The sequence below is a fragment of the Lygodium microphyllum genome, chromosome 3 (genome assembly GCF_053477565.2).
Source record: "Lygodium microphyllum isolate KBCC chromosome 3, Lygodium_microphyllum_v1.1.10, whole genome shotgun sequence".
Classification (NCBI taxonomy): Eukaryota; Viridiplantae; Streptophyta; class Polypodiopsida; order Schizaeales; family Lygodiaceae; genus Lygodium; species Lygodium microphyllum.
In genome coordinates, this window is record NC_141137.1 from 79,817,634 (window position 1) to 79,889,722 (window position 72,089).

The window sequence follows — 72,089 nt, forward strand, 5'->3', positions numbered from 1 at the left end:
TGTTGTGGTGGTGGATACTTGCAACCTTTGTCACTTTGGATCTTACCTTGACTCGGCATCTGCTACTATAGTCGGGCCTTTTGGCTTGGCCTTTTGGCTCCTGCCCCTGGCACCATCTCTTGTACTTTCGTGACCAGGAACTACATCATGGACATGAGCTAAGTACTATCTATGGTAGGCACTGTCTCCTGTGTTGTGGTGGTGGTGGTTTGAGGTGTGAAAGTCAAAGGGAGGGGATGTAGTGGGGCCTTGCCCTTTCCTACAACAACAGGGGCCGCTCCAATGCTGCCATTGGGCTAGCCTTCTTATTGTGGGCTCAGGGGGTTCATCTCTTTACCACCATGGGTCTCCTTGCCAGCTAATCTTTGGTGTCAAGACACTCGATGGGGAGGCCACACCTATCCCATTGCATGTCATGACCCACGCACAGACGAAGCAGGCTGGCATATCATTGCTAGGGCCTAGCAACCTTGCACAACCTTGGTTGGAAAGAAGAGCCAGAGACAAAGGAAGAAAATATCATATGCTAATGTCACCCTCAAAATTGAAAGTGCCACAACACTGCCGATTGGAGGGAAAGTCATTGACATAGAGGAAGAAACGTCTGCCCCGTGGATGGCTGAAAAAGAAACTGCTAAGGTTGGGGGGTGCCCCAACCCGAAGTGCCAACTCAAAGCCATCAAGAGGTAAAAGAGTGGGTGAAGGAGGCCCAGGAGCTCCTAAGGGACACTGAACCCATACTAGAAGACAAGATCAATGATCTCTCAAGCATGAGCACACCAATCTCTCTCCCATGACCAAGATCAGGGGAGGCAATGGCACCGCAATTTGGGCCACCTAGACAAAGGCTAAATGATTTGAGCCAGCAAAATAGCCAAAACCATTGGCTAAGAACCGCAGACCTAGGAGAACCACAAACTTAGGAGAGAGGCAAATGACTAGCAATCTCCTCAATACATTGGTGACCACCCTGGTAACTCTAAGCTTAGGCGACCTGCTTAGGCATCATCCAATGCTATGGCTAGAGCTGAAGCAGTGGGTTGAAGAACCAAATGAGCCAATTACCACACACTTGAGTGAGCATGATGCAGAAACTCAAATACCGATTCTGACGATGCACTCCATACCTAAATCCTTGCATGTCAATGTCTTTTGGGAAGGCACAAAAAAGTATGTAGTCTTGCCAGTCCTAGCTCTAGGGGATGTCACAAGAAAGAGAATTGTAGATAGAGGGGCAGCAGTGAGTGTGCTAAGCCATGTAGTACTCCAAACTTGGGGTAACCCATCATTCAATACTGCTAAGTTCAATGTCACTCTGACTAACAAAATGAAGGTGAATCCGTGTGGAGTATTAAAAAATTGGCCAATGAAGATTGCAAAAATCCAATTCTCAGTTGACTTTATAGTCATGAAGGAAGTGGACTACAACATCCTACTAGGCCAACCCTAGATACACAACACAAGAGTCGTAATAGACTGGGGCAACGGTCTTATCTTCTTAGGCAATCAAACAGAGGCTATAAGAGTAGAGATGGACACTTGGAAGACTACGCCAATCGACCTAGATGCGATCTCCACCATGTTGAAGAGCAAGGACACTAAGGATGAGCAAGTCTAGATGCATGTTCTTGCTACCATTGACTTACCATCCTCAAACACTGAGGAGTATGAACAAGCCATCAAGGCAATTGGCAAGCCCAAGGAAGCCCAAGAACGCACCTTTAGTGCTAGTCTGCATGATGATTGGGAGCCTACATGGAAGACCCAACCCTATTGCATTCCAAGTCCCAAACAATAGACGAGAGCTCCTAGAGATCCTAGGGTACTTGAGTGACAAGTTGGCTGGAAATCCAACAACAAATCTTAAGCCACTCCAAGACCTCTTGGATGAGCCTAAATGGTGATGATCCAAGGTACACAATTTAAACTTGAGATACAATTGGGCCTTAATCCTTGACCAGCAAGAAGAGAGGCATCAAAACCTGGAGAATGATGAGCAACCACAGCTCTAACTACGAGTATGAGGACTATTGTTCCTTCAGTGATGAGAGTGAAAGGGAAATCGATACCATAGAATGTGACACTGGGGGTTGTATAATCAAACAAATACGAGTATACTCCAGACCAAGCAAGTAGAGTGCCCTTAGAGTAGAGAAAAGAGTCAGATACAAGGACTGCGATTGAACTTGGTTGGAGCACACAAGTGCAGTCGACTACGAGTAGGTAGGCCTAGCCCAACAAAGTGACACACCACTGTTGCAAATAGACTCACCTTCTGAGCTACGACCACTAGGAGAGAGCCCCTCTTCTAGCAAAGATAGCGATTTTGATTTTGAATCGAAAGTCAAATTAGAAAGTGACCTTGAAATGCCTCAACCCCCCAAGACTAGACACACCAAGGGGGACCTACCTGTCCACCTAAGATGCCGATGATTAAGGGAGGAACGACGGAAGCTACCTCAAGAAGCGAAGACTGAAGAGCAGTCAAAACCGCAAGACTTTCCAAAACAATTAACGAAGTTCAAAAAGGGAGATAGGGTGGTGAACTTGCTGGGAGCCAAACGACAGGGGCAAGCAAGCAAACCAATCGAGGGACCTGCCAAGGTCAAAGAGGTCAATTTAGTCACAAAAGGGGAGACCCCATGACCTGTCTTTATAGTCGATGACTTGGCTAACCAAGATGAAGCAAGTATTGTTACTCTCTTGCATGAGTATATAGACATCTTTACTTGGTCCCTAGAAGAGCTCAAAGGGGTAGATCCAAGTGCGGTGACTCACAATATACCTATCACATCTAACGCAATGCCCATCAAGCAGTGACCATATCCCATGAATCCAAAGCACACTCATGCTGTCATAGGAAGAAAGTGACAAGCTAATGAGAGTAGGATTCATGTATGAAATTGAACACACAAAGGAATGGGTTTCCTTCATAGTCATTGTATTAAAGAAGAATGGAAAGATTAGAGTGTGTGTCAATTACAAGAAGATAAACGAAGCTACAAAGAGAGATAACTACCTATTGCCATACACCAAGCATATGCTCAAGAGAGTGGCTAGCAAAAAGGCCTACAATTTCCTGGATGGCTTCTTTGGATACAATCAGGTGCAAGTACATCCTAACAATAGGCATAAAACCACATTCACCACGGAATGGGGCATCTTTGCCTACATAGTCATGCCTTTTGGGTTGACTAATGTGCTAGCTACCTTCCAACAACTGATGTATACAATATTCAAAGACATATTGAGGAAGGATTTAGAGGTATTCATAGGCTACTTTATGTTCACTCTACTTGGCAAGAACACTTAGAAAGACTCCGAGCGGTATTTGAATGATGTTGACTATACCGTCTCTCCTTGAACCCCTTGAAGTGCCAATTTTGGGTAAAGCATGGATGTATCCTAGGACACATGGTGTCAAAGAATGGAATTGCCACAGATTTCTCAAAGATCAAGATCATTGTTGATCTTCCACCCCCAATTGATTTCAAGGGTGTTCAATGCTTCTTCGGACAGATAGGGTATTATCGACGGTTTGTGTTGAACTATGCATTGATCACTAGATCTCTATACAAGCTGTTGATCATATTTGAATGGACTAAAAAATGCCAATGCGTGTATAAGGAGCTGAAAAAGGCTCTAACCATAGAACCGATACTATGAGCCCTAGATTGGACACTCACGTTTCATGTGCACATCAACGCTTCAAAATTCATCATAGGAGCTATGTTGTGCCAACTTGGTGAACACAACCTAGACTACCTAGTGAGCTTTGCTGGCAAACAACTGAGACTGAAATGAATTACTCAACAACGAAGAGAGAGGGCTTGGCCATGGTGTTTGCCGTAAATAAATTTTGACGTTATCTTCTAGCTACACCTTTTACTTTCTTTGTTGACCATCAAGCCTTGTTGTATCTTGTTAACAAACCATGCACTACAAGATGCATTGCTAGATGGCTTCTTCTGCTTTTACAGTTTGATTTCTCCATGGTGGTGCGTAAAGGGAAGTAGCATTACATGGCTGACCATTTGTCTCGTATCCCCACGGGAGAAGTGGCTAGACAAGGCATTGTGGACGAACTGCTAAGTTCTAGTGGAAGTAAGTGATCTCACGATTTGGCTACCCCATCAAACTAGTTAGCGACCACTGCTAAGTTCCTATGGAAGCAAGTGATCTCACAATTTGGCTATCCCATCAAACTAGTTAGCGACTAAGAAACACGCTTCATCAACAAAGTGATAGCTCACCTCCTATCCTCCTTCCTAATCATCCATCAAAAATCCTCTCCTTATTACTCCCAAGCAAATGGTCAAGCCAAATCCACAAATAAAATCTTAGTAAACGTCCTGACCAAAGTCATCTCTGCTTCACATAGTGATTGGGATAACAAGCTGATGGCAGCTTTGTGGGCCTACCGCACGGCTTACAAGACCAGACCCCCCTTAGATTGACATATGGTACAGAGGCAATCCTTCCCTTGGAATTATTTGTACCAAGCCTCAGGATAGCCCTTCAAGAAAGATGGGATGGGAAGGAGGCATGGACAAAATTCTTGATTGAACTCGAATGCTTATCAAAAACCCAGCTTCTAGCCACCCATGCGCTAATATGCAAGAAGGCAAGATGCAAAAGCTGGTTTGACAAGCATATCAAGCAATGCAACTTCAAACAGGGTGACTTAGTATTGTTGTATTCAGTCAAAGGACATAAGCAAAAACTAAAGTATTGGGGGCTAGGACCTTTTAAGGTTCAAACCATTAGTAGAACTGGCAATATAGAACTCGAAACCCTAGAGGGTGAGGGCATAGGCTTCTTCAATGACAGCCACATAAAGAAGTATTTCCCTCCCACACACCTATTGCATGAGACCCCAATGCCAACACCCCTTGTCCATGTACGAGTAGCCGCTATCACTGAGATGGATAGTGAGGATGAGGAAGTAGTAGCACTAGCTTACCTAAGCATGACAATCACTGCTATAAGCACACATGCACCATCAATGCATTGATCAATGAGGGAGATGATTTTAATGTTTTAACCCATGACCATTTGACCCAGCATGGCAAACTGCAATTGCAGCCCACTAATGCTAAGCTCGCCCCTTATGGAGGCCAACCCTAGACACTTTTGGAAAAATGCAAGATCGCAGTCTCTATCAAGTCAAAGAGGATATCAGTCATCTTCTATGTATTGCCAAATACAAAGGATGCAGGTCAAGAATCATGGTTAGGATGCACTTTCAAGAAGCAAGCACAATGCAACGTAGATTATAATCTACAGCGTATTCACCTTGCCATTGGCAATGTTCAAATTGTGATAGCTTTCAGTAAGGGCAACAAGGCTCCACCCAAGCCTACCATGCCATTGATAGAGCTACCTAGGACTGAGCCTAGGGAGGGGGGTTGCGATTCATCATGACCCACCCAGACTACAAAACCACCACCAACGAAGGCCATTCCTAAAGCTAGAGAGCCCACGCTTAAATGGGTGCCAAAGCACCAAAAAGGACCTACTCATAGAGCCAACAAACACAGCCCCACAAGGCTAACAAAATTGTCATTCAAACCTTAAGTGATCAATCCGACGCTATCGACATAGGCGCACGAGCAAGCTGCAATGGATCCCCAAACATCTGTTGCAAGCCCAAGGATACTACAAAGGAAACACCTGGATATGGATACCCAAGAAGAGAGATCCTAGAAGCACAGCCCAACCATGACCATCCCTTGCCATCCCATCTCCAGGAAGCCCCATGCTTGCTAAGGCAGGGAAAACCCAAGAAACCTGAGCTACAAAGACCACAGAACCCGAGTTGCAAAACCCAAACCAATATATCGATCAAAACAGTAGCTTGATACCCCGCAATCATCTAAGTCTGGAGAGCTTGGCACCTAGTGGCTATGCAAGAAGAGGGCAAGGCACCATCTGTGCCACTGGAACCACCCTCAGTACCCCAAAATAGCAATGGAAACACATATCAAACTACGGAGTTATCCTTAGATATAGCACTATCTAGACCATCGCCCCTCGAACTATTACTATCTATCCCAATTCCACCACAATCACTAGCAGGTCTTAGACCTTCCTATGAGTGACCTTCATTCCTAATGGTCACCAAGGACCTTGCTAAGAATACAGGAGATGACTTGCTGACCTACATCAAGCTCTTGGATAACACCTTTACCACATTTGCTAGGAGCTACTGCTTGATAAACCCCTTGCCGTTGAGGTTCGTTCCTTAATCTTGCACTTGGGAAGAATACGAGTTTATGACCGTAACATCCCCCAAGGTCTCAAAGGAGTTGGTCAATAATGGAAAAATCTCAAAAGAGCACCTGTTCATTAGATGACTAATAACATCATACCACAAGCCCCAAAGGCCTGTGTCACCTGTTGAGCTTGAGGAACTCACTTGCCTCACTGACTCTGACACCTCATTCTTACAAAAATAGTGTAACCTATGTCTCCAATGGGAGAAACGGGGTTGCAAAATTTTGACTAATGCTGAGCAACAACGTGCCATCAAAACAATCGAGTATGACCCAACTTACATAGCACCATCCTCTTTCAGGGTCTTGACCATCACTCGAAACAAATGCCTAGATGACCAGGTCTTGGTCCATCCTTACATTGATCACATCCTTATGGAAGAGGAGCTACATGTGGCTAGCCACATCAACTCTGGTGATTTTCTAACCGATGTCCTAACTTACATAACCCAAGTATGCATTAGTCCTCATAATCTCGATTGTCATGTCCACTTGGAATACAACCCTGATTTCTATGATTGGCTTATGCCAATGTAGATAGCACCATACTATGCTCAAATATCTTGTCTAATCCTAGTAAGGATTCTTCTCATTCCCAAGGGGGGAGAGGGTAAGGTGAAGTAAGGTGAAATTAAGGAAAAGTGTCATAAAATTCTGGAAATGAATAGAACTTCTCAAAGGAAAATTCTCTTTTGACGCTTAAAGCGTATTCTTCTTTCCATAAAAGCATGATCAACTCTTGTTTATCTTCCAGTATGAAAATGCCTTAAGAATGCTAATGGTGAACCATGATATATGACATGAACCTAAAATGGCATGGCAAGATAAAGGTAGCAAGCTTCCATTCACAGAGGAAGAGAAAGCTAAGTATGGCTTGATGGTAGAAACGAGGGGCTATAGCCAGTTCACATTCAAGTACGCCATGAACCTAGAAGACGCCATCATGGAAAAGCCGCCCATAAAACAACTCGTGGACAAGTGCAACCTACAGAAGTACGTAGAGAAGGTCAGGGCAAGCGATTAACCATGAAAGTTGTGCAGAATTTCTAAGGAGCTTCAATGTCGAAAGGAACGGTGGCATGGTGAAAATCAGGAAAGGGGAAGAATCCTGCCAAATAGAGGTGGAATTGGGCCTTGCAGTGGTGGAGAAGGCTCTAGGTTTGACTAGCAGGATAGAGCAATGCCCAAAGAGGAACATGTATAGCATGCTAGGGATGAACAAGGCTATTGTATGCACAGTGGATGGGATAAGCTTAGCGAACATCCCAAATCCTAAGATTAAAGTTGCATGCAAAGATGGTCCGTACTCTCTTTTCCAATCAAAGGTACAATGCCCTTATGAACAAAATCGGGGTGCCATTGTTGGAGAGCATCATAGCTAGATCCCCAAATGAAATAGATTGGCCTTCGTGCAAAAAACTATTGAAAGCTTAGCAAAATCTTTGACCATCAATAGAGTAGCGGTGAGAGGAGAATCCCCAGTCTCCACAACAAGATCAGCTTGAAAAAAAATTTCCTTCAAGGCATCCACCATCAAGTTCAGGGGAATCCTAATAGCCATCATCCAAGAGGCCTTGAAGGACATAGAGGAAGGTGAAGAGGGAGTAGGGAAAACCCTTGACTGATTTCCTCACCATGAATAGGCGCAATCTAGTGAAAGGACAATAAGAGATAGGGAAGAGCAGGAGACATAGTCTGGCCAAGGAGAGCCAAAGGTGCCAAAGAAGGGAACCCCATCAAAGCTACAGAAGGAGATGAAAGAAACAATGACAAGGGAGGAACGGGCCAAGTGAGGAGGGCCCAGAAAGAAGAGGGTCGAAGATGAGAGAAAGAGAAAAGTAGAGCAAGAGGCAGAAGAGCTAAGGAGAAAGGAGGATGAAGACATGGTGAAGGCCATGCACAGGTCTGTAGAGGAGACCCACGGCCTTAGATAAATGGCCACCTTGAGCCCATGGCACGAATGCGAACAAAGTGGTAGTGTTGAAGCAACCTCAATTGTTGCAAGAAAGGGCAAGGCCCCATTGCATCCCCTCCCTTTCACTCTCACACCCCAAACCTCCACCACCACCTCCACAACACAGGAGCCAGCACGTGCCATGGACACCACTCAGCTCATGTCCATGATGTCATTCCTGGTCACAAAAGTACAAGAGATAGCGCTAGGGGTACGAGCCAAAAGGTTGCTGCTGCGAATGCCAAGACAAGGCAAGACCCAAAGTAGCAAAGGTTGGAAGCATCCACCACCATAGCACCACCAATGATGCCCCCGCTGTAGACTATGATGCCTATGTAGCTGAACTCCTAGCCTAGCTAGAGAAGGCTAAGGAAGAGAAGAAGGCTTCGGCTATGAAACTAGAGGCCAAAAGATAAGTTGTATTAGCTCTATGGCTAGAGATGACATGGCAAGCTGCGAAGCATCAGAAAGAAATTCAAAACATGAAAGAGAAACTTAGTGCACTAAAGAAAAGGAGACACAAGAGAACAAAGATCGCCTAAGGCAAAGGCTAGAGGATGAAGCCTAGGACCTAGTGGAAAAGTAGCAGGACTACAAGTTGCTCATCCAATAATATGCTGAGCTCTAGCAACGAATGGCATGGGTGGAAGCTATGCATGTAGAACTACGAGAGAGCCCGTAAGAAGGAGACCAGGCATTAGAAGAATGACACCAAGAATGGGAGGATGCCTTGGTATTCCAGTTGTTGTGGTTGGCAATGGAGGAGCAAGGAAGGCTGGAGAGAGAGATAGGAGTTGTGTTGAAGGAAAAGAAAGAGGCCATAGACGAAGCGACCAGGAGCCTACAGGACAACTTGCAAAATGCCCAACAAGAAGTGGAGGGACTAATGGCCATGGCCATGACTAAAAGAAAATTGGACCTGGCAGAGCTAGAAATCCATGTGCAAACTACTGAAGACCTGCCATCACAAAGGCTTGTAAAGGCCCACCAGTGCTTATTCGTGGTTGATCAAGGTAGAAGAATAGCCAAAGAGTAGCTGAACCACCGAGAGAAAGAGAAGACCCAAATGCTGGAAGTATGGGATGAGCAGCAACAAATGGTAATGATGATGTCTGAGGAGATGGAAAGGGATAAGTAAGATCTAGAAGAGAAGGCGCAGCAGTGGGAGAGGTGCAACTTTGAAAGAGTGCGAGGGTTGACACAGCACCTAGCAGTGGCAAAGTGCGAGGGGGTGGTCGCAGAATCCAGAGCTGAGGCCGCTGAAGCATGCTCCAACATGCAGAGGCGAGCCTTTTTTAGCACTGTGCTTCATGTCACACAAGTTGAAGGCAAGGATTCACTGGAGAGAATGAAAAGAAATTTGGAATTGACAGCCAGAGCTTTAAGGTATGGCCTGCAAGAACGCATACTCCCAACCAACCCAACCATAATTAAGGAGCAGCAACACAGATACATGTGATAAGCCAGCCTCTCCACTGATGAGCTCAAGGAACTTGGATTCGAGGAACAAGAATAGCCCCATCCACCCCCAATACAACCCACTATGGAACAAGACACTAAGAAAGGGCTGGACTTTGAGTATGCATTTGAAGAAGAACCACAAATCAGAGAGCTCAGTCTGCCCTTTCCTGATTTACCCCAGAAGAGCTAGAAGGTGCCCAGGTTTTCGAGCATGTTATTGTTGCAAGAAGAAGAAGATCGGAACTTGTGGAGCAAGCCCAGAAAAGAGAGTGAGCATGGCCACATCAACTTCATGACGAGCCCATGCCACCACATAAGGATCACCATCCCATCAATTAGCTGTAGGAGCTGAATATGTGGCAATAGCAGGAGCTCCAATCCCAACCCTTCAAGTTATCTTTCCTCTACCCACAAGCCTTGGATAGAGTCTTACCCCTAGAGGTAGTGGAAATGATCATTCATTTGGGAAATACTCTAGCAAACCGATGGGTCGAGGAGCGGAGCATTGTAATCATGCAATCAAGGCAGGAACCCATGGACGACTGGCAGGATAAGGTCTATCATGTTCCCATAGTCATTTGAGGTTACAAGGTGCAGTCAAAGTGGCGGAGGAGGATTTGGGACACCAATTTTGATGCATGGATGGCCTTCTGCAGCATGTTACAGGAAGAACGGAATGATCCCATCTACATGCCCTGCCCTCGCAAACACAAAGTGGATTACAATAGGGGGGTGGATGGAAAGTACGACTTCCCGAAGATCTATAATGTCAATGCAACAACTCCCGAGGAATACATGACCTTTAGAGCAGGGGACTTGCGCCCATCCATCAACCACTTCCTGGAGGAATTCTCTTCCTGCTCGGATGACCCAGCTTTCATAACTACTTGCAATTACCTTAGGACCACTAGGTTCTTACTTAAACAAAAGCCAATAGCTGAGGAAGCCCACCTCCCCCCATGCTTTTTTGACATTAACCTAGGAGTAGATAGTTTTGCTATGGCTAGGCTCATGATGAGGGAAACTTTTCTTCCCTCGTTTTGTATGAGGATCCTTGAAGACATGAGCGATAGTCACTTTACAAGGTGTAATCATCCCTTCTTGTCAACCACACCTCTTAATGCAAAGGCTAACATCAAGGAATACCTATAGAGCCATGCATTTTTTACTAAGTCCCTAAGACCACCTCGTGAATCATCCAAGGAATATCAGGGTAGAGCCTAAGAGCACCCCTTGCATCCAAATGCCAGCTATAATCATCTAAGTCCAAAAAAAAAAAGGTGGAAACACTGAACCCCCCAAAAGCACCTTGAGCACCACAATCACTGCACCTAGGGTTTCCATACCTAGCCCCGTCCTCCACGACACATGCTTAGGACACATCAAGAGCAAGACATACCTAGCAAGGTAATTCTTGCCTATGGTTTGACCTATCACCCTAAGGCCCCTGCATCGTACCTCCCTTAGGCACAAACTAGGTCCTCAAGTGTGGGACACCACCGATGGCTAGATCCATCTCCTAGTTCCACAAACACAAGCATCACGCACTCCACGGCAAGGCAGAAATACCCCCAGGTAGTGCACCTTCTTTTCTTTCTAGGTACAAACAATGGCCCCACGACCATCAGCTTCAGAGGTCCCATCATCCATGCAATGCACCCCCTATCTTATGCGACATGTCACCATGCAACCACAACAAAGCAAGGGGTGGACACAACATCCCCAATCAAAAATTGAATGAAGAAGATCATTTGGAACAGCGTAGAAGAAGGCAACCACAAAGGGCCAAATGACGGATGTGTCCAACTATGTCTTTAATTTTAAAGATGGATCCGCACATCCACCTCTCTCCACATAGGGATTTGTCCAACTTCATCTTCAATTTCAAAGGCATAAATCCCTCCAACAACAAGGCTCATAGCCAACTCAAGGGCCTCCCAAAACCATAAATCCCTCAAACACACCTTCCTACAAGGCTTGTATATAAACTCAAAATGCTTCCTAGCTACCACAGCAATATTGTCTGACTCACCACACCTAGTAGTGCCATGGGACTGGCACTCAACTAGGAGGGGGTAATGTTTAATGCAAAGTGAAGGAAGAAAAAAATGAGGCATCAATACAAAAAGTGCAAGGCAGAAAAAAGGAAAATGTACCCTACAAGAGTGTGGGCCTAGAAGAAATCTAAAAGCATGGGAACAACCACCAAGAGTACAAGACACAACCATTGAAGCTGAAAGCAAGAAGGTGCACCTCTATATATAAAGGCATAGCCAAAACCTCTATAAAAAGGCACCTCTCACCCATGCAAATTGTAAAGGTAGATGGGCGATAGGAAAAGCTAGGAAGATAGGAGAACAATGGAAAAAATAACTTAGCCGGCCATGTAAAAAGAGGATGACCGCCCAAGGGAAACAGGGTTTTGTATATAAGGTTCAAAAAGTGAATGAGAGCTCATTCTTTGGTGTGTGGCAAAGTGGACTCTTCTTCTCTTCTCTTGCTTGCTTTTGAGTGCTTACGGGAGGGAGTGTGAGTGAGAGTGAGGAATCTTGGAGGTGAAGCTCTCCACCATCTCCTCTCTTCTTCTTCTCTTCTCTCCTCTCCTCTAACACGTGGTTATGGAGGATGGAGCTTGGAGGAAGATGTTTGAGGATGCTTGATCTTGCATCATTAATCATGGAGCTATCAGAGTTTTTGAGGAAGGAAACAACTCAATTGGGCATCAACATAACCTCACTACACTCATGGAGAGGGATATCGCATTAGCTATGTGAGAGGTAGCCATTAGTGCTCACTTGAAATGCTTGAACAATAAGCAGTCCGTGGGTCTTGGCGGTTGAGCTTGGGCTCACCTCTACACACCAACATATCTGTGCATCATGGCCACTGCCCAGTGCACACACATATTTGATGCCTTAATTGATGAGGGAGCTGACTTCAATGTCTTGACTCATGCTCATTGGACCCTCATTGTTCAACCACAATTGCAACCCAATAATGCTAAACTCAACCTATTCAGGGGCAAGTTATATGCACTCCTAGGAAAGTGCAAGATCATAGTCTCTATCGAGTCTGAGAGCCTAACAGTCATCTTCTATGTATTGCCAAATACAAAGGATGCAAGTCAAGAATTGCTATTAAGATGCACTTTCAAGAAGCAAGCACATTGCAATGTAGCTTATGATCTACAGCATATTCACCTTGCCATTGGCAACGTTCAAATCGTGATAGATTTCAACAAGGGTAGTGTGACTCCACCTAAGCTTGCCATGCCACCGATATAGCAATCTAGGACCAAGCCTAGGGAGGGGGGTCATGTGACATCACAACCCACCTAGACTACAAAACCACTGCCAACTAAGGCCATCCCCAAAGCCATAGAGCCCTTGCTCAAATTGGTTCCATGGCACCAAAAGTGACCCACTTGTAGCAAGCAAACACAGCCCCGCAAGACTAACAACTATCATTCGAAACCTAAGAGACTGAGACCTAGGCACACAATCAAGCCATGATGGATCCCAAAAAATCTGTTGCAAGCCCAAGGATACTACGAAGGCAACATCTGGATATGGGTGCCCAAGAAGGGAAATCCTACAACCACAACCATCGCTTGCCACCCCATCTCCAGGAAGCCCCACTCTTGCTAAGGCAGTGAACACCCAGGAAACCCAAGCTACGAAGCCTATAGAACAACTTGCAATGGTTGTGGTCATCAAACCCCAACCAATATATCGACCAAAACAATAGCTTCATACCCTAAAATCATTTAAGTCTAGAGAGCTTGGCATCCCAGTGGCTGCGCAAGAGGAGAGCAATGCACCATCTATGCCACTAGAGCCACCCTTAGTACCCCAAAGCAACACTAGACACATGGATCAAACTACGGAGCTCCCCTTAGAAACACCATTGTCTAGTCCGATGTCCCTAGAACCATTACTATCTAGTCCAATTCCACCGCAACCACCCGCAGGTCTTAGGCCTTCCTACGAGTGATGTTTGTTCTTATCGGTTGCCAAGGACCTTGTTGGGAATACAGGAGATGACTTGGTGACTTGCATCAAGCTCTTAGACAACACTTTCACCACGTTTTCTAGGAGCTATGAAAGACTTGACCTCGACTTGCTTGATGAACCCTTTGTCTCTGATGTTCATTCTTTATCCTGCACTTGGGAAGAATACGAGTTCATGATCGTAAAATTCCCCAAGGTCACAAAGGAGTTGATAAAAAATGGTGAAATCTCAAAAGAGCATGTGCTCATCAGATGGCTAATAACATCATACCATAAGCCCCAAAGGCATGTGTCACCCATTGAACTTAAATAACTCACTTGCCTTGTTGACTCTAACTCATCCTTCTTACAAAAATGGTGTAACCTTCGTCTCCAATGGGAGAAATGGGGTTTCCAAGTAATGACTAATGCTAGTAGGGTCATGTGATTAAAAAAACCAAGTATGACCCAACTTACATAGCACCAACCTCTTTCAAGATCTTGGCCATCACTCAAAACAAACACCTAGATGACCAGATCTTGGCCTACCCTTACATTGATCACATCCTTATAGAAGAGGAGCTACATATGGCTAGCCACATTAACTCATGTGATTTTCTATCCGATGTCCTAACTTACATTACCAAAGTATGTGTTAGCCCTTGTAATCTCAATTGTCATGCCTATATGGAATACAACCCCGATTTCTATGATTAGCTTATGCCAAAGTAGATAGCACCATACTATGCTCAAATGCCTCGTCTCTCCATGTCCAATCCTTGGAAGGATTCTCATCATTTCTTGAGGGGGGAGGGGATAAGGAGATTAATAAAACGTAGGCAAGAGGGAAACAAAAAGCATTAAACAAAGTTAAAAGCAGAAAAGAATAGAGAAAAAAAAAAGGAGTTGGAAAGAAAATGTCAAAAGTGTCAAAAATGTTTTGGAATGAGTAGGGTGCTATTCGAAAATTTCATGTCTTTAATTTAGCTTATTCATTCTTTTCATGGAAGCAAAATCAATTTTCGGCTTACCAAAAAGTTATCTGAGGAATACTAATGTTGGATTATAATGAACGGCATGTACCCACAATGGCAGGCAAGATAAAGGTGGCAAGCTCCCCTTCACGAAAGAAGGGCAGACTAGGTATGGCCTAAGTGTCGAGACAAGGGGCTATAGCCATTTCACCTTTAAACACACACTAAACCTAGACAAAGCCATCTTGGAGGAGATGACTATAAAGAAGCTGGTGGAAAAATGTGCCCTCTAGAAGTACGTGGAGAAAGTAGGGCAAGCAATTGACTACAGCAAGTACACAGAGTTCCTAAGAAGCTTTGATGATGCAACGAATTGCAGCACAGTAACAGTTAGGATAGGAGAAGAAGAGCACCAAGTGGAGGTTTCCCTAAGTGCTGCAATGGTGGAGAAGGCCCTAGGTTTGGCCCCTAAGAAAGAAAAATGCCCTCGGAGAGATGTATATGCCATGCTAGGAGTGAACAAGCATGATGTGCACATGGTGGACAGGATAAGTCTAGCAGACATCCCAAACCTAGAAGTAATGATGCAAGCAAAGATGGCCAATGCCCTCTTCTCGAGACAGAGGTACAATGCATTGATGAATAGAATTGGTGTACCGCTACTACTGGAGAGCATAGGACTACCTAGAAGGAGGCCAGGGCACAAGAGAAGAAGAAGTCCACAAATCCCCAACAACAAAGGAGAGAGGAGATGACAAAGGAATGGGTGGAGCTGAAAAGAGCCCAAAAAGAATCCAAAAGGGTGGAAGAAGAACGAAGGAGAAAAGAGGAGGAAGAAATGAAGAAAGTGAGAGAAGAATCATGGAGAGCCGAGGAGGAGAGAAGAAGAAGAGCAGAAGAAGAGACATGGTGGAGGCCGTTGGCCTCCCAAACCTGCTTGAACTGTTCCACAAAGCTATATGGATCATCATTTGCTTGGTATTTGTCCAGCTGCTTCACCACCACAGGGGGTCATACTCCTAGACCATGTCTCAAACCGCAATTGGGAATTTACCCAAGTCCAGCCCGGGTTTGTGTTTGCTCCTGACATCATCTCTGCCTCCCACTCCACAAGGTTATCAATCAGTCCGAGTAGCTCTAGTAGCACCTTGCCCTCAATCTTGATGTCATGTTGGTCTTGCCGTCTTCGAGAGTCCTATCAATGGGGCTTTGAGGCATCCAACTATGTTTTGGGGTCTCCTATTTGGTGGGTTCCTTTGAGTTATTACATCTGAGTGTGTTCCTTGTTATTGAAAAAACTCCTCAACTTATATACATTCAGTGTTGGTGCTTTGTGTGCACAGTGCGAAATCAGGCTTTCCGTTATTTTGGTGCACTTATGTGAAAGAAATCACTGTGGGATGCGCAAGTAAAACAAAACAATCATATAGGTATGGCTACCCCTTGGCTTGTCTACCAGCTGGTATGGCTCTAACCGCGGTCTCTGGTCACTCTATCAAGGATTGTCTGGGGTCTATGCTACTCCCTCTACACTCTATCAAGGCTGGGTTACCATATACAAGTCGATTTTTGGTCCTAAGTCAAGTCGGTCTCTTAGCCAGGGTGCTAGAGGTCGCTTCTAGATTGTACAGTTGCAATTTTCTCTGTTTTTTAGCTTCAACAAGCTAAATTAGACATTTAAGGATGTTCGATAATGTGTCCAATTGGTCCTAACCTGGGGAGGTGGTCCTATTCCGAGTTTTTTGTCTTCTGTCCAACTAGTCCGATTCCTAGAATCAAACTGTCCAATTTTGGGAATGGGGGTCCCAAATCTCAGAGTCAGATGGTCTAATTGGGCTGGTCTGACTCTGACGAGTGGTCCGATTGAACAGCTTGGTCTAATTCCTAAGTTGGTCCCGACTGGAATGGGTGTCCGACTAGGGAAGGTTGTCCCAAAACTGGTTAGGCAGGTGTCCGCCGATCAAACAATTGGTCCCATCGGACCAAAGGGTATGGTCTAACTCTCATAGTCAAATGGTTCCATCCTACTCTCTCAATTGGATGGTCCAACTGCCCAATTCTGGGGGTCAGCCAAACCAGGGCACATTGATCCCCTAACTACAAGCCCAACAGAGCAACGTGATGATTTTTGACCAATTTCTCCTAGCGCTTGTCACGGTCCCCTTGTCATACCTTCTAGATCACATCAATGGCATACAAAGAAGATTCTTACATAACTAAATCAGCCAAAAATACCAGAATCAAAGCATGTGATCTCCTTTGTGATCAGTAGCTCTCTCTCTCTCTCTCTCTCTCTCTCTCTCTCTCTCTCTCTCTCTCTCTCTCTCTCTCTCTCTCTCTCTCTCTCTCAAGCTCCCCTTAATCTCTCAAATGCAAAATGAGGTCTCCCTTGCCACTCTTGGCCTCTTATTGCCATGCCCAGGTCTACATTCACCTTAATCTTGCTCCTCTTACCAGCATTCAACCCAAGATTTCATTTTTTGCCCATCTTTTCCTTATTTCAACCTATTATACAACAGCAAAAACCCTACTGTTTGCTCACACTATCTAGATCATATCCTACCTAATGCAAGCAAAAATCACAAGATAATGTTCCTTCTTCTTTAGCCTACTCATCTACACATCCAGACCCAAAAATACTTACCTGTCTTCAATGATTAACACTCCTAGATCTCCTATCTACCTCAAGCACCAATTCAGGGATGAAACCCTACTTCCATGCTTAATTCAAAGCGTGCTGCGCTCAAGGCTCAAATTCATTGGTCCCCTCACAACGGAACCAAAATGAAGGGAGCTCTCTCACTCAACCCCCGAGACCTATACGGACCGCTTATTGGTCAAGCATTTCAAGCCAAGCGGCCACGGTTACCTCTCACATAGCCGATGCACTCTCCCTATCCATGGGTGTTGGGGGTAAAGGCGCCTCCGCCTAGCTGCCCGTGTATTACTACACTGACAATACCCGCCACTACACACTACAGTGGCGGGCGCCCGTCACAGTCACTTATTCTTTATTCTTTTAGTGACAGTTTGAATAAAGGAAGGCCCGGCCACACATTGTGGTTGTTGGAGTTCCCACTTTTGAGTCTCTCTCTCTCTTGGCTCTTGCTCTCCATCCGCCATAGCTCTCACCGCCAAGCTTCTTCCTCCTAGGTTCCACTTCCCTTTCAACTGGTATCAGAGCAAAGGCACTGGGGCTTATCCAGCATTCTCTTCAGCTCAGATTTTAAGAACTTCAAGCCGAGCTTCAATGGCAGCCATGGCACCTTCATTTTCAGGTACGTTTTGATCTCCCGCCTCCTCCTCAAGCTTCCCAGCCTTCATCGGCTTCTTCCTGGGCTGCATTGGAGCCCCGTTGACCTTGCCAAGTGCCCCTAAGGGCTGTTGTAGATACACCAAGTAAATGAGGTTGTCAAATGCTTCGTCTTGGTTCCAAAATGCCTTTGAGCTTGTATTAAGCTCCAACTTGGTTGTTCTTCACTGGCATTTGGCTTCAGTTGGCATGCTTTGGACCGGTCTATGCCTATTGTCATTGCTTGACATTTAGGCTTCTTGCATTTATGCTTTGGTCAGACATGGATGCCACTTGGTTTGCCCATGCTTGACAGTTACTTGGAGCTTCCTCTTTAGATATATTTGAGCATTTTGGCTCTACTGGGCATTCCCTTTGGTTGTCAGTTACAAGCTCTTTTAATGCTTTCAAGCTTATGCTTTACGGGTCTGAGATAGCTTGGGATTTATGCTCTGGATGTACCCTACTAGGATTTGGCATGTCTGATGCTATGTATTTGATGTATTAGAGCATTTTTTGCTCTATTTGCATCTGACTTCACTTCCACTAGGAGCCTCTTGGTATATTCTGATGTACACATAGTCTTATTTACAAATGAGCTTGAGCTTGTGGGACAGTTACATTCATTTTCTCTCTTGAGAGCTTTATGTCTGCAGTTTGTCTATAGTGGGCTGATTTGATACGCCTATTGGGGCAGGCACCTATCTCTATCACAGGTTTGTTAGTTTTGTATGCATCTTGGATGGTTATGTATTGAGCTTTTTTCTCTATTAGTTATGCTTGTGCTTGGTCTCTTCTCTTACTCCGAGACCCATTACATGCATGACTTCTAGACCTATGAGATGTCTCTTGCCTGATAGGTGATTGGTTTGACAGTTCTCGGTATCTTCTTGCCCCTAGAAACTCACTATTGGATGTATGTTGCGACCTCGCAGTTACGGTGACATACGTATCAATGATTGCTTCATTTTGGGATAGTTTTACATACTGCTCTCATTTATTACAACAAGCTGAAATCTACAGATTTTGAGCACCTCTATGAGGGTAATGCTTACTATTTGATATTACCTTGGTCATATTTGGTGGACAAGTGCTTCTCTTGGTGAAATCCACCCTTTCAGCTATTTTTAACAGTGGTTTTAGTGCATTTTTTGATAATTACAGCAACCTGAAATTTTGCCTTTTTGCTTTGATTTGGGACAGTATGGCTGGCCATCTAAAAGATACAACTCTCTTTAACATTGCCAAGTCGGATGCTACCAACTATGGGTATTGGAAGTCCCAAATATGGCAGGTTTTGGTGCAGAAGTTGCAAATTAAACACTTGTGTTTCAAGGGTGTTAAATCTAAAGATATGGATGATGATGTTTGGATGGAAGTGGGTAAGCTATACAAGTCTACCATTATTTTGTCACTCTCAGAAGAGGTCCATCATAATGTTGTTGAAGATGAGAATCAAAGTGCATGGGATTTATGGGAGAAGATTCAGGAGCTCTATGCGCAGCAGAGTCCCGCGTCACAGATGTATTAGTTGAAGCAGTTAATGGACCTTCATGTGAAGGAGTTGACCTCCCTTTCATCTCATTTCAATTAGTTTCATGCTATCATGAAGAGTTTGTTGTCAGAGGGTATTGAGTTCAAAGACAACTTGCACCCGTTGTTTCTGCTTGGAACCTTCCTGAATCATGGGATGTATTCCATACTGCCATATGCACGAACAAGCTTGATGGGCTAAAAATCAAAGATGTTGAGAGTGCTTTATTGACTGAGGAAATCAATAGGAGAAACAAAGATGCTTTCCGCTCTTCACATGCATTGACCGTTAGAGGTGGCAGAAATGGCAGGCATGATAATGATCATAAGGGCAGGAACTCTTAGAAGTCCAGGTCCAAGTCACATGGTCATAGTAAGTCCTGTGGACGGAAGTCTAATCTTACCTATCATTATTGTGGGAAAGTAGGACATATTAGGTCGCAATGCCATAAAATGCTTTATGATAAGCGCAAGGAAAAGGGAAAAGAAAAATTGCATGAAAAGTCTTCTGAGCTCACTATTGTACATGCAAAGTCCAGTGTGAAGATAGAAGAGGTTAATGTCATGCAGGCCACTGATTCAGATGATGATTACATACTTGCAGCTTCAGCATATGTGATGCCTTACAGACTTCTGAGATACATTCTATGTATGCTAAGTGCTGGCTCTTGGATTCAGGTGCGTCCTTTCATGTGACACCTTGTATAGATTGGTTTCATACCTATCATACCATGTCTAGTTCTGTGCATCTTGCTAATGACATGTCTCTTGACATTGTGGGCATTGGAGATGTTAGGCTGCAGTTTCCTTCTGGAAGTTCTTTTGTTTTGCATGATGTACGCCATGTACCTACGTTGACTCGCAGTCTTATGTCAGCTGGACAACTTGATGATGTAGGGTATTTTCTGTCCTTTGGAGACTCTGCATGGAAGATTACTCGTGGCACGCTTGTACTTGCAAGAGGTGCCAAGCCTGGCAGTGTCTATCCCTTACTTGTATCTAGAGCTACATTGGATCATGTTTTGTCTATGGGTTCTATTCCCCATGTATCCCTTTGGCATGCTCATTTGGGGCATATGTCTCTTAAAGGAATGAAAATGCTTCGTGCTTTGCAGTATCTTCCACCTTTTGACTCTTCGCATTTTGATTCTTGTGATCATTGTTTGTATGGCAAGCAGACTAGAAATACGCATAAAAAGTCTGGTAAGAAACGCATAGGTGAGCCCTTGGCTCTTGTGCACTCAGATGTATGTGGGCCCATGCCCTCTCAGTCACTTGGTGGGGCGAAGTACTTTGTTACTTTCATAGATGATTACTCACGTAAGGTTTGGCCTTATCCCATGAAGAGAAAATCCAATGTCTTAGACACATTTCAGCTTTGGCTTGCATTGGCAAAGAACTAGTCTAGGAAAATGCTCAAATGCCTAAGGTCAGATAATGGGGGTGAGTATGTATCACGTGCTTTTGAGCAGTTTTGTGATAAGCGGGGTATTAAGCGTCAGTTGACCGCCCCTTACACCCCACTCCAGAATGTTATTGCTGGACACATGAATAGGACCATTCATGAAAGGGTATGTAGCATGCTTAGCCAGGAGGCTGGCTTACCGTAACACTTTTGGGCTGAGGCAGTTACTACTACAGTGCATCTCATTAACACGTCGCCTAGCAGTGGCATTGACTTTCAGTTTGTAGAGTGTTAAGACTTCAAGCTCGATCTACTATTTTTGGTATGACCATATCCGACACTTGAGTTGTCCAGCTGTACTACATGATGCGGACATTAAATAAGTTGGTGGTTAGGACTTAGCTATTTGGTGTGAATGGTCCTAGACCTTAAGTTGTAACTATTCTCTTTAGTGATGTGTGGAATGGAAGAAATAGAAGAAATGTGTGAAAGCTCATTGCTCTACACTGTTGAGTCCAACCCTCTCTGTCTCTGTTTCAGACTTCTAACATAATATCAGAGCACCCATGACTGGGCTCTATAGAGTGCATGTGGGAAGAAGATCTGAAGACTGATCTGCCAAGGTTGAAAAGAGAAGAAGGGTTGTCTGCCATTGTCTTTGTGAAGGTATGCATTTTGGTCAGATGGAGTCTATGCTTCATGTTAGTGTTTGAGGCTTCTGTGGGAGCTTTGGGGAGCACTCTTGAGCACATCTAAGTGTTCGTCTTCATCATCATCATCAACATTTGCTGCTGCTGAAGACATTCCTGTAGGCTGCATGTTTGCACTAGGATAGAAGGCTGCCTCTATTGGCTAAAAATCAAGCCATTGATCATCTACAAAGTGCTATAAAGCATGTTTGCACTCTTTGGAAGACTACAAGAAGCTATTGCATGTGTTGGATCTCTGTTATGAGCTGGAATCAGAGTATACAAATTTGTAAAACACTCCTAAACTGTTGGGAAAGTGAAAGGACAGCTTGCATTTGATCATCATTGAGCTACAGAAGCTCCTGGTCATGCCCAAAAGCATCAACAAGACTTAGACATTTGTTTGGGGACCGTATGTATATGTTCTCATGTGTTGAAGCTGGTTTTTTATGACTAAAATATTCTAATATGGAAGTCATTGACAGGCTGAAAACTGTCATTGAATGCATGTAGCAAGCACCATCTTCTACAGAAGCATGTTATGACATTGTTGATCTCTAACAACTGTATGCTATTGGGAATATGTGTGGGAATGCTTGGAGCATTGAATCGAGCATTGATCATGATTAAAAATTGAAATCTAAAGCTGAAATTGAATGCATTTACATTGTCTTAGCTGGGTACAAATTGTAAATGCAATGTATGCCACTGGCTATTAAAGACAGCTTGTCTATGGGTGCCCATATGGTAATGCAGTGACCTTGATACTTCAGAGTGGATGTATGGCATGTTTTTGAGCTATTTGGAGCTAAAAAGGCTTGATTTCACTGAGTATTTGCTGACTGCAATCTGTGAATAAGTTATTTGACAACCATACTTGCTGGTTATGCACTGTTTTGTACCCGTATGCTTATGTCTGGACTGCCACATGTACTAGCAGATATTCTGGAGGGTTTGGGACATGTATGACATGTATACACATTGATTTTGGCCTTGAAATTGCTGCTGGTTACTCATAGTTTACAGTTTTCATACTGTATGTATTTACCCTGGCAGTGAGGTTGCAGGAGTTTAAGCTGAAGCAACTACATAGCATATGTATTGACTGTTATACCTACTGGTTAGACCACATGTTTGTGGATGTTTTTGAGGTTGTAAAGAGCTGAAATTTCCTAGTTTTTTGCAAAGAATAGCTGTAGAAAACTGTCATAAATAGTCAAGGACTGAAGTTGGTCAATTGGCTTGCAGGAAGTCGGGCAGTGTTGACATCATGGCAAATGCAGAAAGAACCAACAACATAACCCAGATTGTGGGGGAAAATCTTGACAGTAATAATTATGCCATATGGAAGTTCCACATGGAGAACTTCTTAATAGGGAAAGGCTACTGGGAGTTGGTGTGACTGGAGCAGAAGCTGAACCTGAGCCCCCAGAGTAACCTACGGCTGATCAAAGACGACTACACTGAGCTTGGACAGAAAGAGCTCGTAGGGTGTTGCACTGGCTATCTCTATGTATATCAGATGCCATGGTAATGCAGATAATGAACTACAACTCTCCTAAGAATTCATGGGACATTTTGGTCAAGTATTATGGCACAACCACAAGTGCCAGGAAGATACAATTGAAGCAGAAATTCAACAACATGGAGAGAAAGGGCATATCTATACAGGATTATGTCACGGAGGTTAAGATCATTGTTGATCAGCTAGCATTTGTTGGTTCACAAGTTGAAGATGAAGACATGGTTGATGTGACTTTGAATGGCTTGGGGCCTGAGTATAAGTCTTTTGACACTTCTGTGTCTGTGCGGGCTGAAATGCCTGATTTCAATGAGCTGGTTGCATTGCTTATCCATGAAGAAATTAAGCTTGGCTTGGCTACACGATCTAGCAGTTCTAAAAACAAGGATGCAGTTTTCTATTCCAATCAACGTGGCCGTGGTAGCTGTGGTAGAGGCTATGGATCTGGCAGAGGAGGCCAGCAGAATGCATCCTATGGCAATAACAACCAGCAGGTATCGAATGCAAGAGGTGGTGGAAACTTTAGAGACAAGGGGAGATCTAGCCCTAGAGGCAGAGGCTCCTGGCAACAGCAGCGTCCATCTGACAATCCCAATAGGGATAAGGATTGTCACTACTGCGGGAAGTATGGGCATATTGCCAAGGACTACTGGAAGAAGTAGGGCAATCAGAAAGGCAAACAGCATGAACACTTTGCTATGTCTAGTCAGGCAGATGATGCTTCATGATATAGATTGTTTACCATGCAGCATGTAAAAGACAAAGCTGTTGAAAAATCCACTAATGATGCAGTTTGGTACATTGATTAGGGGCATCGAACCACATGACCCCTCACGGTGATTGGTTTACTAATATGGTGGCTGAACAACATGGCTATGTCTGTACAAGTGATGACACACGTCATAGCATTGAGCATAAAGGCAAAGTGCCTCTTATGGTTCATGATGGCAGAAAGAAAAATTTGCATGATGTATTGCATGTTCCTTCGATTACAAAGAACTTACTATCGGTTGGAGCAGAACTTACAGGTTAGATTCAATAAGCATGGCTGCTTTATTGAAGATTTTGGCAATGGATGCAAGTTGATAGCTCGCAGTCACAGGAATGGTAGAATGTTTACTCTTGATGCTACCTTGCCAGAGCTGAATTCAGCTATGTTTGCCCATGGTTCTAGCACTATCAGAGATTTGGAAATTTGGCACAAGAGAGTGGGGCATGTAAATTTGCAAAGGCTGCAAATTATGCAGAAAAAACAGCTCGTTACATGTTTACCCAAGTTCCAATACTCAGATATTGGTCATGTATGCGATGCTTGTCAGTTTGGTAAGCAGTCAAGGTTGCCATTTTTCAGGCATGTAAGGCAAAGTACACGTTTGTTGCAATTAGTGCACTCTGATGTTTGGGGGCCAGCCCATAATGCATCTATGGGAGGCTCAAAGTATTATGCGACATTCATTGATGATTATTATACTTGGGTTTACATTCTGAAGACAAAGGATGAGGTGTTTGCTATTTTTCAGCAGTTTAAAAAGCAGGTTGAAAAGGAACTTGACTGCTATATCTCTTGCTTGAGATCAGATAGTGGTGGGGAGTATGTGTCAAATGAGTTTGACACCTTTCTGGCTGAAAATGGCATACGTAGGCAGCTTACCTATAGCTACACTCCTCAGCAGAATGGGGTAGCTGAAAGAAAGAACAGGGTCTTGATGGAAGCTGCTCGTGCCATGATGAATGAGAAGAAAATGCCGCTCTATTATTGGGCTGAGGCTGTTATGACAGCCATGTATATCTTGAATTGGACTCCCACTGCAGGTATTCATGAGATGACACCGTTTGAGAAGCTGTATGGCTATAAGCCGGATGTAACTCACATGAAAGTCTTTGGTTGTCTTGCCTATGTGCACATTCCAGATGAGAAAAGGAAGAAGCTGGATCCAAAAGCGCATAAATGTGTTTTCATTGGATATTCGCTGGAGAAGAAGGCATACAAATGCTATGATCCCTCTATCAGGGAGACTTTGGTGAGCAAGGATGTTATTTTTTATGAGATGGGTTGTCGGTATGTATCACCGGCTACAGTGCCATCCGATATGCCTTCCACTCATGTATCTACAGTTGATTTGCAGCAGAGCACTACTATGACAGGACCTAGTAGTCAGACAGTATCCCCATGGACAAGGAGATTGAGGAGCTCACCGTCCACTAACACCAGTATGTCAGTGAGGGGGAGATATGATATCTTGGACAGCAAAGGAAAAGAGAAAGCTATTGAGGATGCATCTGGTATGATGACATCTAGTAGAATGACTTCTAGATATGAGTCTACTGACACTTTAGACAGTGAGCTTGGTATTCTGACTGTCTATACGCCTGGCACAAGGCAAAGCAGGTACATTCCGCCTCATGAGAGAGGGGAATCGAGTAGTGCACCACAGCCTAGACGCTCACAGAGGGTCAGATACCCTGTTGACAAGTTGACGTACAATGGCTACTCTACAAAGCATTATGCTTACATGAAAAAAGTGATGGAGATCAAAGAACCAGGTACATATGCTGAAGCAGTGAAAGATGAGAACTGGTGTGTAGCTATGGACGAAGAAATGAATGCCTTGGCTAAAAATAAGATATGGGATCTTGTGCCACTGCCTGAAGGGGAAAAGACCATTGGCTGCAAATGGGTCTACAAAATCAAATGCAAGTCAGATGGCAATGTGGAGAGATACAAAGCCAGGCTGGTCGCAAAGGGGTATGCCCAACAATATGGACTTGATTATGAGGAAACATTCAGCCCTGTTGCCAAGATGGCAACCATACGCACTGTGATTGCTTTGGCTGCTGCTAGCGGCTGGAAATTGCAGCAGATGGACGTTAAGAATGCATTTCTTAACGGTGACTTAGCAGAGGATGTCTATATGGTTCAGCCGAAAGGGTATGTTCACCCTGATTTGTAGCATTATGTATGTAGGCTGAAAAAGGCATTGTACGAACTAAAGCATGCTCCGAGATCTTGGCATGCTAGGATCAGTAACTACTTGCAGAGATTGGGATTTACTGTTGGTAGGGCTGATCATAGCCTATTTACAAAGAAGACTAACAGTGGCTTGGTAGTGCTGGTCATATATGTTGATGATTTGATAATCACTGGTGATGATGACTTGGGCATACAACATGTAATGAAGATGTTGAAATCTGAATTTGACATGAAGGACCTAGGAGAACTGAAGTATTTCTTGGGCATTGAGGTAGTTCCACCTGAAAATGGTTTATGGCTGATGCAGAAACATTATGCCATGGAAATGCTGAAGAAGTATGGCATGGTTGAATGCAAACCATTGGATACATCTCTTGTTCAGAATGTCAAGCTAGACATGAGCATCGGAGTCGAAGTAGAGGATGTGACTATGTACAGGCAGATGGTTGGCAGTCTGATTTACTTGACCATCACTAGGCCTAACTTGAGTTATGCTGTAGGGCTCATAAGGCAGTTTATGCAAAATCCTAGAAAGCCGCACTTGGATGCAGTTAGATGCATTATGAGATATGTTAAGTCCGCTATAGAGTATGGGTTGTTTTATGTCAAAGATAAGCCCTTGAAACTCATTGGATACACAGATGCAGATTGGGCGGGATGCTCATATGATTGTAGATCTACGAGTGGATATGCTTTTGGATTTGGTAGCAGCGTGATTAGCTGGAGCAGCAAGAAGCAACCTATGGTTTCTTTGTTGAGTACTGAGGCAGAGTACAAGGGTGCTGCATTGGCAGCATGCGAGATTTCATGGCTGCTCAAGCTTATAGCTGATTTGGACATATAGGTAGATGCTCCAGTGAAGTTACTATGCAATAATCTAAGTAGTGTACTCTTGGGCCATGAATCCAGTATATCATGCCAGAACGAAACACATAGAGGTACACTACCACTTCATCAGAGAGATGGTTCTTGCAGGGCGAGTTGATCTCATGCATGTAAAGACTGATGAGCAGGTTGTGGATATCTTTATCAAGCCCTTGGGTAAAGATAAGTTCAGTGTTTTTAGACAGATACTTGGTGTGCAGATGTTGTCTTGAGCTTGAGGGGGATTGCTAAGACTTCAAGCTCGATCTACTATTTTTTGTATGACCATACCCGACACTTGAGTTATCCAGCTGTACTACATGATGCGGACATTAAATAAGTTAGTGGTTAGGACTTAGTTGTTTGGTGTGAATGGTCCTAGACCTTAAGTTGTAACTATTCTCTTTAGTGATGTGTGGAATGGAAGAATAGAAGAAATGTGTGAGAGCTCATTGCTCTACACTATTGAGTCCAACCCTCTCTGTCTCTATTTCAGACTTCTAACACAGAGGAGGTATGGGCAAGCCATCCCCGCTCTTATGATCATTTGCATGTCTTTGGATGTGAAGCGTTTTTCCATGTACCCAAGGACAAACGCAATAAGCTAGATCCTAAATGTGTCAAATGCATTTTCATTGGCTATGGAGATGCAGGAGAGATGGGTTACCGTCTATAGGATCTACAGGCGCGGAAAGTGATCCACAACCATGATGTCATCTTTCATGAGGACAAAATGCATATGCAACCTGAGAAAGTGGTTGAGGTACGCAAATTTATCTTTCAGGAGGAGCCAACTGCTCCCGTTGAGCCCGCTCCATGGCCAACTAGACAGCCTACAGCATCACCTGATACTCATGGCCTAGATGCTAGACATGCTGATGTTAGACAGGATGTTGGTCAAGCAGCAGAGCCTGGATTGAGGCGTTCTACCAGAGATAGACGACCTCTTGAATGTTTTGCGCCCTCTATGGATTATGTACTGGTTACAGATGTAGGAGATCCTCTCACTTATGATGAGGCTATGCGCAGGGGTGATTGTCACTCTTGGGAGAGGGCTATGCAGTCTGAGCTTGACTCATTGCATAAGAATCAAATTTGGTATTTGGTTTCCTTGCCTCAAGGTAAGAAGGCTTTGCCATGCAAGTGGGTGTACAAGCTGAAAAGTACCCCTGGACACCCCAAGCTGGCATACAAGGCTCGATTGGTTGCTAAGGGTTTTAAGCAAAAGCATGGTGTTGACTTTGATGAAGTCTTTTGTCCTGTAGTCAAGATGACCACCCTACGCTTAACCTTGGCCTTGGTTGCACAGCTTGGCCTGGACTTGTACTAGATGGATGTCATGACAACTTTTTTACATGGGAACTTGCATGATGAGATTTACATGGAGCAGCCTAAGGGCTTTGCAGACCCTGGCAGGGAACACCTAGTGTGCAAGCTAAAGAAGATTTTATATGGCTTGAAGCAGGCACCTAGGGAATGGTACCATAAGTTTGATGCATTCATGCAGTCACAAGGCTACATCCGCAGTGCTATGGATCCGTGCTTGTACACGAAGAAAGCCCGTAATGGTTCTTTACTGATTTTGGTACTCTATATGGATGACATGCTTTTAGCAGGGACAGTTCATGAGGAGCTAGATGCTCTTAAGGCTCAGCTCAAGAAGAGCTTTGAGATGAAAGATCTAGGACAGGCCTCTCATATACTTGATATGTGCACTATGTGTGATCGATCTCAAGGACTACTCTATCTGTCACAAAGGGAGTACATTCATGAAGTCCTTGAGCACTTCCACATGCAAGATGTTAAGCCTATTGGCTGTCCATTACCTTCTCGTGTGAAGGTTTCACAAGCCGATTGTCCACAGACAGATGAGCAGAGGGCCGAGATGGCCAATATTCCCTATGCATCAGTCGTGGGCAGTCTTATGTATGCCATTATAGCCACCCGTCCAGATATTACTTTTGCAGTTTGGGTTGTGGCATGTTATATGGCTACACCTGGAAAGAAACATTGGGATGCCATGAAGGGTATCATGAGGTACCTAAAAGGCACAGCAAATATGTATCTATGTTATGGCAGCCAAGATACAAGGGTCGTGGGATACACTGACTCTGATTATGCAGGGCATGCAGATAGTAGGAAGTCCACTTCTGGCTATGTGTTCAATTATCCTGGAGGGGCTATCTCTTGGATATCCAAGGCACGGAAGTGTACATCCCTTTCTACTACAGAGGCCAAGTATATTGGAGCCACAGAGGCTTGCAATGAGGCTATCTGGTTAGGCCGTTTGATTGCGGACCTTTGTATGACAAATGATATGCCTACACTGCACTCGAATTCTATGAGTGCCATTCAATTAGCCAAGAATCTCGGTCTTCCATGCAAAGATGAAACATATTGAGGTGAGGTATCACTTCATTTGCAAGGTCATTGAGGACAAGTCTGTTGACCTTGTCAAGATTCTGACTGAGCAGAATCCTACAGACTTGCTCACGAAAAGCCTCACTATTGAGCGCTTTGCCTTCCTTAGGAGATTGATGGGCATTGGATGAGATGGCGTCTTTTTCCTCATCATGTTGTACATGTGTACATGTTGGACTGTGTTTTCTTTTATTCTCTCTCTCACTGGAGCAGATTCGCCTTTAAGTGGGAGGTTGTTGGGGGTAAAGGCACCTCCGCCTAGCCACCCGTGTATTACTACACTGACAATACCCACCACTACACACTGCAAGTGGCGGGCACCCGTCACAGTCACTTATTCTTTACTCTTTTAGTGAAAGTTTGAATAAAGGAAGGCCCGGCCACACATTGTGGTTGTTGTAGTTTCCACTTTTGAGTCTCTCTTTCTCTTGGCTCTTTCTCTCCATCCGCCATAGCTCTCACCACCAAGCTTCTTCCTCCTGGGTTCCACTTCCCTTTCAATGGGGTGTAGTGAGCTTACCTTAATGCCCAATCAAGTACACTCCTCTCCCGTGCACATTGGTAGCTCCACGATCCTTGTTGCAAGCTTGAGGAACCTCAATCCCTTTCCATCAAGCTCCATCCTCCATAGCCGCGTGAGACAAGAGAACAGAAGAGAAGGGAAGAAGATGAAGAGAGGAGATGGGGAGCTTCTTCTCCTCGATCCCTCACTCTCACGCACTCACTCAAGCACACATAATAAGGCAAGAAGAAGAGAAGAAGAATATGTTTTTTGCCACACACCAAGAATGAGAGTTTTCATTAACTTTTTGGCTTATATACATGCCCTCTTTTCCTTGGGTGTTCATCCCCTTTTTACATGGCCGGTCGTGGCCTAGGCCCTTTTTCCCTTTGCCCGAACTTCTTAGCTTAGTCCTACCACCCGTTCATGGTTACAAATTGCACAAGAGGGAGCCCAACACTCTTTTACAAAGATTTTGGTTGCGCCTTTGTATTTAAAGGTGTACCTTCTTGCTTTTGGCTTTTTTGTAACTTCCATGGTTCCCCCTTGGACTCTTTTTCCACTTCCCTCTCTTTTTCCACTTTCCCTCTTGATGCCTCTTTTTCTGCTTCCTCTGCTCTGCAATAAACATGTTCCCTTAAAACTTGGAGAGTTTCTTAGTCATCTTTGGAATACACAAAATTTTCATCTAAGAATACAAAGATGAATTCATCTAGATATCGATGGAGTACACCATTCATCAAACGCATGAAAGTGGTAGATGCATTACTTGATCCAAAAGCTAGAACCATGAATTTATGTATCCATACTTAGTATGAAAGGTAATCTTTGGAATATCCTCAAACTTAATACAAATTTAACAATAGTTGGACCACAAATCAATGTTTGAAAACACATTTGCACTATTCAATTAACTCAATAAATCATTAATGTGGAGAGGATATTTATTTTTTATGGTTTGCTTCTTAAGCCCTTGTGATCAATACAAAGTCGATATGTCCCATCCTTTTTCTTTTGAAACAATATGGGAGAACCCAAAGGACAAATACTCAATCTAATGAAACCTTTCTTTAAGAGATCATCAAGTTGTAACTTCATCTCCTTCAAATCTCCTATGTTAAATGTATAGGGTTCCCTAGAATAGGGTTATGTTCAAGGATAAAGCTCAATTGCATGGTCAACAAATATGGGAGGAGACATATCAAGTAAGTCACCAACGAAGACATACTTGTACTCTTCTAGTAGCCTCTCTACATATTCAAGGTTTTCCTCCTTTTCTTCTTGTTTGAATTCCTTAGCAAAGATTAAGAAAGTTTCACACCCTTGTCTCATTCCCTTTAAAATTTACATGGTAGAAACAAATAATGATTAAAAGTCTCTTTCCCTTCCCTGAATTTTGCGGAGTTGGTATCATCATGTTTGAACATTAAAGTTGTTCCTTCACAATCTATTAATGTATAATTATCAATCAATTAACCCATTTGAATTAGTATATCCCTTCCTCCCATGTTCATCACATGAAAGTCTCCCTTGTGTGTTTTATCATTCAAGGTGATGATTAAACATATTAGTCAAGTGCAAGCAATCTTGACTTTATAGTATAATGAAAAAAGACAAGAAGTTGAAAGAAAGATTTTCTATGAGTTCTATTTTGAAATGATTTCCAACGTTTGCCCCTCAACTGGAATTTTAGTTTCACATTTTTAAGGAGCTTTATTTATATGAAACAATGTGTTACCACGTCGATCAAGAGGTCTGCTTTTTTTCCATTTTTTCTCGAAGTTTTTATGACAAAAGCTCTTAAATGCCATATGGGAGAGATCATACAACTTATAAGGAGAGTCAAGGTACTCATATTGATCACTTCCCTCTTCAATAGCAGTATCCATATTGTTCTTCTTTGCTTGTAACCATTTATCCACCACCTTGTTTGAACATTCAAAGGTACAATGTCCTTACTTTCAATAGTGATAGCACAATTCCAATCTCCTCCCTCTCTCCAAGAATTCAAGATCTTGCTACCTTTGTACAAATTTGTATCTTCTTTCAATTGTTGTTGTGTTGGGAGTACTCTAATCTTGCATCAATCCTCTATATGGATTGTTTTGGACTTTGTTGTTGTTTGAATTCTAATTTGGCATGTTCCTTGGTCCCAGAGTAGAGGAGCCTTGAGGATGTGACCCATGGAAATTATTTAAGGACTAGAAGATAAGGAGTCCACCTTTTCATTATACTTCTACATCTTCTCATTGTTTTCTACCTTAGCTACTACATTTAAAAAATAAGTACAACTTGATCCCTTGATCTAATACTTCAAATCATCCTTCAACCCTTCAATGAACTTGCTTTTTAAGGCATCACCCATTGAGAGCATACTTATGAAGACCCAAACACTTTTCTTTATAGTCATCAACAAAAAGATCATGTTTACCATCTTCAAACTATTTAAAGTTATAGAATTCCATCTTCTTTTCTATATTGTAATGAGAAGAGTGGTACCTTTTCTTGGCCTGAGTATAGAATTCTCCCCATACAAGCTTATAATAGATCCAATTCAAACATGTAGGACTTCCACCATAATTTCGCCATGCTCTGAAATTGCAAAATGAAAATCTTAGTCTTCAAGCTCTTCAAGCTCTTCAAGCTATACTTCCAGATCTTTTTGTGTCTTCTTTTTACAAGCAAACTTGTTTAGTTTTACCTTCTTGAAAGCATGCTTAATAGCATCTTCTTTAAAACATCTCTCTCTCCTCTTTTGTTTTTTGCGATCTAGATTGTCAAGGTGGTTCTCCACTCAATTTGTCCAAACGATTGGTATCACCACCCATATCGACAATAATCTCAAGTGCCTTCATGATTTCTTTGCTAGCTCATTCTCTTCTCAAATCTACAAGATGTTGAATAAGTTTTTCTTTCTCCTTGATTCTTTGTGCCAAGGCTTCCATCTTCATGGATCGAAATTGCTCTGATACCACTTTCAATATAACTTCCTTACAATCATGTTGGACCAAATAGAACATTGAACAAGAAGAGATTTATGGAGACAATAGAATAGAAGATCAAATTTTATTATAATCTATCATAGTTACTGAGTAGCAATAGCACTAGCAACAACTTCGAAGCATGCACTCCTAAAAGGGGCTTGAACCTCTCGACCACTCCCAAGCAATCATCGTGTATATGGATTTCTCTTTAGAAATCTTTGAGAGACTCCCAAAATGATGGAACATCGATGCAACTTTTTTCCAACACAACACATTTGTTGAGAAGTGTGTGATTTTGAGTTGGAAATTTTATTTTCTATTTCTAGAGTTTGATATCTTGAGAACGTGAAGAATTTGGAAATGTCTATGATAGGACAAAATGTTCTCCACGTCCTCTTCAAACTTTATGAGCCTAACTTTGCCCAAATTGTATAGCTACAAATCAAGCTCAAAAATGGGAAATATTCTCGTTAGTTCAAAATTAACCAAAAGTGTATCATATTCAAAATTTAACAATACATCCAAATTTACCTAAAACCATTTCTTAACATTATTTACACACATGTTACAAAAATGTATTGTATACCTTTAAAGCATATCATATGTGGATCAATCCCAATCCCATGGGCACCAAACATGCCAAGAACTCTAGATGCATCATCAAACATTTGAATTTGCATAACATGTATCATATCAATGTGATTATACATGGGATTTTGCATACTAGTTCCCATTTTAGGATACACCTACTAAGGCATTCCATGCATTCCTAGCGAAGAACCATAGCATGAAAGACAAATCCACCCCTAAAATGTATTAAATGTCCCACATTTTAAGACATATCCTCCTATCCTAACAACAAAACGTATACATGACTAAACTTTCCATGTATTTCTAAACCATGTCTAAAGGAAAAACATTCCCATCTATTCATTAGATATGTTGGGTGCATTCTAAGGATGTATCACATTCAATTTCAATGTGACACGTTTGACTTTACGCATCAAAAAGTGCTTTCCCATTTTTATCAATGCTTACTTTCTTTGATGATTGCATAAACTCAACAAGCATGTGTCTTTGGTGAGTTGAGACAAAGTTCCCATTGTTGCCATGTGTTGAGTCTTAAATTGGACATCTGAAGTTTTCTCATGCTATTTTTTAAAAGCTTGAGGCATTGAAGTACCAACTTCATGAACAAACCCAACATTCTCACATACCCATGTTGAAGGCCCATTCTATGATCAAGCAATGTATTATTTTCATTATCTTCAAATTCCTCAAAGAGAGTGAGGCATCATCATATCAAGATTCTTCATAGCTTGATGACACACAAGCATCATCATATCAAGATTCTTCACAACTTGATGACATGCTTGCTGAATTTTGCAATAGTAGATAACAATATCACCAAATGACTTATAAATTTGGTTTGCAATCAGATGCCACAAGGCCCGCTTGCTTAAGGGAGTTCGTGTATCCAACAATAAAACCATGAAACAAATCTTCATTCACTGAAAGGTTGGTGAATCCCTAATTTACAATTAATTACAACAAGCAATTAGCACAAGCAATTAACAAATAAATAGACAAATTCAACACTTTCTAAAATGAGGCAATCCAACATTGATTGGCCGCAAATCATAGCAACAATTATAGTATTTCTTTAAGCAACTCCAAAACAACTTTGCTATAGACAAACAAATATCTTTAATTAAATTGTCATTTCGTATATTTATAGCACCCATCCTTTATTGATGTTTGAAAATTGCATACATGCATCTTAAGTCAACCATGCAAACCCTAATTTTTGCTAAATTCAATTATATAGTAACAAATTGTGAACAATAATACTTCATGCCTAAATCGAAGTCAAAAGAGAAATTCCAACCCTTGACCAAGCTAGCTACAACATCTACAAGCCCAACCCTAACACTTGGTAGACCCAACCATGCAAACAACAAACCACAATTAAATTTCCCACCCAATTTAAATTCAGCAAAAGGAAGAGTACTTGGCCCTAGCCAAGTTCGACCTCACTTTTGAATTCCTAACCTTTATGAGCTTGGAAGTGTTGAAGCTTCCACAAATCTCAGTCTAGCCACTAAATATTGAATTTTCTAACGCCATTGATTGTGATAGTTATTCCCAAGGGGCGATTCAATACCTCTAGACCAAACCTATCCCAAGCACCCACTAGCACCTACCCACTACGACTTCTATCAACATCCCCCACTACCCAAATGAAGTTAGCCTATTGTTGTGATCACACTTAAACTTATCCCACGTGTGCACAACTCGTGTGCAATTTATTGTCTTGATGACTTGGCCTTTTTCATGGTTATGCTGCCATTATGCATACATGGTGAAGGTGTTTTATGATGGTGTGCCCACCTATTCAAGGAGGCTATTGGTTGTAGACATTAGGAGGTAGCTATGGATGAGGAAACAGCCACATGGAATGCCAACAAAACATGGAAGTTGGTGTCATCACCCAAAGACAAGAAGGCTATCGAATGTAAGTCAGTCTACATACTAAAACATAATACATCAATTAATAGGTACAAGGCCAACCTTGTAGCAAAGGATTCTGCACAAATATACATGACAATCAATGAGGAGACCATTAGTCAGTAGCGATGATCACAATTTATTGCAATGGCTGCAGCACAGGAATGGTCTTCACATCAGATGGAAGTCAAGCATGCTTTTCTGTATGATCTACATGAAAAGGTGCATATGGAACAGGCACACCTGACTATAAAAACGTTGGGACACCCTACTTATGTCCAGTTAGGAGAAGCCTATGCATGGCTTAAGCAGCTGCCTTCCAGTCTGTCTCAAATTTCCAGCAGATCAGAGGATTGGCTCTACTCTCATCACTTGCCTCTTGGAAGCATGAACCAGTCTGCAAGTCTTCACTTTTATAGATGAATGGTGGTTGACACTTGCTCCAAAGGACACTAAGTCTGCATGAAAGGCAATTTAGCACCTGCATCAGAGACCAATATCCTTGAGACAAGTGACCTTGATTTAAGATCTAGAGGTGATCTGATCAGACCTATCTTGGAGAGTCAAAACAGATTGACAGATGATTTGGTTTATCTTAGTTGGCCTGCATACTTCCTTATCCATTCAGCCAAGTGCTCACACATGAAAAATCACTACCTGCAACATCCTATTTTTACCACTCTGAATTGAACTGGTCCTGGGGAGGTTGTACAGCAACCAGATAAACCAGTCAATCACATCACGACTTTCAAATCACAGAAACTGGGTACCTTCTTTCCTTCAATGCCAAAGCACGATATATAGGGGAGTACTTTAGCATACAATACCGAACACACAGAAGGGAAAATTCCTATTGATATGGACACCTACAGAAAGGAGAAAGCCCCAGAACCAGGCCTTTAATCAGTAAGTGAAGGTACATGACTGTTTGGGTTCAACTCAAAGATGACAGTACTAACACAGCAATATAAGCTCATCCATGTAGCCTACCCTGTCTGCTTAAACTCACACCCCTTTTGTTGTCACCACTAATAGCACCGATACAGACTCATACCACCAAGATTGCATTCACTTATTAAACTGTCGTCATGTACCTTGTATCCATAGTCAAACTAAAAAAAGAACAGAGGTAATCAGAAACTGCCCAGAAATATGTTGTGGAGAAGCACAGCAAAACTTTCTTGCCACTTACAAAACACTTAACATTGGTCCGGTCCATTGGCACATAATAGCGTATTGACGTATTTGGTGTAAGTGCAAGAAATGGAGATTTAACTCTTTTGACAACATCCGTGTATTCCAGCTCCTAAGCTCAAGGTATCAGCAGATAAACAATCTGTCACAAAGCCACACTCTGTAAAAGCATGAGAGCTAGACTGCCTGAGCTAACAGATTGAAATTCATCCGCAACTAGCTGGCACCAATACCAGGATGCAGTGTGAGAATTCATCGACGGAGGTGTACAAGTGCATGCTGCCACCAGTTTTCCTAGAAAAGAATCTATCCTAAAGAGCCTATCTTTGCCGGTGTCCCAAAATTCATGTGAGAGAACACACTCTCTGTATGCATTTATATCCAATGTGAAACTATAGGTCCAAGTCAGCCATTCGTAGAGCTTCATTTGCTGCAGCCTCCTCCTCATCGTCATCCACAGCAAGGTATGGATTCTTTTCTGCAGGACTGAACTTGTAACCTGTGAATACATAAAAAGCAAGGCTTGCCAATTCAGGTGCACACTCGCTTACCCATCTGTACTTATATACCATGACTGTCAGCAAGGCGTAGACTACCACCCTTGTGAAGTAAATGTAAACAAACAGAATGATGTAGAAGTGTCGGAACATGGTGAGCTTGGCCAAAGTCCGAGCTGCTTTTCCATCTGTTTGAGATGCCTTCCTGAGGTCTCGGATAGACCACATTATAGGGAAGAGAACAGCACAACAACATGCAATGTCTACCAGCATAAGAAGCTGCTTCCAAGTGGCCCAATCTTTTGCAAATGGCCCTGTTTCATCTATGATTACACTAGCTATGTTGGCAAACACCTGCAATGGAATTACTATCATCAAAATCCTCTTGTCCCTATCTTGAAGAAATGGTTTCAAGATTGTCCATCCAGTGCCGATGAGGACCATGACAACAAACAGCATAATGCCCTTCAGGAAGCTGAAAAAATAGAAAGCTATGTCCCACCCATGAGGTGTGCCAGTAGATTTGATGAAGTACTTATCCTCTGCTTCAGAAAGTAAATCAAGGGCCTTCACAAACACTAGTAGCCCCATGAGAATGTGAATCATGTGCACTGCCCCTCTATTTTTCCAGCACAGCCATACCCACATGCAAATCAGTGCAAGGTAGATGAAGGAAAACCCGAGGTAGAGCGATGGAAGTTGTGTTTGTCCCGCAGGAAGGTAATCTTTGATGTCCCCTGCAGGTCCTTCAAGATTGAACATCTCCGTCCTGACATGCATACTCACTGCGACTCCCGGTGCACAATTCGCGAAGTAGAGGCCGTACTCATTGGCATCATTGACAGGGTACATCCGTGAGAAGCTGTGCGAGTCGTCGAGATCCTTGAATGTGAAGAGCATTCTGACGAGGCGATTGTGGAGGAGGCAAATGTCGGAGTTCTGGTACTCCAGGACAACCTGGACGAGGGCGTTGTCCGTCGCGAGGAAGAATCCAAGGAGGGCCGGATCAGGGGTGTCGGGAAGAGATGCATCCATGGAAGGAGAGGAGGCGGACAGGGCCACATCTGAGACGCTGATGTTGACGAATCCTGTGAGGGTGAAACCGAACTTCTCCAGCTCGATGAGAGGGCGCGTGTCTGCGGCGAAGACAGGATTCTTGATCTCCGCAAGGGTGCCATGGCCACACAGCAGAACCGCCGCCACTACAAATAATAATGATAGCAATAATAATAGACGGACGCTGAGCTTGCAGAACGCCATCGCCAAGCCTTCCTTCCAACAGGAAATGCAAATCGTCTCTCTGTTAGAGTTTCCCTTATCGGTAGTCGGTAGTATAATAATAATGATGGTGATGACGATGATGAACATAACCATTTTGAATGTCTTTTTGCACGATCACAAGTCTTTTGTTTGCGCCTTTTTTAATTTGAACCTTGGAACTGCAAGGTTCAAAGATTGTAAAACTTGTTCTTTTGGCCTTAGTGTTTGGTTTTTTGGCAACCAGCTTTTGTCGAAACACATTTGAACATCCCAAGGATAGGCCACTACATTTGATTTTAAGAGATGAAGAAATATTTTACATATCTGTTATGATTAATGAAAGCTTCTGGGGAGCACTCCATATTGCGCACATGTATCAATTCTTCCAAAAGCTTTAAGGGGAACAAGAGCACACCATATGGCAGGACACAAGCAAGTGAATTCTCTCTCAACAGGCAAGCAAATACTCTTTCTCTCTCTCTCTCTCTCTCTCTCTCTCTCTCTCTCTCTCTCTCTCTCTCTCTCTGCCAAATAAGCCGCCAAGTATTTCTTCTCAAAACTCCCCCCCGCCCCCCGATGGTCCCAAACAAGCTACCAAGCATATACATTATTACATATATAGATTATGTAAAGTGGCAACGATGGGTGCTTTGGCACCTATAGTGTTGTACAATTGTGCAGATAATGTCAATGTAGTAATACACGAATGGCATAGGCATAATCGCATTTACCCCCAATAATCTCCAACTTAAAGTGAATGTGCCCCTAGTGAGGAGAGAACAAAAAAAAAGTGACCAAGTATAAATGTACATAAAGTACAATAAGATGAGGAAAGACGTCATCTCATCCAACGCCCATCAATTTCCTAAGAAAGGAAAAATGCTCCGTTGAGAGACTTTTAGTGGGCAAATTTGTAGAATTTTGGTCAATTTGATATTTCAACAAGCTCAATGGACTTGTCCTCACCCAGCAGTAACTACCTCAGCCTAAAAGGGTTGTAGTAAGCATGCCTAGATAAGCATACTATGAACTCGCTCTCGAATCATCCTAATCATGCGCTCAGCCATATCATTCTAGGGTGTATGAGGCAATCAACTAATACTTAATACCCCTCTCATCACAAAACTATTCAAAGACTTTAGATACATACTCGCCGCCATTAACAGATCATAGGCATTTTAGCCTATACCCAGATTGGTTCTCAACAAAACCAAATCAACATTGAAACATAGCCAAGACTTCCGATTTTTACTTTATGGAAGCGCAAAATAAAGAAGAGCCAAAGGCTCACCCATGCATGCAACAATGCTAGACTTCTTATGCAGACTGTGGGTGCCTACCATAAAGACAATGATCGCAAGAATCAAAACACTTATAGTCAAGGGATTGAAGATACTACAAATGAGTAAGCATTTTCATTCCTTTTGATGATATGTGCCAAAGGCGATGATGACATAATAACACATTTGATACTGCAGCCACTATCAAAACATGGTTGATAGATCTAGATATAAGTAAGGAATTAAGAGTATCAGACTTGGCACCTCGTGCTAGAACAAGATTCCCACGGGTAAGCTTCCATGAGGGATCACCAAAAGATACAACATAACATGTATCATCCAATTGTCCCGACCAAAAAGAGGCTTTTAGTCAAAGATGAAACATGGCGTACATCATGCAAAGTACACATACTACATGAAGGAAACTGCAACTAGATATCTCCAATACTAATAATATCCAATACCAAAGGAGCAAGGATTAAAAAAAAGCAAGAAATTGGTAAGAAGCTCTCCCATTCTCTCTCTTTTTTGCTTGGATAGTGTTGGTAGAGGCACTAAAAGTAGGGTAGAGCAAAAATTTCAAATTGTGGTGGTGAGATTTAGTGAGCAAGCAAAATATTATATATTGTGCAAATGTAACATTTAGGGATTTTTCACTGTGTTTTGTCCATTTGAGGCCATTTCGAGATTCATTTGAACTCCACAAGGTAATGAACAATCCTTTTAGAGTATATAGTAATTACAGCTTTGTCGACCATTTCTAGTACACAGGTCACAAATTTCACATCCAAGAAGCAAACAAAAGGTTTACTTGTAAACAAATTGCAACTAGTGAAAAATGTTGCCTATTTTATTGCTATGTACATCTTGTGAAGGATTGTAGAAGTTGACATATCTTAGCACATCAACTTTCATTCCTATCCAATGATAACTTTTTCTTATTGCATTTATAGTCTTTGCATAGCACAAATGTCTAGCTCTATTAAATCATCATGGGCCTCCCATAGAATCTTCTTATTGAGGTCCTAGGTATCAGCACGCACAATATGTGTTGGTAGTACATAAGCTTTCCCTCAATGGATTTATGGTCAGATCCCCCTAGCATCCTTGGGACCTCCTAGCCTAATGTCCTCCCTACAAAGAGACCTATTGCATTTGGAGTTAGTCCTAATCCTTAGTGTCGTCAAACCAAGACAAATGTAACAAACCAAAACAAGGTTCTTTGACTTCACAAAAGAAGATGCAACCCACAACAACTTATTATTGCTTAGAGTGCGATCACATAAAGTGATACATAACACTCTTCCTAGTACTTAGGTTACAAGTTAAAATAGCATATCTCTAGCCTTTCCTTTACATCACAAGCTTTTCTCTAAATGATTTAATACTTTATCATGGATAATCTATGCATTACTCTCTTTATTTTAATCCCATGAATAACTTTTGTTTTTAATGAGTGATTGCTCCCTCATTTCTATGTAATAAGAGACAACTTTAGGTGTTTAGGAATTAAAGCCATGATCTATGAGATAAAAAGAACCAACTATAAACTCAACTTTTTCTATGACTAGTTAAGCAATAAATCATGGAGCAGGGGAAGGGGAAGGGACTAGAAAACAGATTCACCATCTTCAATACCTTTTTCTATTGACACACACCTCATCTCTTTATCATTGTGGGGTAAGGAAGATAAGAAGGGATGAAGCTATCTCCTAGCTTGAAGTCATGGTGAGGTGTGTGTCAATAGAAAAAGGTCTTGAAGATGGTGAATTCGTTCTCTTTTTCTTCAACGTCTATCATCACCTTCTTTCCTTTAGTTTTCTCTCTCATGTTCGTCTAGAATAATAATGCCAATGCCTTACAATACTAAGGCTTTTATAGCATTAGAGGGGGTACTTGCCCCTCCTTCTTTTACTCATCATTATCAAAACGAGGTTGCAAGGTGTATGGTTGCATGGAGGGAAAGAGTGTTGAATTGTAGAGAGAGCTAGGGAAAAGTGATGCTTTCAAGGGAGAGGTGGAGATACCAGCTACCTGGTAGCATCTAATGGTAGAGGTAAAATGACAAGGGAATGTATTATAGCAAGATGGTAGTGACTATCGGCAAAAAGGTAAGGGTTTAAATTTTAAACATTATTTTTTCTAAAAATATTTCTACTTTTTAGTACCCCCTCCACTATTCCCCATTCACACATAGGGAGGGGAAAACAAGGGGGGATATTATATCCTTTCCCCCTTTAGAGGAATCAAGATATCCTCATCTCAAGATAAACTTAGGGGTATTGTTCTCTAGGGTAAGTTATATTGTAGAATCTATGGGGTAGGATCCACCAATCTATTGCTACACTAATTTGGTTATATACAAGCACTCAAAATACAAAGCAATACAATGATTATAAAGACACAATAGAATAGCAATTGTAGGGTAGCTTTATCACAAGTGTAAGGCTTATTACATCTCATGAAGATCTTTTTAGGATTCCTAATCATCTTCAAAGGTTACAATGGGATCTAGGCCTTCATTATTATCTAATTCTAAAAGGAAGCTAGATGTTGAACTTGTGTAGCTTCACTTTCTTGTCAATTCCTTCTCCTCTTGATCCAATTCAGGGCAATTGGCTTGGATAGGGCTCATTGTAAAGGAAGCATCAATTATTAGGACATCTCTTTGAAATTTGCTATATCTCAATGCACTTCTGGTGCTTCTTTCATTAGTCCTTTAAGTCATGTAGGTGTTCATTGGTGTTTGCTGAGAAGTAAGTATCTTCAAGAAGTTTGTCTCTATTTGGCCTGTTGATTAGGGCTTTGTCTTGTATGAGAGCTTCTTGCAAGGCAGTTAGGGCCTAGGGACTCTAGACAAGTGTTCAACAATTGATTCAATCCATGGTAGAATTTGGACACTTATTAGATATTCATTGGTGACACATATTTTTGAAGTTTCATGTACCAAGAATAATAGGCCTCTAGGCTTAATCCTAGTTGGCACAAGGGAGATAGCTTGTTTATTTTGATAGTATGATAGGAAGGTAGCAAGTATTTCTATCTCATGGCCTTCTTCATATCTTCCGAGCTTACATGGGTTTTGGTGATAGCATTATTACAATATCACTATTTTTAGAATAAGTGTACCTCACCTATCAGCTTCACCTTGGCAATCTTAGCAGTGCTTGTACTTGCTGCATCAAAATAATCTTCAAGGGTTTCAATCCAAAGCATCAGCCTCAACATTGGATCTTTTTCTCGTAAAGTTAGGCAGCTTGATTTGCTTCAAGAGAGAGTTTGTTTCTTGGAAATCAGCATTGATGGTTGTAAAAGGTACCTAGTGGCAATTAGGATCACATTATTTAGGGTATGTCTTTAGAAAGTCTTTAGCTCTCTTTTCCTCAAAGCTGTGAAAATGGCATATATGCAAACACATGCAAAGTTTTTTACTCCTCTACTTGTAACATTTTGCTTTGATACCATGTATAATGTGCCCAATTGAGAAGCCCTCAGTGACAATATTTTAGTGCTCCATCAATAGATATTCCTAATTGACACTATTTAGTTTCTCTTAGAATAGCACGGGATTTGTCACCTAGGTTTGCTTGACTCCACTTCACAATGGAAAGTCTTACTCATAACCCACAAGGATCCTAAATTTGAGTTCTTAGAGTAGAGTAAGATCACCTATTTGGTTTGTCGTCTTCAAGAATCTGCTTTGTACTAGATCACCTAAAGACTGAAGCCAACCCATGTTGCACTTGGTTAAAAGAGAATGAGAAACGAAGGGTATTGTAGCACATCAGCCTTTTTGTTCCTAGTACATAGTCTCATTTTGGCTCACTAGAAAACTACAAGTCAAGGGTCTACTTGATTTCTTAAATAGGTCAATGTGTGATTCTTAATTATCATTATCTGAAGAAAGCTTTTGGCTAACCAAGTCCACCTCATCAGGGATCTCACTTTCTTGATCCCCTTTTTGAGATGGATCATCTTTGTATCTATCACAATTATGTTTCAACACATAAGGACAGTTTCCTTAATTAACCATTTAGGGCACTCGCTTTGTTCGCATAAGTTAATCCACAACCCAAAGATAGTATCAAACATTCTTTTGAAAGTAGCTGCAAAATAAGAATATGTATCTACACCTTCTCCAAGGTGTAGTGCCAAGCTTGCATTCTGTCCCTTAATCTAGGACCTATATCCAAGTCTCATGGATACTCATGTCCAAATCTCACACAACTCAGCAATCTACTCTTATCTAGCCTTGGGGCCTTCTAAGAAATCTATTATAGGCTCCTAGGGGTTAGTAAGGTAAGGAATTGATAGTCAGAGCCCCCCTAGCATCCTTGTCACCTTGTAGCCTAATGACATCCCTATGGAGGGACCTCTCACATCTAGGGTTCATCCTAGTCTCTAGTGTGGTTAAACCATCCCCTTGGTGAGGGGCTCCTACCATTAACCTTGGAGAAGGTCTAGTTCATAACCAAATATCTTCCCATGAGGGTATAAGAACTTTTATGCAAATATACAACCAAGGCAATCCGACTATTATAAACAATTAGGAAAATATTCATTTTCTATAATATCCACCAAAATTTAATCACTTGAATATCCCATAAAGGTCAACTAACTTATCTTGGTGGCTAGGAAGACTATCTCCTCCTCAAAACATTGAGACCTTTCTTAAAAAGACAAATTCAACAAACCAAAACAAAGTTCTTTGAATACTTCAAAAAAGAAGATGCAATCCACAACAACTTATTCTTCCTTAAAGTGAGATCATATAAAGTGATGTATGCTACTCCCCCTACTTCTTAGGTTACAAGTTAAAATAATACATCTCTAGTCTCTTAGTTACATCATAAGCTTTTTTGTAAATGATTCAATAGTTTATCATGAACAATCTATGCATAACTCTCTTTGTTTTAACCCATGATGACTTTTGTTTTGAATGAGTGATTGTCCCCTCATTGCTCTTCAAGAGAAAACTAGTTTAGGTATTTAAAAAATTTAAATTCATGATCTATGAGATAAAAAGAATCAATAATAGTCTCAACTCTTTCATTACAATTAGTTAAGTAATAAATCATGGAGTAGGGGGAGGCACCATGAAGCATCCAGTGTCCTTCAAGAGAGCCATCTTCTAGTTGAAGTATTGGGCTTCTCTAAGCTTTGCCCCTTCTTATCTTCCTTAGCACCCGAGAGATGTAGCATGTGTCAATAGGAAGAGGTCTTGAAGATGGTGAATTCGTTCTCTTCTTTTTTAGCTTCCGTCAACACCTTCTTTCCTTCAAATTTCTCTCTTAGCCTCACTTATTTTCTATTTCTCTTGCTATCATTCTCTCTCTCTCTCTCTCTCTCTCTCTCTCTCTCTCTCTCTCTCTCTCTCTCTCTCTCTCTCTCTCTCTTTTGGGTGCGCTTTTCCCAAAATAGTAATGTGAATATCTTATAATACTAAGGATATTATACCCTTAGAGTGGGTATTCTCACCCCTCCTTTCACTCATCGTTATCGATGAGGCTATAGGGTGCATGGTTGCATCATGAGGGAGGAGTGTTCAACTATAGAGTGAGCTAGGGGGGAAGTGATGCTTTCGATGGAGAGGTGGAGGTGCCACCCACATGGTGGCATTTGGTCGTGGAGGTGGCATGACGAGGGGATGGAGTGTGATGAATGCCAATGAAAAGGTAAAGGTTTAAGTTTTAAATGTTATTTTTTTAAAAAAATGTTTCTTGTATTTCAATCCCCCCTTCACTATTCACCATTCACATGGGAATGGGAAAATAGGGGGGAAAATATATACACCCATAGTATATGTTTTACTTGATTGGGTGCTAATCAATCAATTCCTAACTGGTAGTCATAATATTCTAAAGGGATGACTTGAAATTTTGTTGTAGTATTCTTTGATTCTAATTGAAACTTGGCATTGCTAATGGACTAGGTTGACATTATTTCCCTCCCATTTGCTAGTTCTGTGACGATGATGAGTTTTCTAGAGGGTGTATGATTTAACTTCAACCTTTTTGCACAATTAGGGAAAATGAATGAATGAGTGGCTCCATAGTTGATCACAATTTGGAAAGAAATACCTTAGTGTTTTGCAAAAATTTGGATGATAGAATTTGGAAAGAAATAACTTCTTCAAGAGATGGATCTAATTCATCAATTTACAATATCACAAACATGAATTCGTGCTCCATGTTTTGATCCTTGCTCTATCATCAAGCCCTTGGTCCAACTCCATGCCTTGGTCTACATCCATGTTCTCGATTATTAAAGTTTCCTTTCATTGGAGGATTACGAGGAGTGTTAGCATACATATTCATTCCCCTATTGGGACATTGAGTGTGGAAGTGGCCTAGTTGATTGCACTTGAAGAATGGGGCTTGTTATTCCAAACATTGTTAATATTTTTATTATTGCCATTGTCATGGGGAGTATTGGCAAGATTTGAGTTGTCTAGATTATATTTTCCTTGCCAGTAATTTACTTGAGCTCTTTGGCATAAGGGGACTTTCTAAACCTATTGTTTTGTCTAGGAAGAGTGGCTACCAGTGGTGGTGCCATCATCAAGGTATCTTCAAAGTTAGTGGGTCTTATTGCTTCCAAGTGACAATTGAGAGGTTAATTCAAGCCTTGATAGAAACACGTTACCTATTGATATGGATATGTGGGGTATATACTTCTACATCGTACCCATTGTTGTCGCACGGAATAATACGCGCGGGGGGTTTGTGAAAGTCGCTCGCCGCAGGGACACTTAGCAAGATGGGAGAAAAAGATGATGAAGAGTACTTAACTCAAGGAAAATTCACAAAAGAAGAAGTTTAGATGCAAGAAGAATTCTCAAAGTAAGTTCATGAGCTAAGGGAAACTTGAGTAAGAAGATGAAGCCAACATAGATTTATGCTCCCTTCAGGGCACAAGTTGTCAAAAAGACATACTCCTCCAATCATAAAGCTTGGACCTTCATATATGCCAACAAATTCATGAAAATCTTCTTTGGTGCTCAAGAACCAAAACAAGGTGGTTTCACATATGTTGACACATAAATGATGGAGTTTGTAGCATCAAGAATACCCATATTCTCTTATAAGTAGTTTCTTCTTCCATGCAATATTTACACCATGGTTGATGATACCACTAGTAGAAAGGAGCTACATAAACCCTCCATAAGATGTCACTTTTTTTAAAAAGTTGGTGTTAACCCCAACACGAATAAAGCAAAAGGAAATAAAAAGATGCAGGTCAAAGGCGGAAAAAAGGTAGCCCGACTGAAGAAAGAAGAGGAGAAAAGGCCAAAAGTGCAAGGGCAACCTTAAAAGTCCAAGGGAAATGCAAAAGGGAAAATGCGCATTTTAAAATATAAAGGTGCACCCTGAAATCTTGTAAAAGAGTGCCAGGCGGTGGAAAATCCGGAAAGCTAAAACAGAAGATAAAGACAAAGGCCAAGGCAAAGAGAAATGGAAGACAAAGGCGCACGAGGAAAAGCGCAAGTCAAACTATTGTAAAAAAGCGCAAGCGCATCATGGTTTAATTCAAGGAGCACCGGGCTCTCACCCGTGCAATTGGTAAAGGTAGACGGGCGGTGGAAAGAAAGCTAGGAAGATAGAAGGACAACGGGAAAAAGGGCCTAGGCTACGGCCGGCCATGTAAAAAAGGGGAAAAGGGGATGACCGCCCAAAAGGGATTTAGGTTTTGTATATAAAGTTGAAAAGTGAATGAGAAGCGCATTCTTGTGTGTGGCAAAAAGTGGCTCTCCTCTTCTTCTTCTTCTTCTTGTTCTTGCTTGCTTGAGCTTGTGCTTGAGAGAGGGAGTGTGAGAGTGTGAGGGAGTGAGTGTGTGAGGGTGAGGGACCAAGGAGGAGAAGCTCTCCATCTTCTCCTCTCTTTTTCTCTTCTCTTCTCTTCTCTTCTCTTCTCTTCTCTTGCTCGCGGCAATGGAGCTTGGAGCGTAGAGCTTGAGGATGGAGCTTGCTTGAAGCTTGCACTTGGATCGTGGAGCTATCGGAGTGCACGGGAGAGGAGGTAACTCGAACGGCACGGAGGTAAGCTCCCTACACCCGTAGATATGGATGGCGCGTCGGCTATGTGAGAGGTAGCCATTAGTGCTCGGCTTGGAACGCTTGAAGCAATAAGCGGTCCGTGGGTCTTGGCGGTTGAGCGAAAGCTCCCACATTTTGGTTTCGTGCCGAGACCAACGGATTCAAGCCTTGAGCGCTTGTGCACTTCGAATCGAGCATTGGAATGGGATTTCCCCCGAACCGGTGCTTGAGATAGGTAGGAAGCGAGGGGGTTGAAGATGGTATTCGATCTCCTTGGCAAGTAGGTTTGTTGTTTTTCTTGAGATTTATGTTGCGAGATGGAGTAGTGTAGGTATTTACTTTGTGATTTGGATGCATTAGAGTAGGAGAAAACAAAGAAAAACAAAGAAAATTGCATTAGGGTTACTGTTGCAAAACAGGGTAGGAACAGGGCAACAATCCTGCAAAAGTGGTAAAAAACTTACTTGTGATGCTGCCTAAGGTTGGTAAGTGAGTTATTGGGGGTGCCAATACCATACCTGGAAGAGGGTATAAGGGCCAGAAGTGGCAAGAAAGGCCACATTGTGCATTGTAGGGTTTCAGGAGAGCAGGAGAGAAGAGGAAAGCTTGGCGAGGAAATCCGCTTCGATCTTGGCATCAAGGAGATCGTCGGCTAGCCCAGGTAATTCTACACCTTCCCCTACAGTAGTAGGACCAATCTGGAGTTGCTCGACAAGGGGGAAGACCCCCAACGCCTTGCACGATGAATTTTGCAAGCTTCGGCAAAAAATGCGCGTCCGAGTCACGTCGACTCTGGTCCGAGGCCCAGACCCGGCCCTCGGACCACCCGGCCCACTCTGCCAAACCCTAGTCGGCCTCGAACCGTCCGAGTCGACCCATCCGAGACTCAAATTCGGCCCTCGGCCCACGTCTCACATTCGGCCCTCAGCCCAAGTGCCTGGGCCCGACCGAGTGACCTCGTCCGAATTCGTCCGAACTTAGCCCTTGGCCCATGCGCCTCTGCCCGTCCGAGTGACCCACTCGGACCCTGCAATTCGGACCTGTTAGGCCGAATTTAGATTTTCTCAAATTTTTACCTGAAGACCATGAAATTAACTGAGAAACCATATAGAGCCGAAACCATATCATAGATCCATTACCGGGCTGAAACTGAGAGTGAGTGGTTCAAATTTGGCTACAAACGGTCCCCCAACTTGTGCATGGCTTTTACCATAATAGCCCTGTAGCCCGAGGGGGACTGCCCCCCCCCCCCCCCCCGGACCCCCGCAGAGGGGGCTCTGCCCCTCCGCACCTCCCTCGGGTAGGTTGGAGAGAAAACACGCATTGTGACAAACCCTCCAAATTGGACCCTAGCGTACCAATGGCTCTACACGAGCATGGAGTCTCACTTGCAATGGAACAACCAAAATCCCATACCCGGACAGAGAGAAATAGAGACCCTAGAACATCAATGGGCCAATCTAGCCATCAAGGGCAAAAAGGCCACACCACGATAACACAAAGATATTGTGTTCAAACCGTGTCTAGTCAGAGCAAAATGCAACTTCAGCAAGTTACAAATGCGAAGACGACTAGGCACGACACTCTTGATGAGAGATGTACCTTGAATAGCACTACACTGATGCCAAGATAGAAGTGGAGAATCCACATCTGGTCGTACAGTCGAGAACTCAAGGGCATCTGTCAGAAGGCTTAAAATTACAAGCCAAGACCCAGAAGATGAAGATATGGTACCACCTACTTATCTTAGGGTCAAACTCACCGCAAAAAGAGAGCATAATATTGATGCTCTAATTGATGAAGGAGCAGATTTTAATGTCTTGACCTATGAATCATGAACCCTACTAGGCCAACCAGACCTCACACCGACGGATGCAACTCTTAATCCTTACGGGGAACACCCACAAGCACTTCTAGGGAAGTGTAGAATCCTTGTAACAATTGAAACAGAAAGCTTGCCACTCCTGTTCTGTGTCCCTCCCAATAGCGAGAATGGTGGAAAGGAAATCCTCCTAGGAAGGCCCTTCAAAAAGACTACCAAGTGTGAGGTGGACTACGTAGCTCAGAGGATACACTTGACACTGCCGAGTGTGAGGATTGTCACGACCTTTAGCAAGGGTGACCTCAGCAGACCCCGACGAAAAGGCAAGGAAGGTGCTGACGTAACAGTCAAGCCCATTAACGAGAGCAAGGACTTGTTGGAAGAGTTAATACAAGCACAGGTCGAGCAACGAGAGCCAGTGAGTGAGGCCATGCCTGAACCAAAAAGGTTAAGAGACAATGCCAAGGACAGGCTTTGGACTTACAAATATCGTAGAAGACCCCAAAAGAAGCCCAAGCCTTATAGACGCAGGCATCTATGGAGGGTCAGCACAACGCCGCGATGGATATTGAAAGCGTTGCTACATGCTCAAGGGTATTATGCAGGCAACCGATGGATTTGGGTGCCAAAACCCCTTGCTAAACCTCTGTGGTCGACTGAAGGCCAGAGCGCATTAAAAGCAATGAAGCACAGGAGAAAATTTAAGAGAAACTCTAGGTCTCGAGGCAACAATCCAGCCATGATTGTTCGAAAGAAAGAACCTCAGCCTAGCATGCTAAATAGACAGATGTCATATGTAGCCATTGAGCATGCACAAAAATCATTAGTGCCCAAAGAGCCTTTGCTTTCCCAAGGGGAGAACAAGCATCATAGGCACAACATTTCTCAAGGCAAGGCTAATTGCTCAACAAAACAAATGGCACAATCGTCTAATAGGCTCGAGCAAATTATTCAGCCAATGCCAAGCCCACCTAAGAGTCCTAGATCTTCTACATTCTCTTCTTCCAAACGGACGCAGGAAGCACAACAACAGTCGTCAAGGGTGGCTGCTCAGTCCCAATCTCCATCTCCATCTAAGCTTCCGAATTTCCAAGAGGTGGGACATGACACCATCTGTAGCTCTCGGCCCAAGGATATGCCTATGCAACCTAAGGTGACTGGATCAACTCATGCTCGATCTACACAAGTGAATGTTCAAATGGAAACAAAAGACACGACCACTTTTGATTGCCTTAGGGACTTGACACCGCAATCCACCAAGGGTAGCAAGTCCACTAAACTAGCTGCTACTACTTCCAATCAGGGATCACAGCAGTCACAGCCCTTGGCCGTGACAATGCCCCCTGTGGAACGTGTCCTTAATAGTTCGCCTGTGGAGGAGGTGTCGCAACCAACTTCCTCGACAACTCCAGCACTTTCAAAATGCCTAAAGCCTAGGCTGGAGGGGTTAAACACAAGGGATTCGGTTGAAGGGCTAGACTCTCCGAAAAGGGAGGTAATTGTGCTCTCACAACCTAGCAAGGCTATTCAGCAGGCCACGACCATGTCCCGTAAGGACACACTAGAGGAAGAAAATGCTGAGGCCCAACCAAGCACATCAACGGTTGATCTAGTTCAGGGTCCTGAGTCGTTGAGTGATGCACCTTCATTGACCAAGAAAAAGAGGAGAAAACACAAAAGGCAACAACAATCACAGGTGGTTGTGGGCCCCAAGAGCATTGAGATCAAGAGCGATGGGGAACTGGGGAATAAAGCATCGAGTCCATCCACCAAAGAACCCGTTAATGCCTCTCCTAATAGCAGTGAGCCCTTAGACATACCCGTGTGCTCTGAAAAACCAAAGCAACCGTTGCCAGCAATAGTTGATCGCAACACTCTATCCACTGACAATAGAACTCGCATTGACCAATCAAGAGTGGATACAACGTCATCACAACAGGGTGACAAATCTATACTAGTCACATTTGAGAAGAACCATGACAAAATAGCAGCAAAGCCTCAGGAGAAACGTGAGAACCCCAAGAGCATAAGAAATCCTAGCGCTAACCAATCTTGCTCATCTAGGCCTGAGCCCCCAGCCATGCTGAAGCCTAAGGAAACTCTTAGAACGTTGCATGAGATAGCAACCGAGCAAGCCCTCGTTGAACATAGAAGTGTCACATAATGCTTAATTGAGTTGGATGCTAAGCTCAAAGTGGTCGCACGTGTCTACGTCCTTGCGGACATGGGCACAATCCCTAAGGAGCAGCTTGGATATTACTTGACCTTTCCTCTATCATGGGAAGAACAAGAACATCTTAACAGGCACTACGACAGGCTCCTGCATGAACGCATGCAACTCATCCCTGACGAGGAGGCTGATGAACTGTGCTTAACCGTCACATTTAATGAAATGCTCTGCCGACCGAATCTCGTAGACAGAGAGCAACTAAAGTGACTGTCAGCAGGCCAGAGTCAATTTGAGCAGCGTTGGTGCGAAAGCCGTGTTGTAATGGCCGAACTAGGGGCTCAGATCATGACGGTCTTAGAAGAGCGATTGGCCAGATGGCGGTCTCAAAGAGACCCAACCTATGTGGCACCAACTTCCCTTCGTGCTGACTGACATTCGGGGTACGGACTTAGCTGGACTTAGGCTACAGTGCCCTTTGATTGATAAGGTTCTCTGAGGAGGATTTACATATTGCCAGTAGACTCAGTCAAGGTTCCATGCTACTCGACGTGGTAAAATATCTATCAGTATTAAGTAAGCTGCCGTGAATACTAGATGCGTGTGCCGCGCTCCGATACAACCCCGAGTTCTACACTTGGTTCTTATCCTCGTGAAGTGACATGGATTCATAAATATGTATATAAATAAACACTGCCTTTTGTGTCACCGTGTATAAACAATGTCAACACACACAAGCAATGATAGTCAAGCTCAGGGAGAAGAGTGGGGTCAAATAAACTAAGCTCCTCAAGTCCTCATCTCATCACACATTCAAAAACCGTGTGACCAGCCCCACCTCCAAGTGAAGGGCATGCAACCCACATTGCCGCCATAAGAAGCCTTGACCAACAACTTTGATGGTGTAGACAGGGTGTAGCCCCTTTCTATACACCTTCTTCCCTTTTTGGTCTATCCTTTCGAGGATGTGCCCTGTTCGACTCCATGACAGCCAGTCCACACAACTTAGCATAAGCCAATATCTGCTAATGACTGGTGGCAAAACGAACATCATCTTGGGGGCCATCCCTCTACAACAAACACTGCATGCCTCACTCCTCCCCTTCTTGTCATATGCGCTTGCTAACCCACACTAAAATCCCTTCCTACGAACAGTTGTATCATGTATCAAGGTCTAAACCCTTGGGTTGCATCTTGCCGGCTTCCAGACAAAACACATAGAGAACCATGGACACCTGGCATGCAAGGACGCTCTTCGCAAAAGATGAGAGCATGTGGCACACGCCCCTCCACCGGAGCGCTATGTGCCCACCATCAAGAGGTATGCCAAGAAGCGAGGCCCTAAGCGACACCGTCCAGGGCGAAGGCCGAAGAACCCTTGAGTCAAGAAAGTCGAGACTCAAAACGCGCAACAGGTGGCAGTACTAGTGGCACGAACCCCCAGCTCACGCTCGGGCCCCAAATGCTCAAGGGCAGAAAGGGCAACTCGGGAAAGAAAAGAATTTAATGAATTGTTTAAAGACATTCTGGAGACGGTAGCGGGCCGAGACTACACCATTCATGTCCCGGCCGACATGTTCCCTACCCAACCCCGCAGGAGCCCCACACCAGTAGAGCCCCAATCACCCGGCCACCCAGACTCGGCCCGCCTCGTACAAATAGAGTAGCCCCATGCTGTATAAAGGGCTAATGAAATGCTACCTAGCCATAACTTTTTGTCTTTAAAAGGTTAAATGTTGACATGTTCCCAAATTGTACAAACTTTTCATATCTGCGTTTAATATATTTCACGTCTTTAGCAAAAGAAAAAGCTAATCAAGCGCAGGTGATAGATGCCTAAGTCAACACCATAGAATTCAGATAAGTGATGTCTCCTTGCATTACACTAGTTTATTATAGTTGCGGCAAAGACCATACATGTACTCTCATGAAGCGACAAGTGGATACAGGATGAGACAGGTCTTTGCGCAAAAGTGTTCAATGCCCGATCAGCGCAAGACCATCGACCCCACAAGGAGCCGCGGCAGAGCCACGCTGCCAACCGCCCACATCACATGGCCCAAAGCACATTTATGGGTCACGCTCCCCTTCTGGGTCAAGCTCTATAGTTGGCTCACGGTACTCGTTACCTCAATCGTACCAACAATTGTCGCAAGGAAGTTGCAATATCTCAAGTGTGTCTCCCCATCTCAACAACGGCTTCTCTAACAACGAGGCTAGGGCACAATCATCATTATACTATCCATTTCCTAAGCCTTCGAAGCTTGACATTTTCCAACCCATTGAAAGGCTGATAGCCTCAACATATTGTAGTGGTTGTACTCAGGCAAGTCCAAAAAAAAAAGAAAACAAAATGAATGAAAAGATAAGAAGCACCCACGATCACAACACAGCACCTAGGGGTCCTCAAATTAGGTAGTCCAATGACCTTGATCGACCGGCTCCGTCCCTAGTCCCCTAGCCCTTTAGCATCACCCACAATTGTTCAGGGCACATCAAGGGTAGGACATACCTAGGGAGCTTGTCTCGCCTATGGTTGTCACCCTAACCCACTTGCACTATTCTCTCTTGCACTCTGCCTTAGTACCATTACAATCAGTGGTGGTAAGCACCGCACGATTGGCCATGAAAAGTACACCATCCTCATCAAGCAAATCCAATAGCTTCCAGCTACCAAAAGTGTGGTGTCCCTGTATTCACTTATGATACATCGTGCAATCACAATGCAAAGGATGTCTCCTATACCTTCTTGTACTTCTTCTCAACATGGACAACTTTGCTTCATCCACGCATTGTTACGAGAAACTAGCCCGCGATCTTCTAACCATGTAATATCTAAGTATGCACGAGCACTCACATAATATTTGCACCAAAGTATATACACAGTTTGGGTCCTCAAGTGCAGGACAATACTCCATGCTTGCTTAGAGTTTGACTTGTCTCCCAAACTAATCAAAATATGTCTTGTGCACGATAAGAAGACTAGCACTACCCCTTAAGGAGAAACCACATGAGAGGTTTTCCAATTGCAGACATTGAAGACTCCAACGAAGGTATTGTTCGCTCTTCATCAACACTCAACTCTGAATTCCTATCCTTCTCACCCTATAAGCTTGCCAAGAATCATCATGTACAGAATCCCTAAACAAACCGCCACTTGTACTCCATCAATGCAACCCCCTCAAAGAACAGCCCTACCACCAACTCCCATTGCCCTACCACCTACCACTTACCCACCAACGTGCCCCCAACGGCCTTCCTCCCCACCACTAGCAACACTCCATCATGGCAACCACAAGCGTCCTTGTCACCCACGTCTTCGGTGCATGCTACAGCCTGCTACCTACGACGGTGAGTGCCATGGGATTGGCACTCATCTAGGAGGGGGGGTAATGTTAACCCCAACACGAAGAAAGAAAAAGGAAATAAAAAAGATGCAGGTCAAAGGCGGAAAAAAGGTAGCCCGACTGAAGAAAGAAGAGGAGAAAAGGCCAAAAGTGCAAGGGCAACCTTAAAAGTCCAAGGGAAATGCAAAAGGGAAAAGGCGCATTTTAAAATATAAAGGCGCACCCTGAAATCTTGTAAAAGAGTGCCAGGCGATGGAAAATCCGGAAAGCTAAAACAGAAGATAAAGACAAAGGCCAAGGCAAAGAGAAATGAAAGACAAAGGTGCACGAGGAAAAGCGCAAGTCAAACTATTGTAAAAAACCGCAAGCACATCATGGTTTAATTCAAGGAGCGCCGGGCTCTCACCTGTGCAATTTGTAAAGGTAAACGGGCGGTGGAAAGAAAGCTAGGAAGATAGAAGGACAACGGGAAAAAGGGCCTAGGCTACGGCCGGCCATGTAAAAAAGGGGAAAAGGGGATGACCGCCCAAAAGGGATTTAGGGTTTTGTATATAAAGTTGAAAAGTGAATGAGAAGCGCATTCTTGTGTGTGGCAAAAAGTGGCTCTCCTCTTCTTCTTCTTCTTCTTATTCTTGCTTGCTTGAGCTTGTGCTTGAGAGAGGGAGTGTGAGAGTATGAGGGAGTGAGTGTGTGAGGGTGAGGGACCAAGGAGGAGAAGCTCTCCATCTTCTCCTCTCTTCTTCTCTTCTCTTCTCTTCTCTTGTCTTGCTCGCGGCAATGGAGCTTGGAGCATGGAGCTTGAGGATGGAGCTTGCTTGAAGCTTGCACTTGGATCATGGAGCTACCGGAGTGCGCGGGAGAGGAGGTAACTCGAATGGCACAGAGGTAAGCTCACTACACCCGTAGATATGGATGGCGCGTCGGCTATGTGAGAGGTAGCCATTAGTGCTCGGCTTGGAACGCTTGAAGCAATAAGCGGTCCGTGGGTCTTGGCGGTTGAGCGAAAGCTCCCACAGTTGGCACATGAAGTCATGGCCCTAGCTTTGATGTTTTTATCTTCACTTGTGAGCATAGCTTGAATCAATGATGCTCTCAATGATGGCGTGCCAAGTAATTAGTTACAAGGCGCATCATGGAGTAGCAATCCATAAAGGACAAGGCACATGGTAACAACTTGGAGAGTGAGAAGACAAAAACCAAATGTTTCTTGAAGAGCTTATATACCATCTTTGTAATTGATGTGGAGGTAGCTCCTTAAGGTCAGAATAAGTCAAAATTCAGGATCGTTTGCACAAATTGCAATGATCTTGTCGTCTTTCTCTCCCTACATGATTATAGGTATTAAATCAATTGCTCGAGTGAAGAAATAAGCCTGGAATAACTGCCTCCCTTATCATATGAATGGACCTTCAAGCCTCACATCAGTGGAGAATCCCCATCTGGTTGTGCAATTGAGGACTCAAAGGCATGTATCAAAAGGCTTGAATTTATAAGCCAAGACTGAGAATATGAAGACATAGTACCACTTGCTTATCTTAGGGTCAAACTCACTGCAAAAAGAGAGCATAGTGTCGATGCTCTCATCAGTGAAGGAGCTGATTTTAATAGCTTGATCTATGAAGCATGGACCCTACTGGCCAACCAGAGCTCACATTGACTAATGCAACGCTTAGTCCTTACACGGGACATCCACAAGCACTTTTAGGGAAGTGCAAAATCCTTGTAGCTATTGAAACCAAAAGCTTGCTTATCCTATTCCATGTTCCTCCAAATAGTGCAAATTGTGGAAAGGAAACCCTCCTAGGATGACCCTTCAAAAGGGTGACGAAGTGTGAGACCGACTATGTAGCACAGAGGATACACTTGACACTATAGGGTGTGAAGATAATCACAACCTTTAGTAAGGGTGACCTCATTAAACCTCGAAAGAAGGACAAGAAACATTTGGGCATACCAAGCAAGTCTAGTGATGAGAGCAAGGACTTGTTGAGAGAGTTGATACAACAAGAGCATGTTGAATAGAGAGAGCCAGTGAGCGAGGCCATGCTTGAAACAAGAAGGTCATGAGATAATGCCAAGGATAGGCTTTGGACTTATAGATATCATAGAAGACCACAAGATAAGCCTAATCCTTATAGAAAAGGTATCGATAGAGAGCCAACACAATGCCATGATGGATATCCAAAGCGTTGCTACGTGCTCAAGGGTACTACGTAGGTAACCAATGGATTTGGGTACCAAAACCCCCCTGCTAAACACCTCTATCAGCTCAGACCGTATCAAATGTGAAGAAGCGTAAGAGGAAATCTAAACAAAAAACCAAGTCTTGAGGCAAGAAAGCAAACATGACTATTCGAAAGGTAGATCCTCAACCTAGGATGCCTAACAAGCAGATTTCGAGTATAACTGTTGAGTGTGCACAAGACCACTAGTGCCCAAGGAGCCTTTGACTTCCCAAGAGGATAAGGAGCACCACATGCACAATGCTACTCGTGATAAGGATAATTGCTCAACAAAGCAAATGGTAGAATCGTCTAGTAGCTATGAGCAAATCTTCCAGCCAGTGCCAAGACCACCTAGAAGTCCCAAATCTCCTACACCCTTTTTCCCTAAATGGACATAGGAAGCCCAACAGCAGTCGCAAAGTGCAGCTGCTCAATTCTGATCTCTATCTCCATCTAAGCTTCCAAATGTCCAAATGGTGGGACATGACACCACCCTTAACTCTCAGCCTAAGGATATGCATGTGCAATCCATCGTGACTAGCTAAATTGATGCTACACAAGTGAATGCGCAAAGGGCAACAAAAGACATTGCCACTTCTGATCTGCTTAAAACACCATATTGGGAAATATGGGAATTTCCCATATGAAGCACCTAAAGCCTAGGCTTGAGGAGAAATATCTTGAAGATTTAGCCAAGGAGATGGTGCATCTGACCAATGAACCAAAGGTGAATTGCTTGATGAAGCTTGATCACAAGATGACAACCATCACACATGTGTATGTCCATGTGGACATTGGAAGGCCAACACCAGACCACACAATGCTCGTAGCCAAACCCTTGACTTGGAATGAGCAACAACATGTTTACTCTCGCTATGTAGCTGTCACTGAAGAAGTCATAAAGGACATCCCAAAAGCCACAACTAGAGAATTGCACTTGATACCCTCACTCTATACTGCTCAATGTGTGACAAACAAGGAAAAGCTCAAAGCAATCAAACAAAAAGGGGAAGGACAAGGTGACTTTGTGCAAAAATGGTACTCCAATCAAAGTTTGGCAGCCAAAATTGGCCACCGACCTAATGACACTTGCTCAGCACAAAGGAAAGCCCTTTGGACATCAATACATGATCCCACGTATGTTGCTCCAACCTCATTACGAGTGTTGCCAATGGTCCATGAGGTCTAGCTTTCTGCCCCACTGTCCAAAAACATCCCTTGTATGATAAATTGCTTCTAAAAGGAGATCTACACGTGGCTAGCAGGCTAGGAGTAGGGAGCACGGTTCTTGATGTTAGTGCATATGTCATTTGCCTCACTCAAGACCCTGCAATCCTAGATCTCTATGCATCACATCAATACAACCTTGACTTCTTTAGTTGGTTCCATCCAAGCCTACATGACAGGAACCCTAAACTGTCTCTTAGTTCTACACTAGACTCACTCGAACCTCTAGAGCAAGAGAAAAATAGCTCTAAACACAACACTTGCTCTGATAGGAAGCAATGGAGGCATGTTCCAATGGGTAAGGACAAGAGTCTAGAGTAGACGACCAACTCGGAGCAACTGCTAATGCAATCAGATGAGGAGCTAAATGCAGGAGAATTGATTGAAGAGCTAGACTCTCCAAAAAGAGAGACAGCTTTATCCTCACAACCTAGTGAGGTTGTCCAGCATGCCGCTACTATGTCCCATGAGGACACACTAGAAAAAGAGAATGCTGAGGCCCAACCAAGCACATGGCTGACCTAGTTTAGGGTCTTAAGTATTTAAAGGATACCCCTCAATTTCCCAAGTAAAAGAGGAGAAAACAACGAAAACAATGGTAGTTGCAAGTGGCGATAGATGCCAAGAGGATCGAGACCAAGAGCACTGAAGAGGTGAGGCATAAAACATCAAGTTCATCCACCAATGAATCCATTTCCATCTCTCCTAACATTAGGGAAACCTCAGACGCGTCCATGTGTTCTGATAAGTCAAAGCAACCATTACCATCAATGATTGCTTGCAACACTCAATCCAGCGACAACAAAACTTACATTGACCAATCAAGAGTGGATACAACATTGTCACAATAGGGTGACAAAACTATACCTGTCACATCCAAGGAGAACCATGACACAATAGTAAACAAAGCCTCAAGAGAAACATGAAAACCCCGAGGACATAAGCAATCCTAGCATTGACAAATCTTGCTCATCTAGGCCTGAGCCCTAAGCTATGCTAAAACCTAGGGAAACTCCCATAACCTTGCATGAGATAGAAACCAAGCAAGCCTTCATAGAACATAGAAGTGTCATAGAGTGCTTGATTGAGTTGAATGCTAAACTCAAATTATTCACACATGTCTATGTCCTTGCAGACATGGACACATTCCCCAGGGAGCAACTTGAGGAATTCTTGCCATATCCGCTATCCTGGGAAGAGCAAGAATATCTTGACGAGCACTATGACAAACTCCTACATGAACGCATGCAACTCATCTCTGACGAGAAGGCCGACGAACTATGCTTAACTATGGCATTCAATGATGTGCTTTGCCAATCAAACCTCTTAGAGATAGAGCAACTAAAGCAATAATCAGAAGGTCAAAGTCAATTTGAAAAATGTTGGTTTGAAAGCTGTGCTACAATGGCCGAACTTGGAGCCCAGATTATGAGGAGCGACTGGCCAAATGGCGGTCTCAAAGAGACCCAACCTATGTGGCACCAACTTCCTTTCAAGTACTAACTGTCATTCGGGGTATGGACTTAGCCGCGGAGCTAGCCAAGAGAACTCTCTGATTGATAAAATTCTCACTGAGGAGGAGCTACACGTTGCCAGTAGACTGGAGAAGGTACCATGCTACTCAATGTTGCAAAATATTTGTTGTTATTGAGTAGGCTGCCATGAGTACAAGATGTGTGTGCCACACTCCCGTACAATCCTGAGTTCTACAATTGGTTTTATCCTCACAAAGTGACATGGATTTATAAACATGTATATAAATAAACAATGTGTTTTGTGACTATGTATAGATAATACCAAAAAAGCAAAGCAGCACACACACAAGCAATGATAATCAAGTGCAGGTGATATGCATCGAAGTCAACACCATGCGATTCAGATAAGTGATGTCTCTTTGAGTTGCACCAATTCATTATGGTTGAAGCATATGACTTGCATGTACTCTCACGAGTTGCAAGTGAATGCAGGATGACATAGGTCTCTGTACAAAAGCCTTTAATCCATTGCTTATGCAGATTTTGCATACTTTGTGGTCCATTGGTCAACCCAAATGGAACCATGGTCATTCCATCCAACACTTCCAACACCCCGATATTTTCGGCCTCTGAGGTCTCTATAGGGACATCAACAAGATCATCCACTATCAGATGATCTTCTTTAACTACACTTTCATAACCTGCTTCGTTTTCTTCCTCATCATTTTCATCCTCTTCCTCTGGAGGCTCTGTCTCTGCTTCTGTAGAGGCTTTGTAGGAGAAGAACAAATCTTCTGCCTCTGCATCTGCTTTTGCTTCTGCTTCTGTCTCTGGCTCTATCTCTGCTATTGTCTCTACGCGACTGCCATGTAACAAGGAGAACTGTGCATCCATGCTTCTATTTCATTGTCAAAGGCGATTTCAAAAGTCAATTCTAGTTGAGGCAGGAGGTATTCTCCCATGGACAAGGACTTTGCTTCCCTTGGTAGTTGGCTTACAATGCCCATTGTTAGGGACTGTGCCTCTGTTTTCTTGCGAAAGATCAGTTTAACAGCCTCTTCGTCTCCTGATGTACCATCTGTTATCTCGTTGGAGAAGTCAGTTATGACTTCAATGGATGTGGATCCATTGACTTTTTGCGATCCATACAATTTCAACACCACTTTGTTAGGTCCTTTGCCTAGGGTTAGGGTTCCTTTGAACCAATCCGTCTTGGCTCTCGCTTCAAAAAGCTAAGGTTTTCCCAACATCATAGGGTATGAGGTCCCATAAGAATTTGGTTTGACCACCAAATACATCAGCCAATAGTCTCTTCCTGCAAGGGTTGTTTTTATGTATGGGAGGATGCCCAATGGTTTAATTATGATTTGATCTACCAATCTGATAAGCCACTATGTAGGTTGAATTTCTTGCAACCCTAAGTCCTTCATTGTCATATCCATCATTATGTTTACTGATGAGCCTCCATCAATCAATGCATCTGAAATAAAGCATCCTTCTATCCATACACTAATCTCTGGGGTTCCAGGATCTAGGAAGGCATTAGCCACATCTACTTTCTTCGGAGGTTCTGCGGCTCTGTTGGACTTTATTGTTGTTGGGGGAGCAATCCTTAGTCCGTGTCTTCTTGTCAAAATGCTTTTGAATTTCTTTCGGCAGCTGGGAGATAGAATTAGCAACTGCTGGAAGGTTAGGTTAGGTTTAAAAGTATCTAGGTCTTTTACATAATCTTTGATAGGATCCACATGCATGCTTCTCCAGTCTGTTGGGGAATGGGGCTACACCCATTTTCATCTTTCCTTTTTCTTCTGGCAATGGCAACATCGGCATTTTCTGTGTTTCTAGAATTGCTTCTGTATCATCTATCTCTTGGACCTTTGGTCCTGCTTCTGGGACTGTCTTTGTGACTCTCTATGGCACTACAGTGCTCTATACTGCATTATTCTGTCCTGTACTGCTCTATCCCTCTATTGGCAAGTTGAACTTCACAATCTTGGCAGGGGAGTTGTTCTCTTTCTGGACAACTAGTTCCTTCTTCTTGGCATTCGTGACAGCGGCAACTTCCAACTCTACCAAATTGGAGGCAGGCTCTTGTACCTTCTTTTGGCTATTAGTGCCATTGGCCTTGATAGTGTTGAGGGTAAAGTCGCCTCCGCCTAGCTACCCGTGTATTACTACACTGATAGCTACCGCCACTGTACACTGCAAGTGGTGGGTGCCCATCACCATCACTTTATTCTTTATTCTTTTAGTGACAGTTTGAATAAAGGAAGGCCCGGTCACACATTGTGACGGTTGGAGTTCCCATTTCTTGTCTCTCTCTTTTTCGCTCTTGCTCTCCCGCCATAGCTCTTGAGTGCAAGCTTCGATCCCTCTCACCTTTCAACTAGTATCAGAGCACGGCTTCCCAACTCTTGAGCTTAGCTCGTGGCATTCTCAGCTTCCCATTGACTCCCCACTCGCATTGGGTCTCCTTCTCAGCAGCCATAGCTCATTCTCTTGAGCTCCCGTCACTCCCCGGCTTCCTGAGCTTCTTCCCGGCCTATTGAGACACCATCAGAGCATTGACATTGAGGTATTGCTTCATTATTTCAGAGTTTTACTTCAGCCCACAGGTCTAGGTAAACAGGGTTTTCACAGGTTGTGGGTAGCCATAGCTCACACCTCTTGGAGCTTCCTTCACCTAGATCTTGCTTCCAGCCTATCAAGGCTTGCTGAGGCTTGGTGTAGGCCTTCTTTGGCCCCCATTTGTGCTCCCTTTGGGCCCCATTGTTGACAGGTGGGAGAGCAAACCCCCAGCCAACTCACTTTTTTTTTTTGCGCCTATTTCGAAATCTAGCCTAAAAATCACTCTTTTTGTCATATCTTGGGCATTCGGAACCCGATTCAGGCAAGGTAAGAGTCTAACTTGGGGTTTTGGCATGCTCCGAACGCGATGGTGATGTCAAATTTGTCAAATTCTGATGATAGAATATTTTGCAATAGATTTCAAGTCTGATTGGCTTATGTGATGCTACTATTGATGTCTATTGACATCGGATCACTTGTGGATGTTATGCCTCTTATATGTGAGACGCATTTGGAACTAATTTAGCTCAGTCATTGACTATTTTGAACAATCCCAGATCTGTCCAAAATAGGGTAGCCACCTGCTACTTCAATTTTATGCTTACAGGTCTTCGCATTTGATGCCCGGTTGGTGTCTATACATACGAAAATGTATGCCTATGGTTTGCCTATGGATTTGAGCTTGGATTGAGCACTGATTTACTCAATTTACGGAGGTTATATGCTACTAGAAACTTCAGGGCTGAAGCTATTTATGCTACAGTTGGGTTATGCCTATTGGTCTCACGGGGTGCTCTCGGCTACTCGGTATGATGTCATGATGTATTTGGACTATGCCACATGTCTTGTTTATGCTCCAGAATACTTTTGAGCTGAGATTAGAGCTCGATTTGGCTTTGACTGTCACTTCTTTGTAGCTAGCATTTCATCTATGACATGGTTTATACCTAGGCTACCCAGTACAGGTTATGATGTCTTGGTGAATGCTTTATTATGCTTTGGCTGTGGATGGTAGTTGCTTGAGATCGTCTTGATATTCATTTGAGTATTCCCTTGAGCAGTTGGACATTGACTTGGATTTTTCTGTTACGACTTGGCTTTTTCCATTACGACCTTGGATGCTATTGAGGCATTGTCTTGGTTACCTATCTTTGGTACTTTGACTTGATTTGCTTGAACTATTGAGCTCGTTTATCCGCCTTTTGAGCCAGTGGGAGCATCTTGTATGCTTGACCGACATTGAGCAGAGATTTATGCTATTTTGAGCATTTTGCAGATACTTGAGACTTTGGGATCTCTTACACTTAAATGTTGCATGGTTCATGCACTGATATCTTGGAGTTTCTTTTGATCTAAGCTTGGGCTTTGCACTCTTGTGAGCATGCACCTACTGGTGTCAGGTCTTGCCCGTGTTATGTATACTTTGCCCTATTGTCCAGGGGGTATGCCTACTCACTAACGAATGCTTTGGTGACATGTTTGGGTGTTTGCTGAGGGTCTTGATGACTGTTTGGTGTTGATTTATGCCCGTTTATGGCTGGTCATGTCTTGGCTGTCATTTCTTGACTTGGTGCAGTGATTTGGTCAGCAATTGCCTCTCACAGTACCCTGCTGTCATTTATTACAGCAAGCATATAACTCCGGACTGACATGGATTTTTCATGCTGAAATATTCTAAAATGATGTACTTTCACTAGTACTTGGTGGGCAACAGCTTTGGTTACACTTTTCTCACCATTTTCTCTCGATTTTAGGGATTTTTTTATCATTTTCTGTAGTAAACAGCAAGCAATTTTACTAAACTTTCAAATTAATTTTATGCAGATGTGATGTTTGTAGTTGTCTTTGGAGGATGTGTCTTTGTAGTTTGACAAAAGGAAAATCTTGGTGCAAGGGAGTTTCTTGAAGAGAGGAGAGTGAAGTTTGAGTCCAAATCTACTAGATCTCCATTGTTAGTTAATACCGTTCCATTTAAAAAAAAGAGTGTATGTATAGTCTTGTAGCCTGCATTATGATGAGTTCGTCCCCACTGATCATGCTATTTTCAACATCACTAAGCTTGATGGTACGAATTACTCTTATTGGAAGAGCCAGATTTGGTAGGTGTTGTGTAGAAATCGCAAATCAAACCTTTGAGGTTAAGCTGGCTTGAGCTTGATGGGTTATGCAAGTCCACTATTGTATTATCTCTCACAAAACAGATTCATTACAATGTATTTGAGGAAGAACAGAGTGCATGGCAATTGTGGGATAAAATCAAGAATCTCTATGATAAGAAAAGTCCAGCAAGTCAGATGTATTGGCTGAAGCAGCTTATGGATCTATGCATGAAGGAGGATGTGACTACATGTCTGCTCACTTGAGCCAGTTCCATGCTATACTCAAGAACTTGACTTCACAGGACATCACTTTTGTAGAGGATGTCACTCCTTTTTTCTTGCTTGGTACTCTTAATGAGTCATGGGATGTATTCCGCACTACATTATGTGCCTCTACTGCTACCTTGAAATTATCTGATGTTGAGAGTGCCCTTCTGCAGGAAGAGGTTAACCGTAAGAATTTGGATGCCTCTCGTGTGTTGCATGCTATGACAGTTAGAGGCAGGAATGATGGATATGGAAAGCACGGCAGTGGCAGTGGCCATGGACGGGATTCTCAGAATTCTCAGTCCAAGTCTCGTGGAAAGTCACGTAGCAAATCCCGTGGTAGGAATGCAGATGTTACTTGTCACCATTGTGGGAAAAAGGGCCATATTAGGCCACAATGCCATGAACTGCGCAATGAAAGGCGCAAAGATAAGGGGAAAGACAAAGTGCAGGATAAGTCTTCTGATCACCGCATAGTGCATGCAAAGTTTAGTGTTAAAATTGAAGAGATCAATGTTATGTAGCCTGAGGATGTTGATGATGATGATTATATCCTTGCATCTTCTTCTAGTGCTTCGTAGATGACAGAGATACACTCTATGTATGCACAGTGTTGGCTCTTGGACTCAAGTGCGTCCTTTCATGTGACACCTTTTCGAGAGTGGTTTCATTCATATCATACTGTTTCGGGTTCTGTGCGCTTGGGTGATGATAGCTCTCTTGATATTGTGGGCATTGGTGATGTTAGGCTATAGTTTCCTTCTGGCAGCAGTTTTGTTATGCAGGATATACGTCATGTACCTGCTTTGACACGCAGTCTCCTATCAGCTAGACAGCTTGATGACACATGTTATCATGTATCTTTTGGAGACTCTGCATGGTAGATCACTCCTAGCAAACTTGTGATTGCGAGAGGTGCCAAGGCTGGCAACCTCTATCCCTTGATTGTATCCGCTTCTTCCCTTGATCATGTTTTGTCTATGGGTTCTATTCCACATGTATCTCTTTGGCATGTCCGTTTGGGCCATATGTCTTTGAAGGGAATGAAAATGCTTTCTGGTTTGCAGTACCTACCGCCCCTTGATTATGCATGTTTTGATTCATGTGAGCATTGTCTTTATGGCAGGTAGACTAGGTCTACGCATAACAAGTCTGGTAGGCCATGCATGAGTGAGCCCTTGGCATTGGTACATTCGGATGTCTGTGGGCCCATGCCTTGTCAGTCTATGGGTGGTGCAAAGTATTTTGTTACGTTCATAGATGATTTTTCACGGAAAGTTTGGGCTGATCCCATTAAGCTAAAACTCGATGTCTTAGCTGTGTTTCAGAGATGTCTTGCATTGGTTGAGAACCAGTCTGGGCATAGGCTAAAATGCCTAAGGACAGAAATGGGGGTGAGTATGTCTCACGTGCTTTTGAGCAGTTATGTGATGAGAGGGGTATTAAGCATCAGTTGACCACCCCTTACACCCCCCCAGAATGGTTTGACTAAGTGGATGAATAGAACCATCTAGGAGCGTGTACGCAGTATGCTTAGCCATGTAGGCCTACCACAGAGCTTTTGGGCTGAGGCAATTAGTATAGCTGTGCATGTCATAAACAGATCACCTTCTAGTGGTTTGGATTTCCATGTTGCAGAGGAGGTATGGACTGAAAAACCTCCCTCTTATGTGCATCTCCGTGTCTTTGGATGTGAGGCATTTTGCCATGTGCCCAGGGACAAGAGAAGTAAACTGGATCTTAAAAGTGTGTTGAGTGTTGAAATGACTTGTTTTTTGGCTGATTTTTGTTGTTTTTGAGAGCTGAATGATTGATTTTATGAGATGATTGATTGATTTGGAAGTGGTTTGAGAGTGTTTTAGATGATAATGATTGCGTTTTGGAAGATCATGATGTTTGTTGGTGGTTCTGTGATGTTCTGATAGGTTTTGATGGGTTCTATATACCTTCTATTTTGCTCTGTTTTGGTCTGTTTTGTTCTGATTGTCTTCTGTAAAGAGGGATGGAGTATTGATTGATGAAGATTGAGATCTTGTGAAAGTTTATTGAATGGTTTGTGAGAGTTTGGAATGATTTGAGAATGAGTTATGAGGTTTTGATAACCTTCTGTAGGTCTTCTGTAGAGCTTCTGCTTCTGTTCTGTTTCTGTTCTGTTCTATACTGTAGCTGTTCTGGTACTGTTCTGTAGACTGTTCTGTATGCTTCTGTAAGTGTTCTGTGGAATGTATGTGTGACTTTGGGAAAGTTTTCTAGCCTTGGAAAGAGGTGAATACAAGTGCAAAAGAGCTTAAAGAAGTGGAAGAAGTAGCTGCCAAAGACTCAAGTGAAGACTAGAGTGAAGTGACAGTAGTGAGCTATGAAAGGACACTGTAGTGGCTCTGGTGACTCTTCATATCAGACATACCTCTTGGGAGGGGTATCCACGACCTAAGAAGGATTATTGAGGGTGATTTTTGAGAGATTGTAGTGAGGATATGATGTATTATTGATGGAGAGAGAGAGAGAGAGACAGAGATAGCCAAATCTACTCAAACAGAGTGATTGTATATGAGAGATTGAGAGAGAAGACTATGAAGATATTGAAGATGAATACTATGTGATGTATTTCCATTCAAAGATGGTGTATTTCTTTGCTTTCTTTATTCTATTGATGGATTTTATGAAGATGTTGAAGAATATGGTTGATTCTATTAAAGACCGTGGGAGATCTACATTATGCTGCATGAAGATTTGTTGTGCCTAGTGTTCTTTTCTTCATTGTGATTATATGAAACATGATAAACAAGCTTGTTGATGTTACAAGATAGATTTTCTTGCAAGAGAATTCCCTTTTCCTTGGTGTTCCTCTCGGGGCTCCATGTTTTTGGTGCGCAGCCGGGGAAACTTGCCATCAACAAGCACCAGAAGAGGCTGAAAATGAAGAAAATGGCATTGCCAAGAAGAGAAGAATTCAATGGATGTTTGTAAAGTTCCTTCTTCCACTGAAGAGTTGGAATTCCTCATAATCAAAGCCACTTTCCACAAGAAGTTCATCCCACAATGGCAGAAACACATCACCATCTGATGCATGCTCTATGTAGTGGACAGTTTCCTCTTCCTGTTGAAGCAGCAGAAACTTGCATCTTGGTGGCAAACTGTTTGGGAACAAACTAAAAAGCAGAAACAGAGAGAATGACCATCCATGGAAGATTTGGCATTCATTGAAAAGTTTCCAGACAACATCAAGTGGGAGATTGTGAAGAAGCTTCAGGAGTCTTGGTCTGTAGAGGTTCACAGGGACAAGAAGAAAAAGAGTTGGAATTTGTTCGTGGATGCTCAACAGCAAGATACATGGGATGCTTGGTGTACTGATAATCTTCTGTTTGTTCAATTAGCAACCCAGTGGAAGCTGGTAGATAGAGTGTTTTTCACAACATACACTGTTGAAACCATCAGAAGCTGGCATTACTATGATGATGGCACCACCACAATGCTCAGACGTATGCATTTTGACACCTTCAGAACCGAATATCTTCCCCTGTGCAGTGGTATGAAAGTAGAATTCAGGGACGTTGAAAAGAAAGAAGTAGAAGAAATGTTAACAAGAGAGTCCTCCAGAGACTGAAGCCTTCTGTTGACCCTCTGTGGAGCACTAACAACATAGTGGAGCCAACCCCCTGATGAATGACACAATAAAAAGGCAAGCGTTATAACGAGTCCAGAGGTACGTGAGAAGAGAGAAAGCAAAAATCAAGGCTGAGAACGAGCTAGCAGCAGAAGCCGCCTTTGACGCCCTTGCGGAACTCTTTACAGAAGTCCCAATGGCACATCAAGCCCTTCCTCCTCCTGCTGGAGGTCCACTTCCAAGCCAGATCCGTCCTGGAAATATTGATGACAGGACAGCGAATGTAGTCCCATTGCCAGTTTTTAAGGGAGAGTACAATGAAGACCCCGATCTTCATGTAGCAGAGTTTATGGTAGCATGTGTGGCTAACAATGCCAGAACCCCTGAGCATTGGTTAGCGATATTCCCCGCCACTTTCAAGGGTGCGGCGTTTCAGTGGTATGAGAGACAAGCAGCAGGAACTTTTGGCACATGGGACGACCTGAAGTTGGCCTTCCTCACTAAATTCAGGCGTGAAGGTTTTGAAGAGCGGATGCGAGAGGAATTTATGAACCTAAGTCAATCCTCTGGAGAAAGAGTAGAAGCTTATGTCTCACGAATGGAATCCATCCTGAAGAGATGGACTAATCATAATCTAGATGATGGCATTCAGAAGGGGGTGTTTCTCAGAGGATTACAACCAGAAGTCCGTAAGTTTGTGGAGCTGCAAAGACCAGCCACCCTGCAAGCTGCAACAGAAGGTGCAAGACTGTACGATGAAGTGGAAGCTCGATTAGCGATGAATACAGGAAGAGGAGTCCTACCTCCTCTGATGCCAGGAATGATGTATCCACCAAATGCAGTTCCAGGGATTGTTCCCTATCCCTACCAACAGATGCCCCCGGTATCACAGTACAGTGCACCAAATCCACAGTGGCCACAATCCATGCCTCAAATGATGGTTCAGCCACAACAACAATGGTCCCAACCAATTTCCTCACTACCAAATTAGCAGCAACAGTGGAATCCTACCAACTGGAGCCAACAGCCAACAGTTCAAACAGGAGCACTGAATCAGAACCAGAACAGAGATCCCTCTATACCAGCCCAACCCGTTTATGCAGTGATTACAGAGACTCCTCAAAACCCTCCTGCCAGTACGTCCGGAGGAGAAAGCTTGAAGGATTATTTATCCAACTCAGTTGCAAACATCAAAAAGGAATTGATGGATGTGATTACAGAGCAACTACAGACGTTGAAAGTGAATACCGCTAGCATATCCAACGTTGCAGGAGCAGGAAGAGATGTGATGCGGTCAAATACTTGGTGTGGTAAGTGTCATCAAGCAGGCCATTTAGCCACCGAATGTACACGAAAACCAACTATTCCTGGCGCCTTCTGTTCCTACTGTTTGCGGAAGAACCATACAGAGGACATTTGCTCTCTGAAGGAGATGCATGATAGGAGAAGAAAGGAAGAAGACGCAAGATTCAACTTGTTGGAATCCAAAATGACAACACAAGATATTGGACCCAAGCCTAGAGAGTTTGGTCCTAATTTCGGACCCAGAAGATTTCCTTCCCAAAGTTACAGAGGAAGACAGTCTGGCGGTGGTCAGAGATCAGAAGTGGAATGTTATAGATGCGGAGAAAAGGGACACATCTCACCAAATTGTCCAAATCCTCGAAGGTCAGTGGATTACAAGCCCTTATGCAGTCGATGCAAAGGAGAAGGCCACACTGCAAAAGACTGTCCAAGCCCAGCCCCAGTGAAAAACAGTGCTACTGATAGTCCGTCCAAGGCCCAAGAGCCTACCTCCAATTTGGTGGAATTGGAAGTTGCTGCCATCACGCGTGCAAAGCAGAAGGAACCACCTATCCAGAAAGAAAATAACCCTCCAGCCAGAACAGTGAAGTTCAATCTTCCACCAGAAGAACATAACAGAACAGAGCCTAACAGTGCCGTACAGAGCCCTACAGTGCCACAGAGACAGTTACAGAGACAGGACCAGAGGTCCAGGATACAGAAGAGGAGGCAATGCCACAAGTGGCAGAAGATGTTCCTGTAATTCCTCTATTAGAAGAAAGAGGGAAAATGAAAATGGGTGTTGCCCCATTCCCTAACCGGTTAGAGAAGCCAGTGGATCCTATTAAGGAATACGATCTAGTTAGAGATCTAGATACCTTTAGACCAAACCTCACATTCCGACAATTATTGATGTTGTCTCCCAGTTGCCGGAAAAGGTTCAAAAGTATACTAACAAGAAGATGTGGCTTAAGGATTGCTCCCTCAACAGCAACAAAGTCCAACAAGGCTTCAGAGCCCGTAAAAGAAGTGGATGTGGCTAATGCTTTCCTAGATCCGGGTACTCCAGAGACTGGTGTGTGGATAGAAGGCTGCTTTATCGCAAATGCACTGATTGATGGTGGTTCATCAGTGAACATTATGACGGATGTTACAATGAAGGATCTAGGCTTACAAGGTGTGCAACCAACCCAATGGCTCATCAGACTGGCAGATCAGAGTAGAATCAAGCCTTTGGGCATTCTTCCATATGTGAAGACTACAGTGGCTAGAAAGGATTATTGGCTGACCTATTTGGTGGTGAAGCCAAACTCTTATGGTACATCCTATCCTCTGTTACTGGGTAGACCATGGCTTTTTGAAGCCCGGGCAAGGACGGATTGGTTCAAAGAAACCTTGACCTTGGGTAGAGGACCCAACAAAGTGGTGCTGAAACTGTATGGTTCTCAAAAAGGACATGGATCCACTTCCTTGGAATTATCTTTTGACTCCCCTAATGAGGCTACGGACGGAACATCAGCAGACGAAGATGCTGTCAAACAGATCATTCCCAAGAAAATAGTGGCACATTCCTTAATAGTGGATACTGTAAGCCAACTTCCAAAAGATGCAAAGCCATTATCAATGGGTGAATACTTCCTACCTGAACCAGGAATGACTTCTGAAATCACTTCTGATAGTGAGATAGAAGCATGGATGTACCGCTCTCCCTGTTACATGGCCATAGCAGAGCCAGAGACAGAGGTAGAAGATGAAACAGAGAATTTGTTCTTCTGTTACAGAGCTCCTACAGAAGCAGAAGCAGAAGCAGTGACAGAAGCAGAAACAGAAGCAGAAGCAGAAACAGAAGCAGAAGCAGAAACAGAGACAGAGACAGAAGAGGTTGGATATGATATGGACGAAGCAGGTTATGAAAGTGAGTCAGAAGAATCTATCCCACTTGAAGATGATACATTTGAGGGAGAAGTTCCAGAAGCATCAGAAGCCGACGAGCTCATGCTATGGGACAACATGGTGATTGTACCATTTGGTCTAGTAAATGGATCTTCTCATATGCAAAACCTTTATAAGAAATGGATTAAGAAGAACAAGCCGTCTTTCAGCAGTGGCTCATGCCGTCCTAACCCATTTTTGCCAAAGAAAGTTGATGATGATGCACCGTGCCAACAAGCACCAGTCTGACAAACCCAACGGCATCAGAGGGTCCCTGTTATGTGACGTTCCTGGATGTGTCATCTTCAGAAGATGAGTCTTCAAGCCAAGACGTAATTAATCTTGAAACCAAACCCGAAACTGCTCTAATCCCATTCCAACGTCTTAAGGAGCAACCTAAGTCTCCACCAAAAGAAGAAGTTGGTTCTAGTGGGACATCAGAAGAGGACACCACTCCCTTG

General features: G+C 43.2%; 1 protein-coding gene across 1 annotated transcript; it reads right to left on the minus strand.

The window, feature by feature from the left end:
* Positions 1–35,482: 35,482 nt before the first annotated feature.
* Positions 35,483–38,386, minus strand: LOC148038543 (protein CANDIDATE G PROTEIN-COUPLED RECEPTOR 7-like). The gene has a single exon (XM_087673275.1). The coding sequence runs from the start codon at positions 38,293–38,295 to the stop codon at positions 36,931–36,933; it is 1,365 nt and encodes a 454-aa protein (XP_087529401.1). The 5' UTR covers positions 38,296–38,386; the 3' UTR covers positions 35,483–36,930.
* Between the last annotated feature and the right edge of the window lie 33,703 nt (positions 38,387–72,089).

Bases quoted from the DNA above. Each gene is read 5' to 3' on its own strand.
- LOC148038543 (XM_087673275.1), bottom strand. From the start codon at position 38,295: ATGGCGTTCTGCAAGCTCAGCGTCCGTCTATTATTATTGCTATCATTA.